This window comes from Humulus lupulus, chromosome 9 (genome assembly GCF_963169125.1).
Source record: "Humulus lupulus chromosome 9, drHumLupu1.1, whole genome shotgun sequence".
Lineage (NCBI taxonomy): Eukaryota > Viridiplantae > Streptophyta > Magnoliopsida > Rosales > Cannabaceae > Humulus > Humulus lupulus.
In genome coordinates this window covers 27557601-27629689 of record NC_084801.1, presented here as the reverse complement: position 1 = coordinate 27629689, position 72089 = coordinate 27557601, and the positions used below count along the sequence as shown (strand labels likewise).

Below are 72089 nucleotides of genomic sequence, written 5' to 3'. Positions count from 1 at the left end.
TGGTACTACCTCGAGGACGTCCCCTAGTCTGCTGTGGGGGCACCTACAATTTTGGAACCCTCCTCATCATTTCTTCATTCAGTTGCATGGCTGCAGCCATGCTTTCTCACAGTCTTCGATTCTCCAACTCCACCATTAGCACATATCACTCGAAATTATAATAATAATCCTCATTAGGTGGCCTATACCCTTGACAAGGTTCACGCAAGGCCAACGATGCACTCTCTTTAGTAGGATTTTCCTCATTCATTGGATGTTTACTAGGCCCTTTCCCTAGCTCGGTTTCCACTAGGAGCTTATTGGGGTACATCTCGAGCCGGAGATCTAGGTCTGATGGGTGATGTAGGATGCCTTATCAGAGATGGAGGTGGTCTCTCATTGTTTGCGACTGGCCTCGCTGGTTCTGGGTTATTATTCCGGGCTGCTTGCAGGGCAACTCAGTTGTTCCCAATGGAGACCAGAACCTCTCTTGGCTGGTTGGTTCGCAAGAGGTTTCAAGATTGTTAAATATTTTTTAATTTTTTAAATAATAAAGGGACTATAATCATTTGGTAACCTGTGTTTTATCGAAATATAGACTTGGTACCTTATGTTTTCAATAATGCTCATATAATATCCTATAATTTGAAATTGTACATATTTGGTACCCTGGACTCAAATTTGAGCAATAAATGTTACACCCAAATTTCGACACAATCATAAGTGAGTCTTGAAATGTAGGCTCGTAAAACGTAAGCTCAAAAAATGACAAGCAGTGGCTGGACACTTGTACAAATTTGCATGATTCCTGACTTGCTCTTGTTGGCGATCGAGCACAAGTTTAAAAGGTTCGATCTTAGGCATCAAGATCGAAAGAACAATTCTTCTTCAATACATATGGGCTTTATTCGAGCCTTAGTTGCAAGCTCAAAGTGTTGGTCGATCTCAAAAGCGTATTAACCTTGCATTCAAGGTCAACAACACATTTTTCACATGACAACTGTTAGGAGATCCTTATTCCTTAGGGATTTGTTGTTATCTGATATTAAACCCCAATTATCATGGGATATTATGTAATTAATGCATTTATTTTTATTCATTTCAAATTTGAATTGTAACTTCCCGAAATAAGGTGAAGATATTCTGTCAACCAGGAATATAAATATCTTGGAGAATTTCATTTGTAGGGACGCAAAAAATGGTACTGAGAATACTCTGTTGAATTTCATTGAAAAAGCTTTGAGAGTGTATCACGAATCAATAATATTGGCTTGTGGACTAGTCAAATTTTAACTGCTGAACCACGTAAAAATCATACTCTTCTTTCCTTATTTCTTAAATTTATGTTTAGTACTCTTCTGATTTAAGTTGACGAAAAATGGCGTCAATAGTTTGGTGCTTTCGTTGAGAGCATTAAGAAAATCTTTGGATTGTTTAGTCAAAAACCTCATGAATTACCAATGGTCGCCGCAAACAACCCAGGTGCTCGCACTACAAGAGAAAGAGTCTAGAGCAACGACTTTTGTCATCGCTGAAGGTATACAGCGACGACATGTCGTTGCCAAAACGACGTTGCTGTAGGTCCGTATGTGTAGCAATCTACAGCAACGACAAAACACAGTCATCGTAGTAGTGTTTTAATACAGCGATGACATGTCGGTCGCAGTAGGAAATCATTTTTTCGGTTGGACTGGGATATTGTGACGACATGTCGTCATTGTTGGTGGTTGTAAAATTTGAAATTTTGAATTTTAAAAACTTCTACACCGAAGACATGTGGTCGTTGTAGGTCTGTCGACCGCTCCATCTATAGTGACGTCATGTCGTTGCTGAAGAGTGTGTGGGGTTATATTCCTTCAGCGATGATATGGCATCACTTTAGTGTCACGAAAACTCTGATTTTTGTGTGCAGCATGCACCCAATGGTGACGACATGTCGTCGCTATAGGTATTCATTTTTTTAAAATATTTAATTAATGATATTGATTAAAATTTATTTAATAAAATATTAATTAAATAAATAAATAAAACCAACTTATTTAATTAAATAATAAAACTAATTTAACAGTATCCATAGTCTCCAAAATGTAAGATAACAAAACGACTTGTGCCTCATTGATAGTGGCACTTCCTGCTTCAGATTCAGATTGAGATTAAGATTGGGATTGTGTCAGGACTTCTTGCTGCAAGGCATCCTGCAGTTTAGAAACAAGACATTTAATACATAATATAATTGTATAACATACATATATACAAAACTTAGAAATTACTTACATATGCATCCTTAGCATTCGTGTTCACCCATCCACGTGTTGGATGATTGTGCATGTCATTGAACGTATCATTAATGCTCGGCAGTTCCTTAGTCTGAAGATTCATCTTTAAAAAATAAAATTTAACAAAATCTGAGTTAAATATTGAAATTATTATTAAGATAACTTAATTTTTTTTTTCAAATTATCTATATATTTTTATTTACCTTCTTAAATCAAGTAGAAACATAAGAAGTCAATTCATGGAGACTTTGATACTTTTGTTTTGCTCTTTTGGCAACATTTTCCTTTGAGCGTGCCATGAACTGTGGAGTGGTGAAAAGGTCAACCAACTTCTTCCAACTCTCATTGTCAATGTCCTCCAGAGGATTCTTTCTGCCTGTCTCGATATCATCATACCCTCCATGTTCATCGAAGTGTCTTTTCTTACGACCTTTTTTATCCTTGTAGTGATCCTGAAACTCTCGCTGAATCCCAGTCTCTATCAGTTGCCACTCAGGGAGAGCTCGGAGAAGAATGAAAAATTCCTTCAAAAAAATGGTGAGATTTTTTAAATTATAAAAAAACATTACATGTGAATAAGTAGATAAATTTACCTCAACCTTTTGCATCAATCCAATCTTGTGCACATCCAGAAAACTCTGCCACAAGTTATAATATAACGAGACATGGTGAAAAATAAGGTTTCCAATAAGTTTTGTGAACAATGTCCCAAAATCACCAACTTCTTTGTAAGTTTCCTCCTTCAGATCAAATTGTAGAGCCAACGGACCTTTATTGTCGTTGACGAGCTGCTGCAAATTTTTGGTTCAAGACCGACCTCTTCTTTTTGTGGCAGCCGCTGCATATGTTAATTAAACAATACAATTAAATTTAATAAAATAATAACAATTTGTCATTTATTGTTAAAAGATAGACTAATTATAGTATATTACCTATCTCATGGGAAATAGGAACTTGTGTGTGATCTGGAGGAGGAGGAGGATCCGCTCCATCGCCGCCATGAGAATGAGCAACAGTAGCAGACATATCTTTGCAGTTTAAATAATTATTAACTTAAAGTCAGTTATAGTTGGAGGTTAAATACATAACTTAAATAATTTCGATAATGCAGTTGAAATTATTGAAAAACAAACATTTTTTAGAAAAGTCATATATTGATTGAAAAGTGTGGAAATTAAAACATTCACATTAAACATTGAAATATGAATATGCACAAGAAAATATTATTCCTCATCAATGTCAATTCCTACATCATCATCTGTACTTTCTAAATCATCTTCACTAATTTCGTCATCATCATCGTCATTGATGAAATCATCATCCACATCTAGAACAGATCGAGACGTTTCCCCAATTATGCTGGTGTGACCAGGTCGATCCAAATGCATAATCTCCCACATTGAGTACAAATTTTGATGAAGTGCTATCATGCATGACATCAACCTCGTTATCATCATCGATACTTGCATGATCCCAGATCTTTCGATGATTGACTTCTTCTACTACCTTCCAATTTTTGTTTCCTGAAGGATGTTCCAAGTAGAAAACTTGTTTTGTTTTAGTGGTGAGAATAAATTGATCGTTCTTGTACCATTTAGAAGTAATCACGATAATAGTTACGTTATTCTCAGTCACATTTTGACCCTTGCTTGCATCGAAACAATACTACTGAGTAACCATGGGAATAGCATACCTCTACAATCTCCTCAAGTTGTCCATAGAAAGTGAAACCATCGGTTCCTGGCACCAAAACTCCACTATTTTGAGTGGTACGTCTTTCATCACGACTATGGACCAAAAACTTCACACTGTTAACTATGACCCATTTGCTAAAGTAAATAATTGATCAATAACACTTAGTTGACTATACTTGCCACAAATGACCGATCTATAGAGTATGACACAAAAAAAGAAAAAAAAATGAGATGAGTATTAATCAATACGAATTTTGTAAGAATTCTACAATTTCAATAGTTTACCTTCAATTTAAACCAAATAGGGAAATCTTTTTGAAGATTTATGTTTGAATTTTCTCGAAGACATTCACTGTATAACACAATTAAGGTAAGATAACAGTTTGCCATGAATTAAATTTAATGTATTCATATATGTGTTGAGCTACTTACTCCATATATTGTTGGATTCCAGGGCAGTTGTTGAGTACAAACCACTCCGCTTCTTTTCGATGAAGATAGTCAAGGGATATGATGTTCATATTGCTACTTGGACGACATTGTGATTCGAAAACTCACAACTGTCTTTTAGGAATAACAATATCCGCATTTCTTGTCGGACGATGAAATTTAGTCAGTACGCCTTGAAGATATTGCGAACAAAAAGTCAAAGCTTCATCGATAACATAACCCTCTGCTATAGAACCTTCAAGGTGCGCCTTATTCTTGACATAATTTTTCAAATTCGTCATATATCGCTCAAATGGATACATCCACCTCATGTAGACTATTCCTCCGAGGATAGCTTCTTGCGGTAAATGGAGAATTAAATGAATCATTATGTCAAAAAAGGTTGGAGGAAAAATGAACTCCAACTTGCACAAAATTTGTATCACTTGATCTTCTGCATTCTCCATATTCTTAACAACCAATGTACGAGCACAAATTTTCATAAAGAAATGGCAAAGCTCAATGATTGTCTTCGAAATAGACTTATCCAAGTAGCCTCGAGCTCCTACCGGCAACAGCGTTGCATAAAAATGTGACAATCATGGGACTTCAACCCAACATTGTTGTCATCATTGTCAGTTACTTTCTTAGAGAAATTTGAACCAAAGCCATCAAGAAGTCTAACTGCTCTTACGAATTGACAAAAAAACCATGTATCATCCGATGTGAAAGAGTACATACGATGTGGTTTGATCAACTTTGTACCATCTTCCTTGAGGTCCAACTCTTCTCGGATACCCCAATTCTTCAAGTCTACTTGTGCGTTGGTGATGTCTTTAGATTTCTCATTCATAAGAAAAATAACGAATAAACTGTCACAAACATTTTTCTCTACATGCATCAAATCTAAATTGTGCTTCAGTTCAAGTTCGGACCAGTAATCAAGTAAAAAAAAAATACTATTATTACTAAAATTAAGCTCTTTATGACCTCGCTTTCTTTTCAAACCCTTGATACTCGGAAAACGATCTGGAGGACGTTCTTTTTCATAATTCCCATCAAACAAGCGACTCTTTCTCCACTTATGCATAGAAGATAATAATCTTCTATGACCAACATAAGTCATCTTCCCAATTACTCGACATAAAGGAATGTCTTCGTTTCATGAAGGACATGCCATATATCCTTGGCCACTCCAACCAAACAAACTAAAACGGGCTGGAAAATTATTGATAGTCCATAATAGTGTTGCACGCATTCTGAATACAGTGTTCATTGCAGCGTCTCTGGTTTGAACTCTTTCACCCCACAACTCCTTCAATTCATCTACCAATGGCCTCAAAAAGACATCCATATCCTTCCCAGGTGATTTCAGACCGGGAATCAATAAGGGCAGCTTGAATGATGACTCTTTCATGCACAACCAAGGAGACATTGTACGTGCAGAATATTACCGGCCACATGTTGTAAGATAGACTCATGTTTCCAAATGGATTAAAACCATCACCAGCCAAACCCAATCGAACGTTTTTGGGTTCTTTGGAAAAATCAGGATATCTGGAATCTAATTGTTTCCAAGCACCCCCATCAACAGGATGGTGCATCACACCATCTTCTTTCGACAGTCTCGTACTATGACAGGTCATATCATTTGTTGTATGCCTTGAACCATAAAGACGCTTCAGCCTAGGAGTCAAAGGGAAGTACCGCAACACTTTGTAGGCGACTTTTTTGCCCTTTATGACTTTGTCAACCGATCGGCTCTCACCACATACAGGACAACTTTGTTTTTGGGAATTCTCCTTCCACAACAAACAATTGTCGTACTTGCAAGCATGAATTGATTGATAACCTAACCCTAACTTCCTCATTTTTTTCTTAGACTCAAAGAATGTAGCAGGAATCTTATTCTCCTTCGGGAATGCAAATTTGATAAACTTCAAAATTTCATCGAAGGAACTATTTGTCCATTTATTTATAACCTTCATGTGCATCATCTTCGCCAAGAAGTTCAAGGAAGATAACCAAGTACAACCAGGGTATAACTCAGCTTCGACCTCTTAAAACATGTCATCAAATTGATTCTCTGCACTATTGCCACCACCATCTAAAATTCATTCATTTACGCCTTCTTCGTTAGTGTCTTTTTCACCAATAACATCATTGATGATGTCAATCATCTCATCAGTCACTGGAGCCCCGTCGTCCACTACTAGAGACATATCAACTTCACCGTGGTAGGTCCACTTCACGTATCGCTGCAGAAACCCATATCCGTGTATGTGAGCCTCCACCACATCCAGTTTCAGATTTAGCATATTGACGCACTGAACGCATGGACATCTGACTTTCACATGATTCTTGGCCATTTCTATAAATGCTTGAAGACCATTCCTATGCTTGAAGACCATTCCAAAACTCATCAGAGTTATGTCGTCTATTAGTTATCCAACTCTTGTCAATCGTCATAACTGATTCAAGCGGAAAATAAATTATCACAATGTGATGATCACAAAAAACTTCCTTTATTCGCTAATAATTTTTTTATCACCAAAACACTAATTTTTTCAAGTAAATTGTGAAATCTTATTGAATCTTATTAATAAATTATTAAATTTTATGAATATATATTATAAATTTTAATAATTTATTATAAAATTAATTAAATATACAAATATTTAATTATAAATTTATAAACTTATTACTATTAATTTTCACTTTTTTATTTTTAAAAATAACAATAAAATTTTATAATTGTAAAATTATTATTTTAATCTCCACTTTATAATTTTATGAATATATAGTATCAAATTTTATGAATGTAGTATAAGTTTCATTATATATATAAAAATATTTAATTATAATTTTATTAATGATTGTTATTAATTTCTTTGATGATTATCACATTATTGTTTTAATTTTCACTTTTTATTTTTTTCACAAATAACAATAAAGTTTTATAATTGTAAAATTATTTTTTTAATTTCCAATTTATGATTTTTTTATAATTTTTTATTAGTTGCTTTAAAATTAATTAAAAAAAATTAATCACACTAACTTTAAAATTATTTTGTAATGTTTAATATTTATAAATCTACTAAAATTTCGGCAGCATAACGACTATAATCTAAACTATCCCAAAATTTAAAATCTGCATAAAAACTACAAACCCAGCCCCAGAACATACATAAATTAATTATAAGCATCTAATTATTTTAATATAACCTACCATACAATTTTAAAATACAATTCACATTCTTATTTATATAAATAAACATATTTAACTAATATCTAACATAACATTTAATTAAATTAAAATAAAATAACATATTCAACACAATATATCTAAAATAAAAAATTACACAACTAACATATTAAAATTTTATTACATTAACATATTCAATATTATCTATAATACCCAATTACACAATTATAATCAAATTAACAAACATACAAATCTGAAATGAAAAAATAAATTAACACCATCTAGAATAACTAATTACACAATTTGAAAACATAAATTAACATTTTATCAATACATTAATCAATCACCAAAAAAAACCAATACAAAATTTAATAAACAATACCTAAGGGCTCAGGTTGGGGAGTTATCCAAAGGCAAGAGCTCAGGCTCGGGCTCCAATGGAATCTGAAGAAAAAAAAAACAAAAGCCCTTTCATACCAAATACAACACATATATTAAAAAAAATACAATTTTAACGGCACAATAGAAAGAGTATGGGTTAGATTCATGAACCTCACGAAAAAATGGCAAAACATTGGGTAGGGGAGGCATCCTACAACGGCGTGCAGCAGTCTGAGGCGGAGGAGAAGCTCTTGTTTTTCCAGAGTTTTTGTAGAAAATGAAGAAGAAGGCTCTACCTGGGGGTTATATCGCTGTGACCTATAGCGACGAAGGCCATCACGCAGTGGCAGCCAAGACAGGAACCGTCGAACCTGACTTGGCCATGGGGGCGAGAGAGAGAGAGAGGCGACTCGAGGACATAGGGCTCCCCAACCAGTGGGAATCCACATGTCAAGATCACAAACAACTGGAGCAAGAAGGCCAGCCGGGGGAAGATCGCAAACATGTCATCGCTTTAGGTAGTGAAAATTTGTCTTAAATTTTTTGGCAGTTTACTTTCCCACCTTTTTTTGGTCCTATAGCGACGACATGTTGTCTCTATAGAGTACAAAATAACTAATCAGTGGATTAAATTAGACTCTGTAGCGATGAATCGTCGTCTAGGGAGTGAAAAATAGGCAACCTACTCTTGGCGGTTAAGTTCCCTCCCTGTCCTACTGTGACGACATGTCATCGCTCTAGAATAACATATTTCCCTTCTTTTTTTTCCACGAAGACTCTACAGCGATGACAAGTTATCGCTATAGAGGGTGCAAATAGGCAACCAACTTTGGGCGATTGAGTTCCCTGAGCATCCTACAACGGCGACAGGTCGTCGCTATAGACAAACATATTTCCCTCTTTTTTTTTTTGACAAAGACCCTACACAAACGACATGTCGTCGTCGTAGAGTCACTTCCCGCTTCGTGTTCCCTCCAAATTCCTGATACCCTACAACAACGACATATCGTCGTTGTAGGGTATCGGGAATTTTGAGGCCTAGTCAAGTGTTGTGTGACGGCCCTACAGCGACGACATGACGTGGATTTGGATTGCATACATTGACGACTTTGGAGTCGTCGCTGTAGAGTCTTTTTCTTGTAGTGTGGTGTGCAACCATTGCCCGAAATACCGGAGGAGCAAACTCCTGACACTGTAGATTACCCATAGAGACCTGGTAAACAACCAATGATAGACCACGACCTAGATGAGGGGAGTGCATCCTTTGTCTCCCAGGGACCGCCTGCTCCCAGGCTTGACGAGGACCTCTACTATAATCCTGAGAGGTATATTCTCATTGTTGAACTAGAGAATTGCCAACTACGCCAACAATTGGGAGAGGCCACAAGGCACAATGAAGAATTGGCCAGACAGTTCGCTGAGGTCCAGGCACCCCCCCCCCCCAAGAAGGCCCAGGGGACGTCCCTGTCGGAGCACGGCCGCCATGAGGGTCGAACAAGTGGCTCAGCATGCTCAGCCAAGGCCCATGGAAAACACTAACGTTGAATGCCCTAGAAGGAATACTCAAACCAATACTATTGGCAACTCGACTGTGGAGGTAACTACAGGAACAGGGAATAACCAAGCTCCTCCAGTAGCTCGAATCTCTAACCCTGAATCTGTCAGGAACAACCCGGAACCTGTCTAGGCCAATTCTAGGCCTTCCAGGCCCAACAATAGGAGGCCACCACCATCGCCTATAAGGCATCTGCCATCTCTTATAAGACATTCCTAAACACTTTGTAAGGCACCCCAGCTAGCTCCTCATAGGAACCAGGCAGGGGAGCCTGCACCACAAAGGCCATCACGTAGTGGCAGCCGAGACGGGAACCGTCGAACCCGACCTGGCCATGGGGGCGAGAGAGATAGAGAGGCGACTCGAGGACATAGGACTGCCCAACTAGCGGGAAGCCACATGTCAAGATCGCAAAGACCTGGAGCAAGAAGGCCGGCGGAAGATCCACCTCGTATTAACCGAGCCCATCAACCAGAAAGAAACGTTAGTTTTATAAGTGGAAGTTTAGACCTCACTAGATCTTTAAGCGTATATGATACCAAACCCAGGAATTTTGGGAATTATGGTAATAATCCTAATCTTCGAGATCATTTGAACCTGAACAGGGGCAGACCAATCCCGTAAACCCCAATTTACGCAATCATTTTAACAATCGAAAGGAACCTGTACAGTTGACATATGGGACTCAGTATAACTGTAACGCCATGGATAACCAAGACCACTACACTGTATTTAAAATAGTGCAAGACTTGCTAATAAAGTCATTTGAGTAAAACGTGATCCTAAAGTCCTAATCAGGTTAGGATTAAAAGAGTTTGATCATAAACAATTCATTTTCATTAAAATAGATGTTTGGTACATGGGATCCAAAAAATAGGGTTTAAGAAACAATTTGAAAATTCTCAAAAGTATATACAATCCAGAGGCCATTCTAATGGAAAAATACACATTTTAGGTTATGTCCCTGTATAATCCCTCGGTCGTGATGGACGAGCAGCTGACAATGTACACCTTGCCCCCAGAGCTCTCCAACTCATGGTTGGTCCAGCTTATCCTTGCCTTTACCTGCACCACGTAGAACCCATGAGCCAAGGCCCAGCAAGAAAACCATAGGAATAATACATAATCAACGATGATAATAAATCAACTGCAAGACAGTTAACCAGATATTCAACAAACCATAGCATCAAACTAACAACAGAAAATATTTATGTTCAACAGTTTATCTCAAACAATATGCTATACTCATGGTCGATGCCCTTAGGCCGCACCCTCTATTTCACCCACTGACTTTTGCTTGCTTAGGTTGAGTCCAGTGTTCATCTAGCTGACCCCAGATCATAGTGGTCGAGCCGTGTCCTGTGCGCAAATTATCAGCCCTCGACTCTCTTAGGTCATTCATTCTCATATGCCAAATCAATCATTTATCCATACAATAAACATGTTTAAGTATTGAGAATCTCAGTCCCATTACAGCCACTCATGGGTGCAGTTTTCTTACCTTTAATGGGAGGAGTTCGAGCCTTTCGCACCACATATTTCCAATACGCCATTCACTCATGGGTTCAAGATACCCCACGTAGCTCCATTTGACAGGAACTCAGACACATATAGCCACCTGAGCACATTCAATACAATCATGTGAGCTAGCAACGTTGGTTACGAGCTCAGGTGTATGTTATTTCCAACTACTTTGATATGACCAGCAAAAAACTGGTTTGAAAAATTTAGAAGACATTCAATCTCGTCTTGGGATCAATTAGAAAAGGAATTCAAAAAACACTTAAAGGCCATGGTAGGCATCAGGCCCAAAGCCTCAACCTTAACTAATGTTAGACAACAACCGGAAGAATCCTTGAAAAGTTACCTCGCGAGGTTTAACATAGAGGTGGCACAAGCCCGCAACGTCGACGACAGTGGCCACCTTATGGTTGTACGAGCTGGTATATTACCATGGAGTCCCGTTTGGGATGATATGCAGAGAAAACCGATAAGGACAATAATCGAGTTCAACAAAAGGCCCCAGAGATTTGACAATGTAGAGGAGGCAAGGTCAGCATTAAAACTGGCCTCTCATCCCATATCTACAACGATGAATGTTAACTCAGCCTTGACGTCGGCTAGCCCAACGACGTCACGACCCTCAGGATATAACCCTTCAAAAAAGAAGACAAATGAAGGGAATACCTCTAAGGCAGATGGGGCGAAAAAAAAAAAATAAGGGAGACAAGTATTTCTCTGTTAATATGGTTTACATCGAGCTTAATGAGTCTTGGGAGAATATCTTCCTTGCAAACAAGAATCAAGTCTCGTTAAGATGACCTGACCCAATGCGAAATCAGAAGGAAAAGAGAGACTCCAACAAGTATTGCAGATTCCACAGGGACGTCGGACATGCCACTGATGAGTGCTGACAACTGAAAGACAAGATCAAAGGATTGATTTCGAGAGGATATTTTAGACAATATATAAGAAACTGGAATACCAATCAAGCATCATTTGGACAGAGGACAGTATGTGCGCAACGTGCCCCACAGAATAACAATACCTGAGCAAGGGAGGATGATTGACCTTTCCCAATAGATGGGGAGGATGTGGTAACCATCTCTGGGGGATAGCACCTTGTTCGATCGGGCAGAAATATCGATAAGAGTTATGTAAATGAGCTCAAGACTTGGTACGGTTCTCGCGACGAACCTGAACCACGAGCTCCAAAGCAACAAAGGGTTGAATTTTAACCCATCACTTTTACAGAAGAGGATGCCTCGTGTGGCGTGCTGCCCCTTTGGCACACCCACATGGGGCCATTTTGTAAGTGAGCATGCCTTGGTGCTTGATCATTAGTCAAGTCTTGCACCAAGCAACCTCATGGGATAGGGTAGTGGCAGTTTTGTAATTATGCATATGTCTCCCAGACAAAAACCATATATGTTACTGGGAAGACCTTATTTCCCTAGAAGGCTCCTTAGGGGGAGGTGACCTGGTGACTTAGGGAAGCACCATGGCCATCAGCAAATAGGGTCCAAAGTTGTGTACTCTCTTGCCCTATCAAGGCTATATATTAATAAAACGATATTTATCCATGCTTGCGCCTGTGTGCTTCCTTGTTTCCTATGTGTTACTTGTTTGTTATCTTCGTTGGGCCATTGCCTGCCACTTGCCTTGTTGTGTGCTTTGTGTTGTGTGGACGTTCCTAGGAATGACTTGCTTTGTGCTTGCTCATACTTCGTTATTGCCTGTTGCATGTCCGAGATGTGTATGTGGCTAACCACTGAGTTTGCTTGCCTGCAGGTGTGTGTTGTAGGCTGACTTGCTAGCTTGAAGAGTCTGCAAGTGTCGCACGTTCCATCTACTTGGAGTACCCAAATAGCCGGCCTGTGACACCTCGCATGTCCAATTTCTCCATAACGATCCCCTAGTCATCACACTTGAGCTCACGAACAAAAGGGTGCGTAAAGTCTTCATAGAAAACAGGAGCTCTGTTAATATCCTTTATAAGGCCACTCTAGAAAAGATGGGACTCACGCTTTGAGATTTGAGAGCTTGTGCAACAACGTTGTATGGATTTTTAGTAGAAGGGATTGCTTGTACGAGATCCATCGAGTTCCCCGTAACCTTGGGAGACTATCCAATGTCGGTAACCATGATGACGGAGTTCGTGGTGGTGGACACCCCGTTGGCCTACAACGTATTTCTCTGGAGACCGACCCTGATTGGGCTGGGGGCAGCGTCATTTCTAGTCATTTAGCTGTCAAGTTCCCAACATCTAGTGGCATCGGGACACTGAAGGGAGACTAGCTCGCCACACGGGAATGCTATAGCATTTCCATGAGAGGGAAAAACCAAATAAGTGCACAGACATTTTTAGTTATTCGGGAGATTGACGGATCCATCTTCGAGATAGAAGAAGAGATCGATCCTAAGGTTGAAGAAATGGTCGATCTCGAACCATTGAAGGATCTTGAAGAAGTAAAGCTCGATGAGAAAGATACCATGAGGGTGGTAAAAATAGGGCAAAAATATTTTTGAAAGTGTAAAATAGAAATTAACTTGCCTTTTGAAAGAAAACCCAGATGTGTTTGCATGGTCGCACTCAGATATGGTAGGGATTAGTCCGAGTGTTATGAGCCATGCACTCAACATAGATAAGAGCTTCCCCCCAAAGCAACAAAAAAGGAGTCTCCTAGATGACAATAGAAAGAAAGCCCTAAAAGAGGAGGTCGAAATGTTAAAAGCAAATCAGTTTATCTGAGATGCTTTTTATCCTAATTGGATAGCCGACCCTCTGCTGGTCCCGAAGTCAAACAACAAATGGCGAACCTGCATCAACTATTCAGACCTCAACAAAGCATGCCCCAAGGATTGATTTCCCTTGCCTCGAATCGACCAGCTTGTAGATGCAATTGCAGGCCACGACATTATGTCATTCATGGATGCTTATTCAGGATATAACTAGATTGCCATGCATGCACCCAACAAAGAACATACGAGCTTCGTGATCGACAAGACCTTGTACTACTACAATGTAATGCCTTTTGGGCTCAAAATTTTTGGAGCCACATACCAAAGATTGGTAATTAGGATGTTTGCTGAGCATATAGAGAATAACATGGAAGTTTATGTGAATGATATGTTAGTCAAATCCAAACATAACAATAACCATGTAGACGATCTTAATGAATGTTTCACTGTACTCTGGAGTATCCTCGGGTAAGTTTCTTGGATTCATAGTGAAAGCTTGGGGTATAGAGGCTAATCCAGACAAGATCAAAGCGTTAATTAACATGCCCTCACCTCAAAAACATAAAGATGTTCAGAGTTTAATTGGACGAATGGCAGCCATAAGTAGGTTTATCTCAAAATCTACAGACCGGTGTCTTCCATTCTCTAATCTTTTGAGAGGGGGCAAGAGGTTTGAATGGTCAGAAAAGTGTGAACTTGCATTTCAGAATCTTAAGAAACACCTCGCCGAGTCACCAATCTTGTCTAAACCGATCGCAGGGGAAGTTTTATACTTATACCTTGCTACAACTGAGCATGACATTAGTGCAGTACTTGTACGGGAGGATAAGAAAGTACAGGGATAAAGTTACAGGGATAGAGCTCTAAATTTGTATTTTCCCACAAAGATTACTTCCAATTAAAAAAGGCAGCCAATATAATGACATCTTAGATTTTTTTAAACAAGTTAGTATCAAAATCCCTTTCTTAGATTCCATTAAACAAATTCCTTTTGACTCTAAATTTTTAAAGGATCTTTGTACTGTTAAAAGAAACACTAATGTTCCTAAAAAGACGTTTTTAACTTAACAGGCTAATTCCATTATTCAATATAAGAGTCTTGTTAAATTTAAAGATCCTGGGTGTCCCACAATTTCATGCATTATTGGTGAACATTTTATTAACAAGGCCTTACTTGAGTTGGGTATTAGTGTGAATTTATTGCCTTATTCTATTTATAAGCAACTTGGTCTTGGTGAACTAAAACCTACTTTCTATAACTCTTCAATTAGCCGATCGTTCTGTGAAAATTCCTAGAGGCATTATAGAGGATGTTTTGATAAAATTTGATAAATTTTATTTTCCTGCTGACTTCATTATTCTTGATACTCAACCTGTGGAAAATGTGCATTCTCAAATTCCTATCATTTTAGGTAGACCATTCTTAGCTACATCTAATGCAATCATTAATTGTCGTAATGGTATTTTGAAATTATCTTTTCGAAATATGACTGTTGAATTGAATGTTTTTAATATTGCCAAATCTGTTGAGTGTGAGGAAGTGCATGAAGTTAACATGATAGATAGTATTTGTGAAAATGATGTAAATGACTTACTTGACTTTTGTGAAAAATACTTTGGTATGAACTTTCATGTTGAAAATTCTAATGATGATGTGAATTCTTTGCTAGATTCTATACCCTTAAATGAAACCAAAGTTTAACCTTTTTCACCCTTAGATCACGTTCAATAAATTTTTGAGTCTACAAAGTTAGACCTTAAACCTTTGCCAGAAAATTAAAATATGATTTTCTAGGAGAGTCTGAAACCTTACTTGTTATCATAGCATCCGCCATAGATAAAGAACAAGAAGATAAATTGTTAGATGTCCTTAGAAAACATAAAGAGGCCATAGGTTGGACCATTGGAGACATTAAAGGAATTAGTACATCCATATGTATGCATAGAATCCATCTAGATGAGAATGCTAAAACCTCTCGGGAATGTCAAAGAAGGCTGAATCCAAATATGAAAGAAGTAGTTAGAGAAGAGGTCATAAAATTATTAGACGTAAGTATCATTTACCCTATTTCTGATAGTCAATGGGTCAGTCCGGTTCAAGTTGTGCCTAAGAATTGTTAACTGGGAAAATGTAATTTTATGGTTAAAAAAGGAATTGTTTTAGGTCATGTAATCTCATCTTAGGGAATAGAAGTTGATAAAGCTAAAGTTGATCTTATTTCAAAACTTCCCCCACCTAAAACTGTGAAAGAAATTAGATCATTCTTAGGCCATGTCAGTTTCTATAGGAGATTTATAAAAGAATTTAGCAAAATTTCTTAGCCTTTATGCCATTTACTTGGAAAAGAAAATGCTTTTTTCTTTTATAATAATTGCAATGTTGCCTTTGAAAAATAGAAAAAATTATTGACTACTTCACCCATTATTCGACCCCCTGATTGTAAAATACCTTTTGAAGTAATGTGTGATGCTTTTGATTATGGTATAGGTGTTGTCTTAGGACAAAGACTTGAAAAAGCACCTCATGTAATTTACTATGCTAGCAAAACTTTAAATGATGCTCAATTAAATTATTCCACAACCAAGAAATAATTTCTTGTTGTTGTTTTTGCATTGGAGAAATTTAGGTCTTATCTGTTAGGATATAAAATTATTGTCTATTATGATTATGCTGCATTAAAATATCTCTTGTCGAAAAAAGATGCTAAGACTCGTTTGATCCGTTGGATCCTGCTTTTACAAGAATTTGATTTAGACATACGTGATAAAAAAGGGTCTGAAAATGTTGTCGCTGATCATTTGTCTAGGTTAGTTGTTGAAAATACTCATGAATGCACTCCTATCAATGAAACTTCTCCTGATGAACAATTGATCCATGTTTCTTCTTCGCCTTGGTATGCTGATATTGTGAATTATTTGGTCACTCAAGAAATACCATCTCATTGGTCTAAGCATGATAAATCTAAATTTTATTCTAAGGTGAAATTTTTTATGTGAAAATTTAGATTTGGGATGATCCATACTTGTTTAAATACTGCCCTGGTCAAATAATTATAATATGCATTCTAAATTGTGACCAATCTAAAATCATATATTTTTGTCATGATCATGCATGTGGAGGACATTTTAGTGGTAAGAAAATAGCTGCTAAAGTTTTACAATGTGATTTTTATTGGCCTACTATCTTTAATGATACATATGTGTATTGTAAAGCTTGTGAACGTTGCCAAAAGTTAAGAAGCTTAACTAAAAGAAACATGATGCCTTTGAATCCTATTCTTATTATTGACATATTTGATGTTTGGGGCATTGATTTTATACACTACTACAAAAACAACTTTTTAGGACACTTTTTTAAGGCACTCACCTAGATGCAAGTCCTAAAATATAGCTCCTGGACTTTTTATCACTCGCGTTGCGAGTCCTTAACGAAATTCTTTTAGGGCTCGCGGAGCGAGTCCTAAAAACTATGTGTGTCCTAAAAGGTTGACTTTTTAGGACTATCTTTTTAGGATACTCATTGCGAGTCCTAAAAACTTATGTGTGTCCTAAAAGTTACTATTACAAAAACTAGCTTTTAAGACACTTTTTTAGGACATCAGTGAAAGTTCTTAAAAAATATCTTTTAGGACTTGCAATAAGCGTCCTAATTATTGATGTGACTCCTAAAAGACTATGAAAAAATTTAAGTTAGTAGAGACTTTTAAGGCACACTTTGAATGTCCTAAAAGAGTATTGATAATAATAATAATAATAATAATAATAATAACAATAATAATAATAAATAAAAAAATAAAGGTTAACTGGTAAAAAATTAAAAGCCCATCCCGTCTCCTTATACACTAAAAACCCTACCTCACATCTCTAACTCTCTCAGCTGCACAAAGCCTCACCCTCACACTTTGTCTCCATTATCTTCCTCTCTCTCTCTCTCTCGTGCACGAAGCCTACCCTTTCCCTCTCACTCTCTCACTGAACGGCGAGATCTCGGAAACCAGGCGACGGGTGGAGTCTCAGAAACTAGGCGATAAGCGTGGTCTCCTCTCTCTCTGGCTGTACCACGGTTCGCCTTTGCTACTCTTTCTTCTTGGGACACTCACAATGACATGTAATGCAATAACTTACCAACTTAGTTTAGAGCTATTATTTCTGATTTACTTTACGTTAAACTAAATTTCATTTTTGGGACTGATTCATGGAGATGACCCCGTTGCTAAATATGACTTGATTGTATTAGTATTTCCATGAATGGTTATGATTTATTGTTGAATTTATTTCCAGGGAACTTAAGTTTCATGAAGTGAATAATTCTATAGTAGAAGATACTGTTTAGAATCATTATGAAATAATGTTCATTCAAATTTAATGTCAAGTCATAACTACCTCTATTATATATGCATTATTTTATGACTTAGTGTTTTTTTTTATTATATTTGTTTTGGCGGTGCAGAAATGAAGGACCCAATCATTTTTTAAGCGGGTAAGCTTAATCTTTTACTTTTCTGCCTTCTTGTCCAATTCGATATGCTGGTATATGGTATATGGCATTTGTTTAAACTATATGGTGCTGGAACTCTTTATTTCAAAGTTATGAAAAAAAAATCTCTACCTATTTGTTCTTCACTGTATTATGGTGGCATGGGATCATCATTGTCAATTTGTTTGAGTGTGTTCTTTATGTTAACCATTTTTTGCCTACTTTTTAAATCTGTAGTGTATAACATTTTGAATTTGATGCTTCTGTTTTGCTTGGCAATACTTCTGTTTCTTGCATGTGTATACACTTGTTGAATTTGTTTAATTTCTGGTCTCTTGAAACTTTCAGTGAGCAAAGAAAGCTGCTTTTGTTTCTTCTTTATATCTCTTACCAAATTAATTTCTTTATTCATATTTTTCTTTTCTAACTCATATTTATTATACTGTCGGGTAGTTGATATGAGCACATGTTTGGATAAAGTTTTGTATATGTAATTTTAATCTAATAGAATCAATATATATATATATGTAATTCTTCTGTCACGTGATTAAAATAATGCTTGGCATTTATAATAGATATGATTCTTTTATAATAGATATCATTATGGTAAAGTATATATTTTGATTTTGTATCTGAATTTTATTCATTGTTGAAGCTTTATTTGACCCAAAGGATTATTGTGAAAAGAAGTACTAATTTGTGTCTTGAATTTGTTTGATGAAAGGTACCCCTGAGATAAAATTATATTTAATTGATGATCTTGTATAGTTTGAGATGTATATAAGTATTATTGTTTGATTTAATTATTGATCATCTTTTTAGTATAGAAGATGGCACACAACCTGTTTGATAATAAACGTGCTCATATAATTTTTGAATTTTATAGTATTGGTTTTTATTGAATAAATGTTGATTGCTGGGACTTGAGATGATGATAAGTTATATGTGATAATCCAAAAAAGCAAGATTAATACAAAATATTGATTTTGAAGTGAGTATAAGATATGAATAGATTAAATACCATATTTTGCTTGATTAAGTTTTCCTTAGAAAGAATCAATTTTCGGTATTCCTAGATCAATTGCTCTTAGTTGTGATGTATGCACATTAATTCCTATAGAAATAATTTTAGAACTTCTTATGGTAAACTTTCTTGTATTAAGAGCCTAATACTTGATATATATATATATATATCATTTCAGCTTGCTAAGTCTATGATATTTACTTCTACTAAGAATGTGTTACTTTTTCTCTTTTTCAAATTATTGAATCTCAATATTTGTTTTCTTGTATCCTAGGCATCTACGTACTTTGATGAGGCCCATAGTATTGGAGCAGTAAGGAAGTCTGGAAGATGTGTTTGGGAGCTCTTGGGTGTGGATCCTAATGATGTAGATGCATGATGAGAACTTTTGCAAAATCATTAGATTGATTATTAAATTTCCTAGTTTTGTATTATAAATGTGATAAGATTGAATATTCATTTTTGTTCCTAAATTTAGTTTTTTTTAGATTTGTAACTATCTCATTGAATGTATAAGTTTTGTTATTTTGTTGTATTTTCTTTTGAAAATTTTAGAAATCTAACATATATAATATATTTAGGACTCTCAAAGGGATATATTATTTTTTTAAATCAAAATGAAAATTGTAGTTGCATTTTTTTTTAAAATTTATTTTTAAGGGCATGCAAAGTGAGTCCTAAAATCTTAATTTAAAGACACTCAACGGGATATTTTAGGACTTGCATTGTGAGTCCTAAAAAATTACTTAAAAGCACTCAACTCGATTTTTTAGGACTCGCAATGTGAGTCCTAAAAACTTACTTAAAGGCACTCAACGAGAGTTTTTAGGGCTCGCGTTGCGAGTCCTAAAAATATTCTTTTAGGACTTTCAACGCGAGTCCTAAAAAATCTCAGTTTTTAAGGCTCTCAAATAAAAACTTTTTTATGACTCGCAATGCTAGTCCTAAAAAGTCTTTTTTGTAGTAGTTATAAGATCATTTCCTAACTCTTTTGGTAATATGTATATCCTTGTGGGAGTTGATTATGTGCCTAAATGGGTCGGATGCTATTGCATGCCACACTAATGACCACAAAGTTATGCTTCGGTTTTTGAAAGAAAATATATTTTCCTGTTTTGGTTCACCACGTGCTATCATTAGTGATAACGGTACACAGTTTTGTAATAAGCCATTTTAACATTTGATGAAACAATATGACATTACACATAAAGTTTCAACAACATATCACCCACAAACTAGTGGTCAAGTTTAAGTGTCTAATAGGGAAGTTAAGCATATTTTTGAAAAAACTGTGAATCCAACTATGAAACATTGGTCCTTAAGACTCACTAATGTATTATGGGTGTATCATAACGCGTACAAAATGCCCATTGGTATGTCACCCTACAGACTTGTGTATGGGAAGGCGTGTCACTTACCTGTTGAGTTAGAACATAGAGCCTTTTGGGCTATTAAGCAGTTAAATTTTTCTTTAGACAAGGCAGGTGAGAAAAGAAAGCTTCAACTAAATGAACTAGACGAAATTAGGAATGATGCATATAAATATTCAAAAAAGTATAAGGATCGGATGAAATTTTACCATGATAAAAATATTTTGAGAAAAGATTTTTCTCCATGTCAAAAAGTCCTTCTATACAACTCTCGGTTACATTTATTTCAAGGTAAATTGCATTCTAGGTGGACCACTCCCTATATTGTTCGAGTCGTTTTTCTACATGGGGTTATCGAAATTGAAAATCCTAACAATGGTGATATTTTTAAAGTTAATGGACAAAAATTAAAACCATTTTTAGAATTAAAAACTGATGAAATGGATGAGATCCTCCTTGAGGACCCTGTTTACCAAGCTCTTTGATTCCTATTGATCTTGATAACTTGTGTTTTAATTGTTTTGTTTGTTTTATGTGTGATTTAATTTTTGTTTGTAGTATCTCTTACTCTCTTGGCAATGCACCGTATCGAGATATGACTATTCTAAATTCTAACATCTTTTACTTTTCAAATTATAATTGTGTTTTAACACAATGAGGACAATATTTAATTTAAGTTTCGGGGTATCGAGTTTATATGGTTATTATCATTAGGAGAGTATGTTTTATTGTGTTTATGTTTTGTGTTGTTATTATTGTTTGTGTTTTGTGTTAATTTTTTTTATTGTGGTTTGTTTGAAAAAAAAAATAAAACTTTATTATTTTTTGTGTTGTCTTCAAAATATATATATATATATATATGTTATTATGTTTTGAAAAAAAAATATATACTTTTTTATTGTGTTTTTTTTTTTAAAAAAACAAAAAAACAAAAACAAAAAAATAAATATAAAAAAATGGTGATATTTCTCATTTTCAATGATAAAAATCTTTATTGAGTGTGAGTTTAATTCTCTTAAAATATGAATAATTTTTAAGTTTTGTCTTTGATTATTGGATCAATTTTGCTTGTAACGAAAATTACATTTTTCATAACAAGAACACTTTTATTTTCTATAAATTTAAGTGAAAAATAATATATATTTTTTAAAAGTGAAATTGACTTTTATTCATAATAATTTTTTAGATTTATTTTCATTGTGAAATTTTTTAGAAAATTCTTTTTATATCACCAATAAAAAAATGTGTGTGTTTAATTTTATTTTGCTTGAGGACTAGCAAAACATTAAGTTTGGGGTGTGATTTTTACCACATTTTTTATGCTAATTGTTGCTTAGTCTTTGAGTTTTTAAGTAACTTATTAACTTTTTAAGTAATTTGTAATTTATTAGTCTTATTGTAATTTTATTGATTTTTATGTGTTTTTATAGATATTTTATTATAATATGTTGTAGTTTAATTAATTGAAATTAGTGTTGTTAGATTAAAAGTTTAAAATATGATTTTATTGAAATTAAAGGTTATGTAAATTAAATTTTAATTAATATTTTCATGGAATTTATATGGTATATTTTATTAGTGAAAATATTCAATTTTAATTTAGTTTATGATTATTTTGTAGGATGCATGTTGCATTATTGAAAGAAAATGAAAGAAGTAAAAAAATAATAATAAAAATGAACAAAAGTGGCATTTTTGAGAGAAAAGAAATAGCAAAAAGGAAGCCCAAGCTCTAGCCATTTCCCTCTTCAGCCAGCCCGGCTATCACGCACCTAGGCCTCCAGCTGCCCCAGGCCCACTGTGCCTCCCTTCTCCCAGCCTCCGTGGGCCCACCAGAAGCCCAGCCCGCCTCCACCTGCTGCCGAGCTACCTCACACAGGCCTGCCTGCCCTTTTCTCGGCCCAGCAAACAAAAGGAGAATTTTATCTTGAGCCCTCTAATGTACCTTTGTCCCCTATGTCTAGAAATGTCATTTTTACCCAACTTATCTACACATTTTCACTACAAAATTCATCATAACACCCTAAAATTTACCCCTACTTGCCATATTTACTTTATTTAATTAATCTAATCAATTTAATTAATTTAAGTTGATTATTTTAATGCTCTCATTTTGGCTATAAATATGCAATTGCAAGACCATTTTAGGGTGCTTAATTTTTGTGTAACCATCATCTTTTCTACCATTCTCTCTTCCATTTTAGTGTTTTTCAAGAGCATTTTCAAGTATGTATTTTATTTATTTTGTAATTTCTATTCTAGTTATGTGCTTCTAATCTTTTTCATAAGATTATTAAGATCATGATGAAGCAACTTGGAACTAGGTAATATTTATGTTGTATGTTGATTTCCCTTGTAATGCAACAAAGTTTATGGGTTTTTCTTCTTCATATATGTTGTAGTGCACCAAAAATTTTGTTTTAAGATTATTAAAATTTTGAGATTTATTTTCTTTAAGTGTTAAGTGTGATGAATTGTTTTATTTAAATGTTGTTTATTTTATTTAGTTGTTGTTTGTTTTACTTGATTGTTTGTCATGTTATTTAATTGTTAGAATTGTTTTAGAATATTTTTATGAAAATTACTTGTTAAATAATTTGTATTTATTTTATTTTAAAAATGTGATTATGTGAGATTTGGTTGAATGCACTAAGGTGCATGGTAGATAGTGATTCACCCTAGTGATTTAGTGTGTGCAAGTATATGGTAAGAAGATGCACATGTGTGGATTTTCTACACATTTTATAATTGCCATTTATTTGATATAATTGAGTAGTTTTATTTTTAAAAAAAATAAAATAAAAGAAGGGGCAAGTGTAGGGTGGACGTGTAGCAAATAGGGGGATATTGATTGATTTTTCCAATATTTTTCTAAGGAGAATAAATTTAAATTGGATGAGGATAGCCATTTTGGGAAAGGAGTATGATCACCATTTATCTCCAAAAAATTATCATAAAAATAAAAATAAAAGAAATTAAAAGAAAATAAAGGAAGAAAGGAAACTTACCATTTCATTTTGGAGAGGCTTTATGAGAGGATTAGGTTAAGAAGGGAAGGAAAAATTGGAAGAGCATATTGTGCTCTTGGCTGCCGTGAGTTGAAGAGAGGAAGAGAGAGAGAGAGGGTGGCGAGCTAGAGAGAGAGAAAGCAAAGGGCTGCCATTTTCTAGAGAGAAGGAAGAAGAAAAAAAGAAAGAGGAGGGAAGAAGAAGAGGGTTTCGAACCCTAGGTATGTTCTATCTATTGGTGTTTTACATAGTTGAATTAGAGTCTTCTCCTCTTCTCTAATCTAAGATTTTTTTTTGGTAAGTAAGTAAATTTATTCATAGAAAAAACACCATTACAACCTATAGTCACCCAATAGGGAGATTAGACCAATAAAGAACCAACAAATGCTATACAACTAAATCTCCAAACCAGATTTTATCTAATTCAGAAACTCTATTTTTCACAAAATTATATCCTCTACTTTTAACACCCCTTTTAATATGTCTAATTGTACAATCAACAGTCTGAACTTTATCCTCCCATAAAGCAAGATTCTGAACCCTCCACAAATGATATGTAGTTGCCGCTAAACCAGAAGCCATCTCCTGAAACGTGACAGATTCTTTCCTCTGGCAAGCCATCTTAGCAGTTCATGAAGATTCTCAGAACTTGAATGCCAACCCAGTCAAAGTGTCACCTCTATGATACATTTCATGCTGTAGCAACAAGAGAAAAACTGGTGAAAATTATCTTCTGTAGCATCATCACATATCAGACAAGCATCTGAAGTCACTATTCCCATGTGGTGTAATCTATCTCTGGTTTTCAACCTATTCAGCTTAGCTAACCAAGTAATGAAAGCATGCTTAGGCACAACGTAAGCATTCCAAATAAATCTTGTCCAAAACATCCCATTCTCAGACAAGTCCAATAGTTTCCCATACACTTCATGAATACGATAACACATAGAGATAAAGGTATGACACGAGTAATAATTCTTTAATTTGTTTTTAACCGAGAGCAATTGCTTCCAATACCAGCTGGAGTTTACAGGAGCCTCATACTCCCACCAATTCTCTCCTCTAAGGTAGACCGAATGAATCCATTTAATCCACAAGCTTTCCTTATTTGTGGCAATAGCCCAAACAAATTTACCCAAAGCTGCAATATTCCAAATTTCAATGTTTCTGACACCTAGCCCTCCTGCTTTTTTTCTTTTACACACATCATCCCACGCTACACTACCCATACCTCCATAATTAGTCACTCCCTTCCATAAAAAAGCTCTACATATCTCATTAATTCTGCTGAACATTCTCTTCGGCAGCACCACAATTTGAGACCAGTAAGAGTGCAAAGAAACCAATACTGAGTTTATAAGAGTAAGTCTCCCAGCAAAGGATAAAGAATTCCAATTCCACTGCCTAATTCTAGCCACCATTTTATCAACTATACTTTCACAATCACAAGTGGAGATTCTGTTCGCATTAATTGGTATACCAAGATAACAAAAAGGTAGCTTACCTCTCTTCAACTTGGACACCATGAGTATTCTTTGGATCTCCTCATCAGATATGCCACTACTAATGAACTCAGATTTACTAAAATTTTCTTGTAAACCAGAGGTTTGAGAGAACAATTCAAAACCTTGCAATAATCTGTACACTGATTTAAAATCCCCATGCGAAAATAACACCACATCATCTGCAAAAAACAGATGAGTGAGTTGAAGATCAGCACATCTCTCATGAAACTGAAAGTCTTTATCCCTAGCAATCTTCTTCAATATTCGGGACAAGTACTCCATGGTCAAGACAAACAATAAAGGAGACATCAGATCTCCCTGCCTCAATCCCCCATTAGCATTAAAAAAACCATGTAAAGACCCATTTAACATGATTGAAAATTTAGGAGATCTAAGATTTATTTTGTGGTTTCTTTCATTGGATGTATGGTGTTTGAAAATCCCCTATAGGTGACAAGGTTTTTCTTGCTAGAGTATTCTTGATTCAACAATCAAGAGAGGTAATTGTTTTTCTTAACCTATATTAGTTTTTATGGATTTATCCTTGAGGTTGTTTATGGTGGTGTTTAATGGTTTGATTATTATAGGTTGGTGATGAGGTGATTATGATCTGTTTTATTTTTTCATGAAAAGAATATGTTTTGTTAAAAGGGTTCATGAGAATGTTTGAGAGAAAATGGGTTTGATGGGATTTATATGAGGGTTGTATTTTATGTTTATATTGCTATGATTATTTTAGACCATTGATTTATGTAAAATATGCAAACATGATGATAGATGCATACTAGGTTTTATGTGGAGGTAGATGAGAATTTTTGTGATATTTTATGGTGGATCTTGAGTGTTTAGGCCCTTGATTTATGTAAAATATGCATTCATGTTTGTTTTCTAATATGTTTTGAAATAATGGTGATTGTAAAAATATGATATTATGTATCAATGAGTCATGATATGCATGAAAAGTGATAGAAACATGTTAGGTTTAATACAAAGGCATATATGAATAATGGTGTTTATGAATTTATGTATGTTGTTGTTATTGTTTTGTTCGATTCATGTATTAATTCATTGGAATAGAAGAAAAGGTTTTATAAGATTGCATATGAATATGTGTTAGTGATATTCTTAGAATTATTTGTATAATAAAGAGCATGATAGGATTTTGGACATGTATGATTTTATGTGAAATTTTGAGATAAGGATGAATTTCATGAGTAATTATGCTTGCTGATTTTGTAAATAATTGGGTAAAAGTTTGATGAAAAAAAGTGATTTGCATGCATAAGTAATGTCCATAATGCTATGTTGATTTTATGAAATTAAAAAGGGTATTTTAAGTCACAATAAAATGATATTTTACTCAAATAAATACCTACAGAATTTTGATTATATTTTTAGAAAAATATGAGGTTTTAAATTCAATATAGTGATTTTAATGATAAAAATGGTTGCTAGAATTTTTGTTAAAAAATGTGAAGTGTGTTTCAATAAAATGAATTTGATGAGTATTTGAAATAAAAATTAATACCCTAAATTATGGTAATATTAAAAATGGTATTTTAATACAGTATGAATGTATATTTTGATAGTTATGATTTTTCTTTATTTTGATTGAGAAAAATATTGAATTCAATTTATTTGTGATTTTTAAAGAAATAAAATAGTGGCTGAAAGTTTGGTTTAAAAAGTTTAAAATGATTATTTAATTGCCACTTATGAATTTATGTTACATAAAAAACTAAGTCTTAAATAATTCAACTAAAATATATTTTTCCACACTTAAAATATTTTTTTCTCACATCATTTATGTAACACAATTAACCAATATTAAAATTTATTTTTCTAAGGAGACATAGTAATAATAGGTATTTTAAATAAATTCCAAGCTTTTGTTAATTCTTTGTAATTTGAGAATAATAAATGAAATTATCACATATTTTTTTAAGCTAAATAAAATTATTTTATAAAATAAAATAATGTTTTGAGAGATTTAATCAACCTAGAAATTTTAAGAAAATAAAGCATGTTACAAGTCTATTAATTTTAAAATGATAGAAGTAAGACGTGTAGAATTACCGTTTTAAACGTCACAATTACGCAATGTTCCCACGTATGCATGTTACATGCAAATCCACTTTTACGTCCAAAATTATGTCAATTATTCAACCATGTGGTTTTTATAGAAAGATCATGCATGCAAAGTAGGTAAAGTAAGCATTATTCTTTTATGGCCTTATGTGTAATTAAGAATAATTGCATGTTGTGTGTAACTCTTATTATGTATGCATGACCCATGCACACATGAGTTGTATGAAAGGGAAAAATAGTACTTTTATCAAGCTAAGAAATGTCGTTTTGATTAATGTATAGGCTCATTGAGAGGTTGTGAATTTACTTAGCTCGGACCTGAGGTAAGGAAGTTAGATAGAATTTATGATTGTTTATGCTATGATGGTAAGACTGTTGTGTGAATGAAATGTTATGAATTATAAATGCCATAATGTGATGATATGTTGGCTTGTATGAATATGTTATGTTATGTATGGATGTTAGCGTGATGAACGCAACACATCAAAATGGGTTGCTAAGGATATGAAGATGTAACCCGAGTTACTAAGGATATAAAGACGTAACTCCAAGGGCGGACGCGCCGAGGTTATTCTAGGACCAGAGACTCTTGTTTACCTTAAAAGGGTGGCATGGACAAGTTAGCGGGCCATGTTCACAAGGAATTTTGTATGAATGTGCTATGATGTTTATGTTATGATGATGTTATGATGCTACGTTATGATGACGATATGATGTTTGTTACGACAATGCTATGATGTATAAAGATGAACGATAGTGTGTGAATTTGTTGTACCTTACTTGCTTATTGTCTGTACTTCCTTACTGAGCTTTTAACTCACCCCCTTACTTTCCCTTCCAGGTAGCAAATAGGTTTCTCTGTGGCACGCGTGGTGACGTGAGGAGTTCTATCGTCGTGGGGTATGGCGTGGGGCATCCTATGGACATAATTATTAAAGAACGTAATAATAATTATAATTAAATATTTTATTATATAACGAAACATTATAATACATTCATAACTAACATTAATTTATATTCATAAAATTTGATAATATATATTCATAAAATTTAATAATTTATTCATAAGATTCAATAAGATTTCAAAATTTACTTGAAAATTTAGTGTTTTGGTGATAAATAAATTATTAGCAAATAAAGATAGTTTTATATGATTATCACATTGTGATAATTTACTTTCCACTTGAATCAGTTATGACGATTGACAAAAGTTGGATAACTAATAGACGACGTAACTTTAATGAGTTTTGGAATGGTCTTCAAGCATTTATACAAATGGCCAAGAATCGTGTGAATACTTCGAGAGAAGTCAGATGCCCATGCGTTCAGTGTGCCAATATGCTGAATCAGAAACTGGATGTGGTGGAGGCTCACATACACAGATATGGATTTCTGCAGGGATACGTGAAGTGGACCTACCATGGCGAAGTTGATATACCTCCAGTAGTGGACGACGGAGCTCCAGTGACTGATGAGATGATTGACATCATCAATGAAGTTATTGGTGAACAAGACACTAACGAAGAAGGCATAAATGAAGGAATTTCATATGGTGGTGGCAATAGTGCGAAGAATCAATTTGATGACTTGTTTCAAGAGGTCAAAGCTGAGTTATACCTTGGTTGTACATGATTGTCTTCCTTGAACTTCTTGGGGAAGATGATGCACATTAAGGTTATGAATAAATGGACAAATAGTTCCTTTGATGAACTTTTGAAGTTTATGAAATTTGCATTCGCGAAGGAGAATAAGATTCTGACTTCATTCTATTAGTCTAAGAAAAAAAATGAGGAAGTTAGGTTTAGGTTATCAATCAATTCATGTTTGCAAGTACAACTGTTGTTTGTTCGGGAATGAGAATTCCCAAAAACAGAGTTGTCTTGTTTGTGGTGATAGCTGATGGGTTGACAAAGACACAAAGGGAAAAAAATTCTCCCACAAAGTGTTACGTTACTTCTCTTTGACTCCTAGGCTGAAGCTTCTTTGTGGTTCAAGGCATACAGCAAAATTATATGACCTGGCATAGTACGGGAAGGTTGAAAGAAGATGGTGTGATGCACCATTCTGTTGATGGGGGTGCTTGGAAACAATTTGATTCCAGATATCCTGATTTTTCCAAAGAACCTAGAAACGTTCGATTGGGTTTGGCTGCTGATGGTTTTAATCCATTTGTTAACATGAGTCTATCTTATAACATGTGGCTGATAATATTCTACACGTACAATATGCCTCATTGGTTGTGCATGAAAGAGTCATCATTCAGGTTGGCCTTATTGATTCCCGGTCCGAAATCACCTGGGATGGACATGGATGTCTTTTTGAGGCCTGTGGTAGATGAATTGAAGGAGTTGTGGGATGAAGGAGTTCCATCTAGAGACACTGCAATGAACAATGTATTCAGAATGTGTGCAACACTATTGTGGACTATTAATGATTTTCCAGCCAGTAGTAGTTTGTCTGGTTGGAGTGACCAAGGATATATGGCATGTCCTTCATGCAACGAAGACACTCCTTCATGTAGGGTAATTGGGAAGACGGCTTATGTTGGTCATATAAGATTCTTATCTTCTACACATAAGTGGAGGAAGAGTCGTTTGTTTGATGAGAATTATGAAAAAGGACGTTCTCCAAGAAAATTCAGTGTTCAAGACATACTCAAACAATTAGCGCATGTTCCAGATCGTTTTCCGGGTAAACATGTCAGTTTTGGGGTTGTGAAAAGAAAGGGAGATCCAAAAGAGTTTAATTAGCGTAAAAATAGTATTTTCTTTGAACTTTATTATTGGTCCGAACTTAAACTGAAGCAGAATTTAGATGTGATGAATGTAGAGAAAAATGTTTGCAACAGTTTACTCGGTACCTCTCTTATGAATGAGAAATATAAAGACATTACCAACCCACGAGCAGACTTGAAGAATTGGAGTATCCGAAAAGAGTTGCACCTCAAGGAAGATAGTACAAAGTTGATCAAACCACATCCTATATACTCTATCACACCGGATGATAGACGATTTTTTTGTAAGTTCGTAATAGGAGTTAGACTTTCTGATGGCTTCGGTTCAAATTTCTCTAAGAAAGTAACTAACAATGATGGAAACAATTTTGGGTTAAAATCCCATGATTGTCACATTCTTATGCAACGTCTGTTGCCGGTAGGAGTTCGAGGTTACTTGGATAAGTCTATTTCGATGAAGCTTTGACTATTTGTTCGCAATATCTTCAAGGCGTACGGACTAAATTTAATCGTCTGGAAAGAAATGCGGATATTGTTATTTCTAAAAGACAGTTGTCAGTTTTTGAATCACAATGTCGTCCTAGTAGCAAGACCAAAATCATATCCCTTGACTATCTTCATCGAAAAGAAGCGGAGTGGTTTGTACTCAACAATTGCCCTGAAATCCAACCATATATGGAATAAGTAGCTCAACACATATATGAATTCATTAAATTTAATTCATGGCAAACTGTTATCTTACCTTAATTATGCTATACAGTGAATGCCTTCGAGAAAATTCAAACATAAATCTTCAAAAAGATTTCCCTATCTGGTTTAAATTGAAGGTAAATTATCAAGCTGTAGAAATCTTACGAAATTCGTATCGATTAATACTCATCTCATTGTGTTTTTTTTTGTGTCATACTCTATAGATGGGTCATTTGCGGCAAGTACAACCAACTGAGTGTACTGATGAATTATTTTCTTTAGCAACGGGTCCAATCAGAATGCATACTCCTACACGGCTTGCATTGTTAACAGTGTGAAATTTTTTGTCCGTACTCATGACGAAAGACGTACCACTCAAAATAGTGGAGTTTTGGTGCCAGGAACCGATGGTTTCACTTTCTATGGCCAACTTGAGGAGATTGTAGAGTTATGTTATTCCCATAGTTACTCAGTAGTATTGTTTCGATGTAGATGGTTCAACACAGATGCAAGCAAGGGTCAAAATGTAACTAATAATAACGTAACTAGTATCATGATTAATTCTGAATGGTACAAGAACGATCAGTTTATTCTCGCCACTCAAGCAAAACTAGTTTTCTAGTTGGAAGATCCTTCAAGAAACAAAAATATGAAGGTAGTAGAAGAAGTCAATCATCGAAAGATTTGGGATCATCCAAGTATTGATGATGATAACGAGGTTGATGTCGTGCATGATAGCAGTTCATCAAATTTTCTACTCACTGTGAAATTAGGAGAGTTACAGATTATGCATTTGGATCGACCTAGTCACACCAACATAATTGGGGAAACGTCTCGATCTGTTTCGGATGTAGATGATGATTTCATCAATGACGATGATGATAACGAAATTAGTAAAGATGATTTAGAAAGTACAGATGATGATGTAGGAATCAACATTGATGAGGAATAATATTTTCGTATGCATATTCATATTTGTGTGTTTAATGTGTATGTTTTAATTTCAAGACTTTTCAATAAATATATGTGTTTTTGTCAAAAATGTTTGTCTTTCAATTATTTCAATTCCATTACCGAAATTATTTAAGTTATGTAATTAACCTCCAACTATAACTGAATTTAATTTAATGATTATTTAAACTGCAAAGATATGTCTGCTACTGTTCCTCGTTCTCATGGCAGTTATGGAGTGAATCTTCCTCCTCCTCCAGATCCTATGCGAGTTCCTACTTCCTGTGAGACAGGTAATATACTATAATTAGTCTATCTTCTTTCAATAAATGATAAATTTTTATTATTTTATTGAATTTAATTGTATTTTTTAATTAACATATGCAGTGGCTGCTGCAAAATGAAGAGGTTGGTCTCGATCCAAAAACTTGCAGCAGCTTGTCAACGACAATAAAGGTCTATTGGCTCTACAATTTGATCTGAAGGAGGAAACCTACAAATCAGCTGGTGATTTTGGGACGTTTTCACAAGACTTATTGGCAACCTTATTGGTCACCATGTCCCGTTATATTATGACTCGTGGCAGAGTGTTCCAGATGAGCACAAGATATTATTGATGCAAAAGCTTGAGGTAAATTTATCTACTTATTCACATGTAATATAATTTTTTTATAATTTAAAAAATCTCACAATTTTTTTTGAAGGAATTTTTCATTCCTCCCTGAGCTTTCCCTGAGTGGCGACTGATAGAGACTAGGATTAAGTGAGAGTTTCAGGATCGCTACAATGATAGAAAATGTCGGAAGAAAAGACCCTTCGATGAACATTGAGGGTATGATGATATCGAGATAGCCAGAAAGAATCCACCGGAGGACATTGACAATGAGAGTTGGCAGAATTTGGTTGGCCTTTGCACCACTCCCTAGTTCATGGCACGCTCAAAGGCAAATGCTGCCAACAGAGCAAAACAGAAGTATCCAAGTCTCCATGGATCGACTTCTTATGCTTCAGCTTGATTTAAGAAGGTAAATAAAAATATATAGATAATTTGAAATATTTTAAGTTATCTTAATAATAAATTCATAATTTAACTGAGATTTTGTTAAATTTTGTTTTCTAAAGATGAATCTTCAGACTAAGGAACTGCTCAGCATTATCGATACGTTCCATGACATGCACAATCATATGACACGTGGATGGGTGAGCACGAATGCTAAGGATGCATAAGTAAGTAACTTTCTAAGTTTTGTATATATGTATATTATTCAATTATTTTATGTATTAATTGTCTTGTTTCTAAACTACAGGATGCCTTACATCAAGAAATCCATACTCAATCCCAATCTCAATCTTAATCTGAAGCAGGAAGTGGCACTGTCAATGAGACACAAGTCGTCTCACAAGGACTTGGTCAACGTCGTGGCCACAACCGAAGTATTGGACGCAAGTTGAAGGGCACTAGTACCTTTGCCTCAAGTGCCACCGGATCCTCTTCACAGTCAGAGGCATCATCGTTTTTGTCCATCAAAGTTGGCACTCCAACGATACCACCAGAGGCTTTCCAGTCCATGATTCAACACTTTAGTCAAGCCTTTATGACCCAGAACAACAACTTCTGGCAAATGCAACAATTTTTACAAGCAACAAATTCAAACATCCAAGCTCCACAATTTCAGCCTGTCAACTTAGACATGAATATGATACAGTCCATGATGGCAAGCATTCAACCACAACAACCACAGCAGCCACAACCACCACAGCCACCACAACAGCCCGACAATAATGACTTTGGAATTGATTTTGATGACATTTATTTTTATTATATTACTATTTTTAAACTATTAATATTTAGTGTTGATTTTTATTTTTATTTTGGAGACAATACTACTTATGTTTTGTTATCTTACATTTTGGAGACTATGGATATTGTTAAATTGGTTTTATTATTTAATTAAATAAGTTGGTTTTATTTATTTATTTATTTAATATTTAATATTTTATTAAATAAATTTTAATAAATATAATTAATTAAATATATATATTTTAATTAAATAAGTTGATTTTGAAGATGGATAGGGTGCACGCTGAACATGAAAATCTGAGTTTTCGTGACACTACAGCGACGTCATGTCGTCGCAGAAAGCATATAAACCCACGCACTCTTCAGGGACGACATGGCGTCGCTGTAGATGGAGCGGGCAACGAACCTACAGCGACCACATGTCGTCGTTGTAGAAGTTTTTTAAATTCAAATTTTCAAATTTTGCAACAACCAACAGCGACGACATGTCGTCGCAATATCCCAGTCGAACCAAAAAAATGATTTCCTACTGCGACTGACATGTCGACGCTGTAGTAAAACATTACTGCGACGACTGCATTTTGTTGTCGTCGTAGATTGCTACACATATGGACCTACAACGACGTCGTTTTGGCGATAACATGTCGTCGCTGTATACCTTCAGTGACGATTTCTTAATCTACAGCAACAAAAAAAGTCATCGATATAGAATATTTTTCTTGTATTGCCCACCTATTCTCAGAGTACTGCGACATCTAACAAGGAAGAAAAATGTGAGGGCCCATCATATAGAAAATGATAAGAAGGGGTTAAAATTTTGATAATTCGAGCTTAAAAAGGTGAGATTGGCTCAGATGTTTGTCCCAAACTGTTGTGAAGTTCGGGCATCGAGAGTGCACCCACGCGAGAGTGGGATGGATACTATCAATTTAAAACAATAAAATCTCGGATTTCCAGGGAAAAAGTTGGAAGTTACCCGAAAAGGTTATATTTTCGCGATTTGTGCATTCAAACCCTAATCCAAAACCCTATTTCTTAAGTCACACAAAACCAATGACCCAAAAAAAACCCCATTACCAGAAAACTCAATTTTATCACATACCTACTAGAATTTTTTTAGCCTAAATTGTGATTCTAAGCATGCTAAAGCTATTTACATCAGAAGACTTGCTTAATGCAAGAATGAAGCCTTATAAATCTGGTAAAAGCCAGAAGTGGCAAAATCTACACAGGTAGAAGAAACACGTAAAATGGCAAAAATGCATATAACAAAGAAATATTAGAGTACTTACGTGAAGAAGACCGAGGGTACGAAGAGATTACTGATTGTAGGAGCAGTTGCAAGAATGATCTCACCGAATTAAAGGTTCAAAGAGTGTTTTGATTTTTAGGCTTTGAGAACATACAAAGAAAGCTCTGGTTTTTCTTTCTTTTTTTCCCTCTAGTTTCTGATCTTTGATGAATAAAAGTGGGAACGGAGAAGATGGAAAATGGGTATATATATACCTTGTCAGCATTCCAAAAGTCAAATTGATCTGGGTCGTTGGTTTGCATTAGAAGAAGATCCAAGGGACCATGTGTGATTCCAGAAATATGGTGGCAAAAAGAATTAGAAGGGACGTGCACAGAAAAAGAGAGTACTTGAGTACTCTTGGTGTGCAATCCCCAAGTAACGCGTGTCCACACTCGAGTGTGGAAGGTGGCACATTTTTCGAAAAGTAGACTTCAAAAGTTTTATTCTCATAGGATTCAAACCAACACTTTTGAGGGGGAAAAATGTTACGCCCAAAATTCAACAGAGTCATAAATGAATCTCAAAATGTAGGCTCGTAAAACGTAAGCTCAAAAATGACAAGCAGTGGCTAAAAACTTGTGCAAATTTGCATGATTCTTGACTTGTTTTTGTTGGCGATCGAGCACAAGTTTAAAAGGTTCGAGCTTAGGCATCAAACTCAAAAGAAATAATCTTCTCTGATGCATATGGGCGTTATTCGAGCCTTAGTGGCAAGCTCGAAGTGTTGGTCGATCTCGAAAGCGTGTAAACCTTGTGTTCGAGGTCAGCAATGCGTTTTGCACACGACAACTATTAGGAGATCTCTATTCCTTAGGGATTTGTTGTTATCCGATATTAAATCTCAATTATCATGGGATATTATGTATTTAATGCATTTATTTGTATTCATTTCAAATTTGAATTGTAACTTTCCGAAATAAGGGGAATATATTATGTCAACCATGTAGGGACGTAAAATATGGTACTGAGAATACTCTGTTGAATTGCTTTGAAATAGCTTTGAGAGAGTATCACGAATCAATAATATTGACTCGTAGATTAGGCAGATTTTAACTGCTGAACCACGTAAAAATCCTGTTGTTCTTTCCTTATTTCTTAAATTATTGTTTAATGCTCTTCTGATTTAAGTTGATGAAAAACGGCGTCAACAATAAAATTATATCAATATGATCAAACTACCTTCAGTTATATGTAATTAACTAATTAAATTTAAAGTTAAAAATCATTTAATTGAGGACAGTTTGATTATATTGATAAAATTTATGTCGATAATACTAAATATGTATGATTTCAAATTAGATAGTACCAGATGAATATTATAAATAATATAGAATACTAAGTATGTATTTTGATAAAACACATGGTACCAAATTAGTATTTATCCAATAATAAATTATAAAAATGAGAAATACTAAAAATATATATTAATGACATTTGTAGTTAAATTATTTCAGAAGTTATGTGTACGTGGGTCTTACTCATAGGGAAGTGAAGGCCCCAAATATAGGGGTCATTTTATGTAAATATATTATATATAAATTTTAAAAAATTGTAATTTAAAAAATAAATGGCCTCCAATTTTGAGTACATAGTTGAGTTGCCTTGGAAAGTGTAGATATAGACTTAAGAATGAGGTAATATTAAACTCTTGTGTACAAAATGGTTCACTTTACCCTTATAATACATGTAAGGTCCACACAAATTATGAACTTTAGAGTCTCATTCTCATATTTACTTTACCACATACCAAACACCACTAAAGATAATGCGCATGCAAACATGTTTTACAATTTGTTGATTAATTTTGTTCTTAAGAAAGTTACAATTTACTTCTATTTGTTTTTTTATACTTTTTATATTATAATTCTGCTGACTTTTGATTTTTTTAATTTTGAATTAAATACTTTGTATTATTTTATAAAGTTCCTATAAATTTCAATTAAATAAATATTTAAAAAATATGATATTATAAACATAATATTTTGAGTTACCTATATGTTAATTAATTTTCTCAATATATTTTCAGTCTAATAAAAAATTATACATGAATATATAATCAATAATATAAACAATGTAATAAAATTTTAATTTAGATATTTTAAGCAAAATAATATTTTAAATTAATTAAATAATTGTTGTAACTATGTTAATTTTCACCGTTAACTTATACGAAAAAATAAAAAATCTGTTAAACCTTTAAAATTCTGTTAAATACATATGATATATATATATATAAAGATATATTATATATATTTTGGTGTGGTGAGTGTCTATAACTTGTTGTACAGTTCTATGAAAAAAAATGATTAGTTGTTTTTAAAAAAACATATGAATTTTCTTTTCCAATATAAACTGTAAAATCCTTAATTGGCATATTTAATAAAATTGACAAAATTAATTATGGAATGTATTTTCTAAATATATTGTGTGGTATTTTCGAAATGGGTAGTTTCCTGTTTTGTTGTGAAATGTTTTATAATTTTCGAAATGGGTAGTTTCCTGTTTTGTTTGTGATATGTTTTCTATAATCAGATTATTATATATATGTTAATAAAATAAATATATAATTTCCTATAAAAGAATATCTTTTCTTGAAATAGAAGTTATTAGTATTTATTTTTATTTTTTGATCTGATTTGTTTGTCCAGAATTCATGTACAGCTTGCAGAGATAATGTATATATTGTTTCCTTATTTATTTAAGGAAATTGGGTTTAAAAACTATCCAGGTTCAATGAATCTGTTTGAACGGATTGCCAGTCTGTTTGAACAGATTCTGACTTTCCTATTTTGGAAGATTTTCCATTTATTGGCTGATTGGTTTCTGATTTGTTTTCCACGACCTAAAGGGATTCTAAAAAGTATATAATCATCCTTAGGTCGTTGGTTTTTTATCATCTCTCTTGGTTTATTATTTTCCAAATATATTTTCAAGTTTTAGAGAGACTTTTTATTATGTGAAGAACTTGACTCCAGGAAGTTCTTAGTGGTTTATTACAGTGTACTTCTGTATTGTTTTCTTTGTGCAGGTTGAACACACTTGGACATTGTTCATCAAGCTTCGAGAGAAGTCTTGTTTGTGAGTCACTTTTCAGGAGGAAAAGTGCAAGTGTTATGATTTGAAGGGAGTTCAAGATCTTAGCACTTCAGAAATTTGATTAGGAGTTTAGATTACAACAGTTGCGACAAGTTCAAGAGGGAGTCTTTATTTGGATAAGTCAATTTGGTTTTGTAATCGTTTAGATATTCTTCTAATAAATTTCATTCTCTGGGCGTGGCCCCGTGGACTAGTAGCAATCTGCAAAGATTGCTGATACCACGTATAATTTCGTGTGTTCTTTACCTTATATTCCTTTTTATCTTCTGGTGATAAACTGTTTAAACATATCTGGTTTCTTTTCAAACAGTCTCTGTGTCCGTTTAAACATTTCTGTAACAGTTCAGTAATTAATTATTTAATTTGAATAATTAAGTAGGTAATCATAAAAAAACGGAATTTCAATTGGTACCAGAGCGGTTCACTAAACTCTTAGTGAGATCTTGTGGTTATTTTCCGTTTGATTTGTTTTGTGTGAAATGTCTTTCTTTGCAGAAGGTAGTTCAGTGTCTCGACCTCCATTGCTTAATGACTCAAACTATCCATATTGGAAAGTTAGGATGAGAGCTTTCATAAAAGCTCAAGATGAGAAAGAATGGAGAGCAATTTTTTCTGGATGGTCACCTTCTACCGAAAAAGGTGAAGATGGAGGCACAAAGGTAAAATCTGAACTTGTTTGGGATATAGACGAAGAAAAATTATCCAGTTATAATAATAAAGCTCTTCACGCCATTTTCAATGGTGTTGGAGAAAGTTTTATTAAATTTGTTTTCACATGTGTCTCGGCTAAAGATGCTTGGACAATTCTTCAAACTCAGTTTGAAGGAATTGCAGATGTCATAAGATCTAGATTTATTATGTTACAAACTAGGTTTGATGACCTTAGGATGTCTAATTCTGAAACACTTTCTGAATTTTATGAGAGATTATCTGATATTTCTAATGAGTATTTTGCACTTGGTGAGAAACTTGATGATTATGTTCTTGTTAGAAAAATCGTTCGAGTTCTTCCTAACAGGTTCAATGTTAAGCTCACTGCTATGGAAGAGGCAAAAAACTTCAGTACTATGAAAGTAGAAGAATTGATGGAGTCACTTCGTACCTTTGAGTTAAATCAAAAGATTCGTCAAAAAGACAAGCCAAGTACTTCCAAAGAGAAAGAGAAGACCATAGCTTTCAAAAGTACTGAAAAAGAAGCATCAAATGATGAAGATGGTGATAATGAAATGGCAATGCTTGCAAAGAATTTTCAAAAAGATAGGAAAAAAGATGTTCAATGGCAAGCAGTCAAAAGGTAATCATTCTTCTCTTAATCATTTTCGAACTAATAAAAAGGGTATTCAGTGCACGGAATGTGAGGGATTTGGCCACATCCAGTCTGAATGTGCAAACACCTTGAAAAAGAACAAAAAAGGTATGATTACTACTTGGAGTGATAATGACTCAGAAAGTAGTGAAGATGAGGAAGGTAATGTCGCTTTCACTTCTATTTTACCTGTTTCTAAATCTGAAAATGAAAAAAATGTTTGCTTGAATAATGTTTCAAAAGATGAAGAAAATTCTGATAGTGATGAATGTGAATTGAATGATGAATCCTTGAGTGAATCTTACAAAAAAATGTATGGTTCATGGGTGAAAGTGTGTTATGAAAATCGGTCATTGGTAAGCAAAAATAAAGAATTATCCTTTGAAATTAAACAACTTACTGAGTTAAATGAAAATTTTGAAAAAGAAATAATTTCAAAAAATGTTGAAATTAATAAGTTGTCTAAAGATTTGGATACTCTTGAGAAAAATGTTAGAATGCTTAACCCGAGTTCAACTGTTTTTGAGAATATACAGAATGCAGGTCAAAGAAGTCATGTGGGACTTGGTGCTTCAAGTTCTCAAAAATCAAAGACAGCTGTCTTTATCTCGGCTGGGATGCTATCGTCTGATGTTCCTGTGTCATCCTCACTGAAATTTGTTGTATCCAGTACTCGGATTGTTCAAACAGAAAGGACACAGTCAACAAGTAAATCCAATGGTAAGTTCGAAAAATTCATCCCAATCTGTCATTTTTGTGGTAGGAAGGGTCATATTCGACCTAAGTGTTTTACTCTTATGAATTTTGCCAAAAATGAATATTTTGAGAAATTCAATTATTTTGATAATTTCAAAAGAGTAAAAAAATAAAAATATTCAATCAAGGAAAATATGGATAAAAAAGAATAGTTGTTTTGTTGGTTTTACTAGTATATATGATAGATTTGCTTCTTCATATTTTTGGTATTTTGACAGTGGTTGTTCAAGACATATGACAGGTGACAGGTCTATTCTTACAAACATAAAACCTATGCATTGTGGATCTGTTACTTTTGGGAATGGAATTGAAGGTAATGTTCTTGGAATGGGTACTCTTAACTTTGAAGGGTTACCTAAAATCAAAAGAGTGTTACTTGTGGAAGGACTTAAAGCTAACTTGCTTAGCATAAGTCAAATTTGTGATCAAGGTTATACTGTTAACTTTGATAAAGAGAATTGTTTTGTTTTAAACAAGAATGGTGAGAATGTTCTTGAAGGTTTTAGATCTAATGAAAATTGCTATACTTTTTTGCCTTCTATTATGTTTCAATTTGTTGTGAGAAATAACACTGATGTGTGGCATGCTAAACATGGTCACATAAATTTCAAAGCCTTGAAAAAATTATCACATGTAGGGATTGTTCGTGGTTTACCTAAGCTAGGTAAAGAATCTGATGGTAAGTGCAAGAGTTGTCAACTTGGCAAGCAATTAAAAATTACACATAAAAGTGTTTCTGACATAAACACTTCGAAAGTTTTAGAATTACTTCACATGGATCTTATGGGTCCAATTCAAATTGAGAGTTTAAATGGGAAAAGGTATATTTTTGTTTTTTTGGATGATTTTTCTAGATATACTTGGGTGGATTTCTTGAAAGAAAAATCTGATACTTTTGATGCATTTAAAACTCTTTGCTTGAAATTAAAAGTTGAAAAAGATTGCAACATTAGAAAAATTGTTCGTATAAGAAGTGATCATGGTAAAGAGTTTGAGAATTCTTTCTATGATGATTTTTGTAAGTCTGCAGGTATTTCTCATGAGTTTTCAGCTCCCAAAACTCCTCAACATAATGGAGTTGTAGAAAGGAAAAATCGCACACTTCAAGAAATGGCTAGAGTGATGCTAAATAGCAAAAAATTGACCAAACGGTTATGGGCAGAAGCAATTAACACTGCTTGCTATATCATAAACCGTGTTTTTCTCCGTCCAGGTACATCTAAAACATCTTATGAAATTTGGAAAGGTAAGAAACCAAGTGTGGCTTATTTTCATGTTTTTGGATGTGTTTGTTACATTTTGAGAGACAGAAAAATCTTGGTAAGTTTGATGCTAAGAGTGATGAAGGTGTTTTTATTGGATACTCCACTAATAGTAGGGCTTATCGTGTGTATAACATGAGAACCCAAACTGTAATGGAGTCGACTAACGTTGTTATTGATGATGCCAGGGATTTTTCTGAGTTTTCTACTGAGGAAGAAATTGATAGGTTTGTTGATGAACCTACTGAAAAACACGAAGAAGCTTTTGTCAGTGATACTACTGAAAAACACGAAGAAGCTTTTTTCAGTGATACTACTGTTGCAACGTATGGTCCATCTGTTCCAACAGAGCACAAATCCGGGAATTGGAACATTTTTTTAGAAACAAAGTGTTGATTCTTGTGCCAAGACCGTTGCATACCAATATTATTGGTACAAAACGGATTTTCAAAAATAAATATGATGAATTTGGTACAATTGTGTGAAATAAAGCAAGATTAGTGGCACAAGGGTACAAACAAGTGGAAGGAATAGACTTTGATGAAACATTTGCACCTGTTGCAAGACTTGAATCAATTAGATAATTATTGTCTATTGCTTGTTTGATTGGTTTCAGGTTATTCCAAATGGATGTCAAATCTGCATTTCTCAATGGGATCTTGAATGAAGAGGTATATGTTGAACAACCCAAAGGGTTTGAAGATCCCCATCCACCTGATCATGTTTACAAATTGGAGAAAGCTCTTTACGGTTTGAAGCAAGCCCATCGGGCTTGGTATGAGAGACTCACTCAATTTCTTGTTTCTCATGGATACAAAAGGGGTGGAGTAGATTAAACTTTATTTATCAAAAAAATTAAATCTAACATAATTATTGCTCAGATTTATGTTGATGATATTGTGTTTGGTTCTACTTCTGACAATGAGGTGCAGGTATATTTGTGAAACAAATGAAAGAGGAATATGAAATGAGCATGGTGGGAGAATTGACCTATTTCTTAGGTTTGCAAGTCAAGCAATTAGATGATGGCACATTTATTTCTCAAAGCAAATATTCTACGAACTTGGTGAAAAAGTTTGGACTTGAAAGTTCAAAGATTGCCAAAACACCAATAGGAACGACTGTGAAGCTATCCAAAGATGAAAATGGTATCAAAGTTGATCCTACATTGTATAGGAGCATGATTGGTAGTCTTCTTTATCTCACTGCTAGTCGACCTGCTTTGAGTTATAGTGGTTGTGTGTGTGCTAGGTACCAAGGAAATCCCATGGAGTCTCATGTTACAGCTATCAAAAGAATCATTCGATATGTTCATGGGACTGTTGATTATGGTATTTGGTATTCAAAAGAAACTAACCCTAATCTAGTGTGTTTTAGTGATGCTGATTGGGCAGGTAATACTGATGATAGAAAAAGCACTAGTGGAGGATGTTTCTTCTTGGGAAATAATCTAGTCTCTTGGCATAGCAAGAAACAGAATTCTATTTCTTTCTCAACAGCTGAGGCCGAATACATTGCAGCAGGAAGTTGTTGTGCTCAACTGTTGTGGATGAAGCAAATGATGATGGATTATGGGTTTGATCTTGACATTTTAACTATTTTTTGTGATAATACAAGTGCAATTAATATTTCAAAAAATCATGTGCAACATTCCCATACTAAACATATTGATATTCGTCATCACTTCATAAGCGAATTAGTTGAAAATAAAGTTCTTGTCTTGGAATATATTGAAACACATAAATAGATTGCTGATATTTTCACTAAAGCTCTTGATTCGGTTCGCTTTGATTTCCAGCGAAAATCTTTGGGGGTATGTTCTCTTTAAATTTCCTTGTTATTGTGTTGTCCTCTTGATCAAATGTGTGTTATTTAAGTTTAAGAAAATTGTCAATTAATTTGAAAATTTGTTGTGTGTCAAGCTGGATAATCTGACTTGTGTTTATGAGCTTTTAGTTGTATATTTTTGAGAGAAAAATAATCAATTCCTCCTAGGCATATTCCGGTCAATCAATCAATGGTTAAATGTTTAAGCTTCCTTTTGTGTAGCATTGTTTCAAGCTCCTTTGCAAGAACAGAGCTACCTACATCAGTGTGTGAAAGCCATCTTTTGAGTAAGTTGGAACTTTGTAATTCGGAGATATAAAGAGGATACGCTACCATAGAAAAGGGCTACCACTGGTGTAGTGTGACAGCATCTTCATGGGTTACAATTATTTATAATTTTGAAAAAGACATATTTGTCATTGGGCAATGTTCCCTTGCATACACTGTCACACACTTATGCTTGAACCTATGCAAGAATAATTGTACACAGTTTATAATAAAAAAATGTGTGTAAGACTCATACATGTTGACTGATTCACTTAAGAATATGTGCTTGTGACTGAATTGTGCTTTAGTTCTCTCGAATATTCTTTCTAATTTTTTATTTTCACAAGTGTTCTTATCCATGGTATACCATAACACTTATTTTCAGTTGCTTAATTTTATTCTTATCAGGATGACTCACATTGATCAAAGCAGAAATATTTGGTTGAGTTTATTTTTGTGCATTTTTATATATATAAAATAAAAATTTGATTGACAAGGAAATTCATGGTGGACCGAATCTTTGTGGTAATTTTGTTAAATTATGCATTTATTTTTTGTGATTTAACATATTCTTTGTCTCCAAGGAATTTATTTTGTCCTCTTTCTCTATTTGGAATACCATGATTTGTCTCTTTATTTTTTTGTACTTTGTCTAACATTTTTTTTATTAAAAATAAAACAAATAAAAAAATCGGTAAGGTTGTTTTTTTTTCTTGTGTATTAAGACTCGTTTCCTTTTATTTTTTAAATAAAAAAAAGGGGAAACCTCTTTTTGTCATGGGTGTCTTAAATGGAAAGTTCTTGTCCTTCAAAAGTTTGTCACCTTCCCACGATCCCTCTAAGTCTTCTTCTTCTTATTTTTTTTCTCTCATTGTTTTTGTAAGTGTTTGCTACTTTTCAGAGAAGGAAAAATAGTGAAAACTCGTGGAGCTTCCTCTAAGAAGACCCCTGCTACTCAATCTCTGAAGTTTGCCTCAGATGACATTCCTCCTAAATTCTCATCTATTCCCCCAGATTCAGGAACTGTTGCTACAGAACTAGCTATTGTTCGAGCCTCTCTTGTTTCTTTGGCTTCTTTGAAAGACACAAAGGGGGAGAGGACCTCCAAAAACCTTCTTTGTTTAACTCTGGACTTTCTTATTTTGAGGGGGAGTTAAGTCTAGTTTCTTCATATGTTTGTTATAAGTTAATGCATGTTTTCAAGGGGGAGTTTTTTTTTTCTCTTTACTTGTAACTAACATTTGTGTTGTAGGTTTTTGAATTAATTTTGTCTATCAAATTGCCAAAGGGGGAGATTGTAAAATCCTTTATTGGCATATTTGATAAAATTGACAAAATTAATTATGGAATGTATTTTCGAAATATATTGTGTGGTATTCTCGAAATGGGTAGTTTACTGTTTTGTTTGTGATATGTTTTCTATAATCAGATTATTATATATATGTTAATAAAATAAATATATAATTTCCTATAAAAGAATATCTTTTCTTGAAATGGAAGTTATTGGTATTTATTTTTATTTTTTGATCTGATTTGTTTGTCCAGAATTTGTGTACAGCTTGCAGAGATAATGTATATATTGTTTCCTTATTTATTTAAGGAAACTGGGTTTAAAAACTGTCCAGGTTCAATGAATCTGCTTGAACGGATTGTCAGTCTATTTGAACAGATTCTGACTTTCCTGTTTTTGAAAATTTTCCATTTATTGGCTGATTGGTTTCTGATTTGTTTTCCACGACCTAAAGGGATTCTAAAACGTATATAATCATCCTTAGGTCGTTTGTTTTTTATCATCTCTCTTGGTGTATTATTTTCCAAATATTTTTTCAAGTTTTAGAGAGACTTTTTATTATGTGAAGAACTTGAGTCCAGGAAGTTCTTAGTGGTTTATTACAGTGTACTTCTGTATTGTTTTCTTTGTGATAATTGTGGAGGTTGAACACACTTGGACATTGTTCATCAAGCTTCGGGAGAAGTCTTGTTCATGAGTCACCATTACACCAAATACCCATTTCCATAACACACGAATATAATACTAATCAAAAAGTGTTATGCTCGAGGAATATATTGGGCCACTTTATGAAAAAAGGGCGGTAATAATTCCACCATCCCGCCACACTTAGCTTTTTTTTTCATTTGTGAGACCTGAAAATATGTGAGAGCCGAGAGACCCAATTCATTCCCTTCAATTATTTCTCCTTTTTCCTCATCATTCTCTCTCCTCTCTCTCGGATCTCTTTCTCCCACCAGACCCATCGAAGCTTCGACCATGCCGGCCCAAGCCCTCACACGACACCAGAGGCGAACGACGACACCGGATTGTTCTTCTTTCCATTGCTTTATTATTATTGTGTGCTTTTGGATTGTTCTTCTTTCACCACTGCTTTCAGTTTTGGTCTGCCTTTTAGGGTTTTCGCGTTTCGTCACCTCTGTAATTCACCTCCTCTCTTCTTTCTTACCTCGTTGAGATTTCATTTCGTGGCTTTTCATGTTCCGGTGCTTCGTTTGTTTTGTTGGAATTCGTACAGGTATGCCTTTGATTTCATTGTTTTTTCTACAGTTTGAGCTTTCAATTCTTTTCCTGTTTGATTGCCGAGAAAATTGAAGAGAATTATTTGGTGATTGTGTGTGTGAGAATTGTAGAATTAACAACTCATTTGAGCTAAATGAGATTTTGTTTCATGTTTTGAGTCAGTTTATATATGTGAAATGGAGTTGTATGCATACTGTTACGTTTTTCTTTCTTTCTTTCTCCCCCCTTTCGTTTTGTTTTCTTGGCAACCAAACGGAAAATAGTTGTGGTCTGTCTCTCGTGTAAGTTTCAGAGACTTTATAGAACTGTTTACCTGGGTCCATTTATCTCTACCATTATTCAACATTAAGCTGTAAAAGGCCTGTAGTAATTGATTGTTTGAACATATGTGGGTGTGCAGGATTATTGACGTGAACAATTTATCAGGGCCAATCCCTGGCGAATTAGGAAACATAACCACTCTCAGATTATTGTATGCTCTTTCTTATCCCATTTAATTTCTCTCTTTTAAACTCATGTGATTTGCTAATTATAATAAACTCACAAATTCAGGAGCATGGAGAGCAACTTGTTTTCTGAAACTATTCCCTCTGAGTTTGGGAAATTGGTAAACTTGGATTATTTGTGAGAATCCCTAACCTTTTCATCACATCTAGTAAAAAAGTAGTAGAAATGACATTAACTAATTTAGTCTTATATAACTGACATGGTGAGGATGCAGGAATTTAAATGCAAACAATCTCACTGGACAGTTCCCTCTGTCTCTCACCAATCTCTCCAACTTATACACGTTGTAAGTGACAATGTGTACTATGACTTCATAGCTCAAATGAACCAACATATTTTGGTTCAACAATCGTCACGTTAATCTTGGTGACTCATGTTTTCCATTGCAGTAGCATCAGTAGTAACTACTTCACAGGAAGGATGCCTGAGTTTGGCAATTGGAAACAACTTCATTATGTGTAAGAGTTACTGATCTCTTTGTTGGTTTTCAAAATTTATGAGCAATTTACATTGATTTTACATGCTACTCTCCACAGAGAGATGGAAGCAAGTGGTTTCAGTGGGCCAATTCCTCCTAGTATTTCTACCTTGGCATACTTAAGAGAGTTGTAAGTTCTTTTTCATTATCTACTTTTCTGTCTCCTTTGGATATTAATATATATGCTTGCTAACTTCGTTTGTGATGAGGCAATCTTTGCAGAAGTATAACTGACTTAAATGGGGAGAACTCATCAGATTTTCCCGACTTGAGTAAAATGACAGACCTTTCTAAGTTGTAGGCTCCATATATACATAAAATTTTGTGATGGAACTCAACCTAATATTTGATTATTTTTTAAATTATTGGACCATGTTTGAAATTGCAAGACAATGAGGAGTTGTAATTTAAGAGGAAATATCTCTGAATATATTCTTTATTTGAGAAGGCTAGATGTCTTGTAATTGTTCGATTATTCTCTTGTCAAATTTTCTATTCCTGTATAGCATTTCCTTGGAATTTAAACACTTCATCTTTAGCGAATTTAATAGACATCTAAGATCTTTATTTTGCAAGGATCTTAGCTTTAATAAACTAGAAGGGCCACTTCCAACTTTTCAAATATTACCATTTTATATGTAAGTAACTCAAACTTCATTGGTCCCCTTTTTTTTATTACTCTTTTCTTTATAATTAAACTTCTCTTATGCTATGGTGTTGCACATTGACTAGATATTTAACAAGTAACTTACTCAGTGGGCCTATTCCAGCGTGGAGGAACATATTCAGAGATGCACCCATGTAAGTTACCAATGCTATGTTTTATAAAAATGTGTAAATCAGACCAAAATTACCAAGAAGAATGATGACCTACAAACCCCAACTCTAAGCTCACTCTTTAACTGTTGAAAATAAATTTTTTTGATATATTATCCTAATAAACAGAAGATGTAACAAAGAAGATAATTGTGCCAATATGAAAACAAAGTAACTTAAAAATATTTAGCTAATGATGAAGTTTCTTACTTTGTTCAGGAACATAGATATATCTTACAATAACTTTTTGGAGATATCTGAACCATCAACTTGTCAAGATCATTTGTAAGAGTTCCTTCCTTTCTTTCTTTCATTTATTTCCATATTCATTGAACCATAAGCATTTCAAAATTGAATATATTTGTGTCTTTTAACTTTTTTTTTTTTATCAGCAATTACTTTCAGAGCACATCTGGTCATGAAAACAGCTCATAAGCTTTAACAATTGTTATTTACATGAAGTCTAGTTTTACTACCGTCATTGGTTCATAAACGAGAAATTAATTCCACAAATCTATGTTGACCAGTAGTTTGGTTTAGAGAAAAGTTTTGCATTTAATCAACTAGACTATGTTTTTACTTGTTCTGGTTCATCAACATGGCTAATGGCATATCGAGTAATTAAATATCTATGAGCTAAGTACTCAAGTCTCAAAGCATCTTATTAATTTAAGTATTACTAGTAAATAGTTGTTTAAATCTGATTTCAATTTTGCTTGTGCCTTGTTACTTAATGGAATTCTTTGATGATATTTCTTATGAAGAGTCTAAACATGTGCTCTAAATATCTTTGATAGACAATGCTCTGTTGAGGTTAGGTTACTTCATTCATGTTTTTTCTTGTGCAACTTAAGCAGTTTATTCATTTTAGGCTTGTTGTTCAAAAACTTTAACCCAAGGATCCTGCACTAGCAATTAAAATCATTGAAGAGAAACCATTCGTTTGAGCAGCTTTTATTTACACTTTAATTGTAAACATGTTTAATTTATTAAGTATGTTCGACAGTGGTTATTGTAAAATAAGTTGCATCAAACTGGTGGATTGTGTAAATGTGCATCTTTCATTTCGAAAAATGGTTTGATGGTGCCCTTCAAACTATAATTTTGTTGGTTTGTTATGTTAATATTTGTCTTAACAAAGATTTAGTTAACTTGTTATTGTGTTAATAACAACACTAAAATCTAATAGATTTAAAAAAAAGTATTATGTTTGGTAAGTATTAGAATGCTTTAGGGAGTTTAGTTGATACAAGAGGAATTGTACATTTGTGTCTTCAAGAGGAATTTATAGAGTATGCAATGACCCTTCATATATAAGAAAGAAATTGCTATATAATCGCTCACTCTGTTATTTGCGACCCTTCATATATAAGAAAGAAATTACACTAATGACATGCGTTATCTTTCCATGCTTATGATGTGCAGAGTAGTAAATGAACCACTTGAAAGCATCTCTGTTGACCTTGGTTTCAGTGGTAATACATTGGCAGAAGGTGAGATACATTATTCATCCTCTTCGTTTTCCCCCCTTTGGGTGCGCTCTCCAACTTTTAATTTGAAGTTTGCTTCCTCTTCTATAACATTTTAATTTTTCATGTACAGGTCTGGTGGTGAGTACATGTCTGGGTGGAGCCTTTATTGGATCTTTGTTCAGTGGTTGGATTGCTGATGGACTTGGGCATCGTAGGGCATTTAAGCTGTGTGCACTGCCTACGATTATTGGTGGCTGCTATGAGGTGATGTGAATCATGTAATTGTTCCATAAAGCAACTGCTATCAAAATCATTTCATTCTGATTGAGCACTTAACAAACATTATTCTTAAGACCATAGTGGTTTGAGATTGGCTTCGAGCTATTCCTGTACATTTCTGAAACTATTTCTTTATGATATATCATATATGTGCACTTGTTACTCTACGGTGGTGGGTACATTCCTTGATACTCCTATGATGTAGCTATGATATCCTCATTTTCTCTCTTCGTTTGTGGGAAGAAATGCAGTAGATTTTTGCTTTTCATCTATAGGCTCACTGACTGTGTTTAAGATTTGACACACGATGTAGTGAACAATTTGACCAATCTGTCAATTTAGCCTATTACATTTAAAAGGGGGAAAAAATTCATTATTAATAAATTGATATTGTATAATACACATATTTTAGTTTGTCAAGTTTTGAGCTTTTTATATGTGGTTGCATCAATTAATTTCCTAGTGGCATTTTCATATTTAAACACAAGTTTAGTTTATGTTTTTTTTAAAAAAAAAAAAAAAATAAATAAATATAGAAGTGCTCTCAGTAGTTATATTGCTCTCTTTCATCCATTTCTTATAATTGATACTCTTCAGTTGAAGACTTCCATTCTAAAGATAAATCTTAATTTTTCAGTGCAACAAGCAAAACCCTTGCTGGCATGCTTTTAAGAAGGTTATTTGTTGGGACTGGTATGGGTTTGGGACCTCCTGTTGCTGCTCTCTATGTAACTGAGGTACGACGACCATTAAATCTTTCTCGCAGGTGTTGGCGTGTGTTTTTCCACTATCTCAAAGGTGTAGTTTTATCTCATCCAATTTTTCCAATGTTTATCGTTGGCAGGTTTCACCTACTTTTGTTAGGGGTACTTATGGAAGCTTAATCCAAATTGCTACATGTCTTGGGATCATGGGGGCTCTTTTAGTTGGAATCCCTATCAAAGATATTGCTGACTGGTAAGAATGAATTCCAGATCTTCCTATTTCTGGTTTTATATATTTAATTGTTTGAAAGTACATTATAGTATATTTTCTCAGGTGGCGCGTTTGTTTTTGGGTATCTACAATTCCAGCTACAATACTTGCTCTTGCCATGATTTTCTGTGTGGAAAGTCCTTCTTGGCTATACAAGGTTTGCATGCATTCATCTTTTGCACAGAAGATAACAGCTTTATGTTTGACTAGCAAAAACAAGATGGTCTTCAGACTTTTTTTATTATGTTTTTCTTTTCACGAGGAGAGTTAGTTCCATTTGGTTATGTATCCATTTCATCTCTTTTTTGAACAATGATAAATTTCCTGGGATTTTTCTCACTTTGGCTGAGACCCTCTCCTTTTGTCTGTCGTATCTTTTTTCCTATTCTTAAACAGAACATACATGAAAGCGACTTATTTTTCTACTATGTAGACATAATACAGAAAACACATAAAATTAGTTAAAAAAATACGTGTTTTGCATAATCTGAAAATTATGTCAGCGGCTCTATTGAAAACATCCTATAGCATTCTCACTATTATTTTATTTGATAGTAAGGAAAAGTTGCTGAAGCGGAAGTTGAATTTGAGAAGCTTTTTGAAGTAGCACATGTCAAAGTAGCAATGACAGAGCTGGCCAAGTTAGACAGAGGAGATGACATAGATTCTTTTAAGATTTCAGAATTGTTATCTGGTCCTCATTTTAGAGGTATAGATAAGAAACTGTCTTGTATGATTGGTAATTTCATTTGCTTGTGAAATTTATAATTCTAAGCTTCCATTCATCTATTTTATATAAGAATATGTATCCTTCTTTTCCTTGTTTTCAAAATTTGTAATGCTACACTTCCGTTCATCTGTTTTCTTTGTTCCTTCTCCGAAAGTTCTTTGTTATTCACGCATTCCTTTTGCAGTTGTTTTTATTGGGTCAACCCTATTTGCTTTACAATACCTATCTGGTATAAATGCTGTGTTTTATTTCTCTTCGACTGTTTTTAAGAAAGCAGGAGTACCATCAAGTCTTGCAAATGTCTTCATAGGGATTGTGAACTTAACAGGTATAATTTGTTTCTAGATACAAGGTTACATGTGTTGAATTATTTCAGTCCGTCTCATTACCATTCACTTTTATTCATTTATTCTTTTAAATTTCTGTTGAGAGTTTAGCTGTGGAATAAAAGAGACATTGGTAACTATGCTCTCTCTAATATATTTTACTTGGAATTTATGAAATAAGAATAATATTGTTGCAGGTATTGAGACATAAAAAGGGAAAGTACGAGGTTGGTGCCATATGCAACGGTGGCGGGGGAGCTTCTTCACTTGTTCTTGAGCTCATGTAAGACCTGTAATTGTTTTTGAGCTTATCTTGATTGAATTCTCCTGATCGGCTAGCCAGCTTATATATAAAGCTAATTGGCTAACCCAATTGTACTCATCACTTGGTTCATTTTCAATAATAAGAATCAATTTTTCATTATTCTCTCATTTTTAATGTGTCTCCAAATAATAATGGATAGTTAAGGTATATTTATTATATATAACAGTAGTTGTATTTGTTAGTTTTAAGTTGACTAAATTTTATTCTCTGTTAGTTGATTAGTTGTAATTTTCTTGTTCTTGGCTACTGATATTGTGTGAGTGGTTTTAGCTTAATTTATTTGTATTTTATCTTACAAACTTTTTCAGTGGTGTTGCTGTGATACAAGTAAACACTAGAGACATATTAAAGATGGTTCTCACCAGAGCTTACACACTTGGGTAATGAAAGAAAGTCCCATTTTTCCTTATGATTATACAATGAAAAAGTTGCCAGTTGATTTATTATATTACTCAAATTAATATTGAAACAAGGAGAAATTGAAAATTGATTGATCCAAAGCTGGGAGGGGCCTATGATATTACTCAGCTGAAAAGACTTGCCTTTGCTGCATCACTTTGCATAAGGTCACTCACAAAATGGCGCCCTACCATCACCAAGGTATTAAAAAAAACCCTTTTAATGGCACACCATATATCTATATGTATGTATATATATTAAACTAATACTATAATAAACCTCTGCTAAATGGTATTTATAAAATCATGATTCATATCAATAGAATAGCAAAACTTGTTGCTTATTCTTGCATTGTTGAGAAGAAATGATATTATATTATATATATACATAACTTTGGTTCTAATCTTCTGAGATGCTTTCCTTATTAATATGGTCATATTATTTTTATAAATGGAAATGAATAAGAATATGTATAACTTTATCAATAAACTATTTTCTGGTGGAGGAATATCATGGGTTTAGCTTAGACTACATATATTGTGCCACATGTTAATACAGTAGCCTTTAGTTGACTGACCTGGCCAGTAAGCAACTTATAGTTTTGTGCTGACCTGAAAACATTTATTAATTTGATATCAGGAAAGAGGAATCAACATGCTTTTTGTGCTGGGTAGGAACGGAACTCATGCTGGGGCAAACGTAATTCCCAAAGAGGTAGTTATGCGTGTATCTGTTTACATTCCTGTGTTTCTTATCTCATAATCTGGCATGCATTCATAACTAAGGTCACTTTTGAACAGATTACTTAAAGCAGAAATCTTTTGGGATATAAATTGCTTTGGTACAAGTTCTAAATTTGTAGATGTAAAGTGTTGTCTCAAGAATTAAAAGTTGATGCATTCCTGATGACTTGAATTCATTTTGCTTTTAGTTTAGGATTCATCACCATGTCTATATGTTCATGTTTTCGTATAAATTAGAAAGAACTTTACTGCCATATAGATGACCGTGCCACTAGAATCATCTTATTGGATATGTTTAACTACTTTTACTTGATTGCTGCATTTGTAAGCCGTTTCCCTTTATCTTGCCTCGACCTTGCCTGCCATTTCTATTTAGGTCTCATGTCCTACTTTTCCTATTTTCATTTCAGTGTTGTAGAAGAGGGGTAAAGGTGGCTGTTGTTGGGGTCCCCAAAACTATAGACAATGATATTTTGCTGATGGACAAAACTTTTGGGTTTGACACTGCTGTTGAGGAAGCACAACGAACCATTAATTCAGCTTACATTGAGGTACAAATTTTCATTATATTTTGTGATTTGTTCGATTTCATTTTGATTGCTTAAGTTTCATGCATTATAATATCATTGTTAAAGAATTCAGTGGGAAAAACAGTCTTTGTTAACTTCTCAATCCTTATTACAGGCACATAGTGCATACCATGGTATAGGAATTGTAAAGTTGATGGGTCGTAGCAGTGGATTTATTGCTATGCATGCATCCCTGGCTAGTGGACAAATCGATATATGTTTGATACCAGAGGTATTTGTGCGACTTTCTAATTGGTTAGTTATTTTTGAGATTCTGTACTGATACTGGTTTTATACATTTAAGGTACCTTTCCATTTACATGGTCCTCATGGTGTTTTCCGGCATCTGAAATACCCCATTGAGACAAAAGGATCAGCAGTGGTCTGTGTTGCTGAGGGAGTAGGGCAGGTTAGTCATAGTATAACATCTGTTTTTCACTAGGTGAAACATGATCAACTGATTGGAACTAGTATATTTTTTTTCCTTCTGGCTCTAAATATTATGAAACCCCTCCAAAAATAAAATGCCAGCCATATGTTGAGATTCAACTAGCTAAAAAGAAACAACAAATTGATGTTTATCTTTCTAAGGATCTAAGTTAGGTATGTTACATCAATGGTTTTGAAGATACAGTTGGATCATTAAAATTTTGATAGCATGTTGAGTGTTTTGTTATGATTGGCTTGGGAATAGTGACTGATTTTAGTTTAACACATTTTTTCTTGTTAACTTGTTTTTCCAGCTTACTAATAGTTGTTCAAATATTGCCTTTCATATTTTGGAAAATTCCTGAAGCAACAATTGTTTCATATATATGATGTGGTTAGGCCAAAGAAGCATGAGATTGAGAATTTGTGAAACCACATTCTACATATCCTATATATAAATTTAAGCCCAGTCCAATGCTGCTAAATTACTCCTTTCCCCTTGTTGAATCTATTTATATACATAGTGTAATCTTTTAAGAGTTTTTGACATATAGAGCACTCAATTCTAAAGTTCACTCTTACAACAGTCTAGAGGAATTCCATTAGGAATATATGTGAAGTTGTATTATTTTACATAACTTTTTTTTTTGTAGCATAGTTTCTTGAAGTATTTTTTAAAAAAGACTTTTGTGGCTGCTTATTTCCTATGCAGAAACTATGAAGCTATATGAAACAGTTGGAATGGGAAATGGAGAGAACGAGCCAAAGCAAGAGTGAGAGTTGGAGGATGTTATAGTAGACAATACTCTCCAAGTTTCTTGTTATAGTAACTTTTCAATATGTTGAATATTTAAGAATACTTGAATACTTAAAGAACATTTTGTTATTGATGACAGTGTTGAATATTTTAAACTAATTTGTGGATTGTTAATACAATGTTGAATGTTTTTACTTTTTGTTATTTGAAAATCAAGTTTATTTGATGATGCTAGTATATATTAGAAAGCTAATTTTAATTATATAAATAAAAAATAAAAATATAATTGAATAAATTAGTGTTATATAAATGAATATATAATGAGAATTTAAACTTATCTAAATATTAAAATAATACAAAAAATGTGTTATAATATCTATTATAATAACACTTTTTATAAGTAAAGAATTTTGTTATGCATATTTCATTATATAACACAAATAATGTGTTATACTAAAATGTAGTATAACACAAAAAAAGTGTTATACTAAAGTGTAGTATAACACAAAAAAAGTTTTATACTAAAGTGTAGTATAACACAAATTTATAAGTATTGAAATGTGTTATATAATCGACTATAAATAACATAATTAATCACTTATCTATATATTAAAATAACACAGAAAGTGTGTTATCGTTGACAGTACAATAACGCATCTGTATAACACTGATAAAGTGTTATGTAAAGTACCCTGACCTACGATAACATAGTCGGTCTTAACACATTAGAAAGTGTTATCGTATGTTTTGATAACACATTTTCGGTTTTATTAAAAGCATTTTTTCTTGTAGTGCACTTTTCAGGAGGGAAAAGTGCAAGTGTTATGATTTGAAGGGAGTTCAAGATCTTAGCACTTCTGAAATTTGATTAGGAGTTTAGATTACAACAGTTGCGACAAATTCAAGAGAGAGTCTTTATTTATTTAAGTCAATTTGGTTTTGTAATCGTTTAGATATTCTTCTAATAAATTTCATTCTCTGGGCGTGGCCCCGTGGACTAGTAGCAATCTGCAAAGATTGCTGATACCACGTATAATTTCGTGTATTCTTTACCTTATGTTCATTTTTATCTTCTGGTGATAAACTGTTTAAACATATCTGATTTCTGTTCAAACAGTCTCTGTGTCCGTTTAAACATTTCTCTAACAGTTCAGTAATTAATTACTTAATTTGAATAATTAAGTTGGTAATCATAAAAAACGAAATTTCATAAACTAATGATTGTATCCTTATTTTAGAAAAAAAAAATAGTACTCTAACTATTTTTTTAATATAAAGTAGCAATTATGTCTCAATAATGTTAAACTTTTAACGTTGTTTAATATATAGAGGAAAATTGTACAAGATACTGATATATAAATTATTTCATAGTTTTTGAAGAAGACAGAAACTTCCAGGTTACATCATCCGCATCTTATTTGTTTGCAATATTTTTCAACTAATATTTAGGGTTATTATTATTGTTGATTTGTTATATTATGTTTTTTATTTTGGTTAGCTTGCTTGTTTTATACAATAATTTTAGGGTTAGAACAAAATATATGTCTAATAAAAAATGCATTAAGATATATGAGAAACTAAAAAAAAAATAGAAATTTTATTTATTTTATTTTTGCTGTAGTTTTTACAATATTTAGATTGATTAAATGAATATGTATAGTTTTTAATTATTTTTTGATAACATATTAAGGTTATTTTTATATATATATATATACATATAAAAGGCGTCGTTTCAACCTTTTGCCTAAGGATTGCCAAAAGTTTGCGCTGGATACTTTAAAAATTAATGAGAAGTTTATTTAGAAAAAGATGTAAAAAGAAAAAAAAAAAAGGGGGATGTATATAAATGCACCCAATAATTAAATCTATCATTCAATCTTATTTGAAAGTTCCACAAAAAAAAAAACAAATCAATTATTGAGAGTACACAAGAAAAACAATAATTGAGTGTTCCCTTAAAAAACAAATATAATTGAAAGTTCATTTTCTGACACAAAGATCACATGAAGGAATTTTTCAATATTGAAAACAAATATAATTATAATTTTAGTCAATAATCACCCAAAGCAATGTTTCCACAAATAAAATCGTCTATCTCCTCTTATTACTCAAAATTTGATATATATATATATGACAGTTTTTTTTTTATAGGCTTCTCTTCAACTCTTATCAGTGAGACTCTTAGTGTTTTCGACCCGTGAATAGTTTTCAGTACAATTTTTTTTATGACCGTGCATATTGTAGCTATTTAGAGCATCCTGCAAATTTTCAGAAAATGCCGAATAGTTTACAGTACTGAAACCTAAGTTCAAACATGTTGTTGCACGCGTGACTAATTTTTTTTATGCGCGTGGAAAACAACATCTTTGAACCTAGTTTTCGGTACTGTAAATTTGTGAAGACTCAAAAAAAGAAAGAATATATATATATTATTTAAGTGGTGGGACCCACTTGTTTTAAAAATAAGCAGATTTTTCTTTTCTTTTCTTTTTCTTTCTTTTTCTTTTTTCTTCCCGAGCACTTATTCTTCTTTTTTTTTTCTCTTCTTTTTCTCTCTGCAACAGCCCATGTCGGGGTACCACGAAGTCATTGCCGGAGTTCCCTTTTGCCGCCACGCGCCAGAGTTGGAAGACCAGTGGCCGGCGACAACCCCATCCTCAAAATCTCAGGGCCATCGGAGTTAAGACACACGCGAACAGCACAGTCAAAGTTTCGTCGTCAAAACTTTGACCGCACGTTCCGGCGAACCCAGAGCTTCGTTCGATGAGTGGGTGGCACCATTGGAACCAGCGTGAATGGAGGAACGTCGCCCACTAAGTCATTTCAGTTAGCTCACTGTTTTTCTCCGACGAAATTTTGGGTATCTCCGCCCCTTTGGAAGCATTTTCCGGCGACACTGGAGGTCAGTTGGGCAAAGGGGCTGTACTTCCGTGATGTACTACCCGAGAGGATCGTTTTGATATATGACATGCATATATTCGTCGACGTTTCCGATACCACCACCAACCGCTATTGTGCACTGCTTGGGTGAGGTTCCGGAACTTGAAATTTTAAATATGGTCATGTTATATGTCATTGGACACTATTTTGAATAAGGAATGCAATGATGATAATCGTTTGCTCATTTGGTGCACGTAGGAAAAACGTGATATTAAAATCGAACTAAGATCATCGATAAGCTTGGGAGTGCCGCTTTGGGCTCGGATTGAAAATTCTTAAGAGGTAGGGACTCAACTTGACTATTGGACTTGTTTTACTCGTATTGAATTACATTAAGCATATTCCAATTTTGATATTTATAAAATGTTTGGAAAATGGAAAACATAATCTGCATGTTTTTTGTTCTGTTCTGAGGGCACTAAGTGCCAAATATATTGTTTTGTTCACTTAATTATGCAGGTTATGATTTTTGGGTTTTATTCAAATGAAGTTGTTATGCTGCCCAATTTTCTAAAATGTAAAGGAAATATGTTTCTTTCTTTTCATGTTTATCTGCATTTGGTTATACCGATGAGAGCCATAATGATCATGATTTGTGCATGTTGTTGTTTCACGACCTAGTCTCTGTGTCATCATAGGTAGATCAGGTGTCCACTCACTTGTATGTGTAAAGAACCAGCATCTATATAAAGGAAGTGTTCTGAGCCTCCCCATTGTGGTGGTTATCAGGTCCGGCTACCCGGTTTAGGATGTCAGATTTTCTATGGTGGGTAACGGAAACTAGGGGTCTAGTGGACGGTGTGATGTGCACTGGTAGCTATGCTCTTATGATTATTTGTGGTTTCTCTCTATTTTGGTTTATACATGATGATGTATGTTTTGTTTTAAAAAGTTAACCATGCAGGGGTTTTTATTGAACTTTTGAGTCCTATGTTGTTAGTTGCTTTCCTACTGGGCTTTATAAGCTCACCCCTATCTCTCCCATTCCAGGAGCCTAGTGACGCGAACGTGGAAAATGTGAATTATTGTTGAAGCCAATGTGTTTAGTGCCATAGTCCTATCTTTTGAACATTGTATGTATTTAATTTGGAACCTATCGGTCTGTATATCTAAATTAGCTATGTCCTAGTTAGAAATGAGGAATGGTAGTTGCTAAGAAATATTTTGGGTATTTTATGACTTATTAAATTTAACTGTTTGGTGACTACATAACTGTGGGCATATTATTATTCTATGTATTAAGATAAATGATCCTACTTTTATCCGTAATATTTTTATATATAATTATAGGAGTTATTCCATTGTTTCGACTTATAATTTTAGTAATATTTAATATAAATTAAAGGATCATTTATAAAGACTATTTTCCACCGAGGGTCAAAGTTTGACATTTGACCACCCAAGTTATGGATATTACAATTCTGCCACGGCCTAGGGCTCGGGTCGTGACAAAATTATTCGGAATTTTCTGAAAATTTGCAGATGCTCTAAACAACTACAATATATACAGTCATAAAAAATACCGCGCTGAAAATTGTTCACGAGTCGAGAACACTGAGAGCCCCATCGGTAGAGCTTAAAGTGAAGCCCATATAAGAGAATTGTCTATATATAATATGGATTTTGTTCTTTTTCTCAATAATATATAAGAATTTTCAATAAGGTTGTGTTTGTAAAGTAACACCGGATCATATTACAATATATAAGATAAAAATTGTAGAAAAATAAATAAGTTAATGATTTGCCAATATTAAAATATAGGAGAAAACAAACTAAAAATGCAAAGCTGTAACTTCTTTTTTTCTTACTATTGAAATATATGAAGATTGGGGACAAGATAAAATTATGTTAAGCTTTTCAATAGAATTGAATTCTCACATTCTATAGTAAGAGTATTTGAGTTATTGGATTAATCTTTTCCATATTTTCTTCAATCTTATAACAAAATCACATGATAAAAGTCATATAATTCAACCTTTCTATCCAAACATGACATAATGGTACTAAAAACGTGCATTAAAGTGAGGCGGTATTTTAAAATTTTAGTCAGCTCTGAATTTAATGTGTTTTATGAAATATTTTAATATATCTTTCAATATAATTTAGAGTTCCCATTACTAAAATAAATAAATAATCAGAATTCCCATAAAAAAAATGAAATGTTTGAGAGTTTCCCTAAAACAAAAAAAAATTGATGTGTCAATATTATTAGGGAAATTTGAGTTTTTATGGTTAATGAGGTGTTAAAAATAATTTTTTTTTAGACTTTCTAATAATTTCAAAAAATGTCAAATCTTTTGACAATACAAAAAATACACATCTTATAATTTTTCCCATCCACTTCTTCTTCTCTTTTCTCTTTCTCCCTCAACCCATTCCTCTCAACTCTTTCTCGAAAAAAATCTATGAGTAAGGTAAAATATAAAAGAATTCAATGTAATGGCAAGTATTCATTATTTAGGACCCTAAAATACTGCATTTCGAATAAATTTGGACATGATTTTTGGATTTTTTGCGATTTTTTTCAGATGTGAAAATTTGAAATCTGTAGAAAATCGACGTGATTTGATGGTACTCAATGTCAGCTCAGTGAGGCTTTCAAAATCAAGATTTCCATGAAAAAATCGATGTTGCTTGATGGTGGTTCGATGATATTCGATGCAATTCTTGCAAGACAAGTACTTTTTTACTCGAGTGTCCGCTTGGAGTGATTTTTTTTTAGGTATTTTTTCAAGATCGACACATTTGAGATGTGTATATACAAATTTGGAAAATGTAAATCTTGAAAAACAAATGCAAAATTCAAAACATACCTCATGTTCAAGATATGTTTTGGTATGTTCTCAAGTTCTAAACTTTGAAAATGTGTATGTGAACATCTAAAACGTGTAGAAATACCCAAAATAAAAAAAAATCACCTGAAACGAAGACCCGGGTGAAAAATTATGTCTTTCACAAGAATTGCATCGAACCACCATGGTTGCTCTTTTTCTTCGAGGCCAACTTGATGGCTCGATGGTTGCTCGATGTGGTTCGATGCAATTCTTGTAAGAGACATAATTTTTCACTCGGGTGTCCATTTGGGGTGATTTTTTTTATTTTGGGTAATTTTTTGTGATTTACACGTTTTAGATGTTCACATACACATTTTCAGAGTTTATAACTTTAAAACAAACAAAAAAATATTTTGAACATGAGGTATGTTTTGCATTTATTTCAAGATTTACATTTATCAAATGTGTATATACATATCTCAAACGTGTAGATCTTGAAAAAATACCAAAAAAATAAAAATCATCTCAAACGGACACCCTAGTGAAAAATTACGTATCTTGCAAGAATTACATCGAACACCATCGAGCAATATCGATTTTTTCATGAAAATCTTGATTTGGATGACCCCATCGAGCACCATCGAACCACGTCAATTTTCTGCATATTTCAAAATTTCAGATATGAAAAAAAATCGCAAAAAAAAATCCAAAAATCATGTCCAGATCTATTCGAAATGTAGTATTTTAGTGTCCTAAGTGATGAATACTTGCCGTTACTTTGAGTTCTCTTATATTATACCTTACTCATGGATTTTTTTTTTTAAAGAGAGTTGAGAGGAATGGGTTGAGGGATAGAGAGAGAGGGAAGAGAGAATATGAAGTGGATGAGAAAAATTATGAGATGGGGAGTTTGTGTATTGTCAAATGAATTTGGATTTTTTAAATGATTGAAATATCTAGCATTTTTTTGACTTAGAACCCTACATTAAGCATAAAAACTCAAATTTCTCTATTATTAACTACCCATGATAAGTCATATGGTCCCACTCTTAATACATTGTGAAATTAAAAAATTGACCACACGCGCAAATAATTAATGTGTATAAAAAGTATGCGTCTATATCATCACTCTAATGTTTTAACAGTGAAATTAATGTGATTATAATTCTAAATAATCGCTACAAACTAAATCGTACATCTGTCTCTTTATATGATTAAAATTTGATACATATATTTTGTAAACAAAAAAATAAAAAGTTATACATATATAATCTGATTTTTCGTTAATGGTACTAGAAAAAAGTGTGTGAGGTGAGGCATATTTTGGTAACATAATTGTTTTTTTTTTTTTGTTGGTTTCCAGGATGAAAGTCTTTTGAATTAGGGGTGTTCATTGAATCACATTCAATATTTTTAGGCATATCCAATCCGATCCAATTATTTATTGGATGTTGAATTTTTTCAACCGATCCAAACCAATTAACTTGTCTCAACCGATCCGATCAAATTATCCATTGGATTGGATCGGTTTTATCCATTGGGTGTGTCCCCATGGTTATGTATTTGATGGGATTGACTCCATTCAGTATTTTTGAACATTTATTTAGCTTAATTTATTAAAATATTTCATAATATTAAACTAGAAAGAATAATTTGATTAAAATGATACAACATCATACAAATACAACATAAATTATAAACATAATCCTAAACAAATAAATAAAATTTTAAAATATATATACAATTGCTCGATTTTATTAGATTTTTGTATATATTATCCAACAACCGATTTGATCCAATTTGGATCTTCAAAATCTCATTTAATCCGATCCAATCATAATTAGATATCCAACTTTTGGCGGTCGATTGTAATTTAATCGATCAGTTATAATTGGATTGAACAATTTTTGAACTATACCGCCCTATTTTGAACTATACTTAATTTAGTAAACTGGTTCATGAACAATAAAATGTATCAATGAAGTCCTTGAACTCATTAAATAGTAGCAATTAAGTTCATGTACATATTTTTTTTACGACATTACCAAAGTGGCAATATAGAAAGTATAAAATATAAAATATATAGTCCCAATTAGTTAACATAATCTCTCTCTTTTTCTTAATTTCTCTCTCTCAACATAAAAAACAATGAAAAACATAAAATAAAATAAAAACTTCTACCTATCAAATTCTGAACAAAAAGCTTATTAATTAGGATTTTTTCCCTCGAACTATTACCAATCCAAATCGTATCCCCTAAATTTTTTAGCCTGTTAAAAATTACCCTTGAACTATTCACGTAACTGAAACGTGAGACTTTCGTCCAATTTTGCTAACAAAATGGTGATATGATAGTTTGGGCATTGGTGTGGAATTGCCATGTCAATACTTCATTTATAATTTAAAGAATAAATAAGATTATTTTCCCCCAAACTATTACCATTACCAAATCGTGTGCCATGAACTTTAAAAATTTAAAATTACACAATCTTTTGAATATTAAAACAAACAAAAACCAATAAACTAAAAATTCCATTTAAATTAAAAAAAATTGATGGTGACAAAAGTCTGGCTGAGGTGTTGGACATACATCTGGGTGAGCTCGAAACTGGTTGGGTAGCGACGTCGTTGACATGCTGGGCTCGTGCGGGTTCCCCAACGATATTCACCTACGTCGTCCTTTTGTATCTCTTCCTTTCCTTGCCCATCTCATATCTATTATCTCTTTTTTATTTGTTGAGTGTTTGAGGATGCTCGGGTGGTGCTAAAGTGTGAGAAAACGAATAAAAAATATGGGTTTTTTTTTGTTTTGTTGGTAGTATGGGATTTTAAATGTGTCTGAATTTAAGAGATTGAAATTTTGATTTGTATATGTTGTGATAATTTGTTTTAGTTAAGTTTTTGTTGTAATAATTTGATGAGTGTTGTTGAGATTGTTTGGTTGGTGCAAAAGTGAGGGAAAGTGAAAGAAAGTAAGAAAAAGTGAAAGAAAATAAGAAATTTTTTTAGTATAATTTTGTTTTTATCAATTTTTTTTTTTATTTTACAAGATGTAATTTAATTTAAATAGATTTTTAGTTTAATAATTTTTTTTAATATTCATAATTATGTTGAATTTTAAAATTTTAAAATTCGAGAGACACACTTTAGTAGTGTTAATAATTCAAGAAAAAAAATCCTATTTATTATTTAAATAATACACGTGGCAATGCCATATTAACACTCTTGTATCGCCATGTTACCATTTCGTTAGCAAAATTGAACAGAAGTCTGAGTAACATAAATTGCTTGGAGATAATTTTTAATAGGGTGACAAATTCAAGGGGTATGATTTAATTGTGGTAATAGTTACGTAGAGTAAAATCTTAATAAACCTAATGAGTTTGGCAATACCGTGCAAATTATTTCATGAAAAAATAGTCTAAAATTCTCATATCATGGACTTAATTGTCAATTTCTAATGAGTTCAAGGATGCAATTGTTAATTGAGGGACTAATTTACTAAATACTTATAATTCAGGGATGTTATGCTGAACACCTTTGATACTTTTCCCTATATATAATTTGGACCAACACTATATAGAAATATACAACTGAAAGACGAGAAAATATAAGTTAATAATGGTACGTGGTTTATCACTTAGCTCTCTTCTTCTTTTTTTTCAGTATATAATTTTTATATGGGCTGGAAGTGCAACTTCAGCTTCAACTACAGAAAGCTTCGTCATATGCGTATCAAAAAATTCTGAGCTTTCCGTACCAGTCACCACAACCATTTTCACACCAAACAACTCATCATTTACTAATATTCTCGGATCATCAGCGACGAATCTGCGGTTCTTAGACCCTTCAGTTCCAAAACCGGAGTTTTTATTTACACCATTACATGATTCCCACGTCCAAGCAGCCGTTATTTGTCTGAAAGAGCTCGGATTACAACTCAGAGTCCGAAGTGGAGGCCATGACTACGAAGGAGTCTCCTACGCATCTCTAAACCAGAGTCGTTTCGCCGTGATAGATCTTGTCAATCTTCGACGTATCAACGTTGACATCCAAGATAACTCTGCTTGGGTTCAGGCCGGCGCCACGAATGGAGAACTTTACTACAGAATCTCTCAGAAAGGCAAAGTACATGCTTTCCCAGCTGGAATTTGCACGAGCGTAGGGATTGGTGGCCACATCACAGGAGGAGGTTATGGTTCTCTGCTAAGAAAATATGGCCTCGCCGCTGATAACGTCGTGGATGCTCTAATCGTCGATGTTAACGGAAGAATTCTTAATAGAACAGCCATGGGAGAAGACTTGTTTTGGGCCATAAGAGGTGGCGGCGGAGGAAGCTTTGGAGTCATTCTTTGGTGGAAGGTTAAACTTGTACCGGTTCCGGCCACCGTGACAGTGTTTAAAGTGACCAAGAATTTGAAGCAGGGCGCCACGAAGATCATCTATAAGTGGCAACAAATCGTTGATAAGCTTCCTGAAGATCTCATGCTTAAAGTTACCATGGTAGTGGTCAACGGTACTATAGAAACTTATTACGAAGCTCTTTTTCTCGGAAACACTGATGGACTCCTTCGAATCATGAAAACGAGGTTCCCTGAGTTAGGTGTGACCCAAAAAGATTGTATCGAAATGAGTTGGGTTGAGTCTGCGGGTTTCCTCGAAGGAAGACCAATTGGAACACCGGTTGAGTACCTTCTTCAATCGAAATCTATATACAGGACCTTTTTCAAGGCCAAGTCAGACTACATAAAAGTTCCCATACCAGAAGTGGCTCTCGAGGGGTTGTGGGAAAGGATGTTGAAAAAAGACATTACACCAACGATAATTTGGACTCCTTATGGTGGAAAGATGAGCATGATTCCAGAATCTGATACCCCTTTCCCTCATAGGAAAGGAGTCATTTATATGAGTCAGTACTTCAGTTTCTGGTTAGCTGGGGAGCAACATCCAGAGAGGCACCTTAATTGGATTAAGGAGTTGTATGAGTACATAACTCCTTATGTTTCCATGTCTCCACGAGAAGCCTATGTGAACTATAGAGATCTTGATATTGGGAGGAACGAGATTGGCAGAACTACAAGCTTCGAGCAAGCGAGTGTTTGGGGTAAGAAGTATTTCAAGGATAACTTCAACAGATTGGTAACTGTGAAAAGTAAAGTTGATCCGGGTAACTTCTTTAGGCATGAACAGAGTATTCCACCTATTAAAAGATATACATAAATATATATATATATATATATATCTTACAATAAATTCATAAGACATAAAAGTCAAATAATGTATGCGTGTTGTTTATGTTCAATAACACTATAATAGGGCATAAATTTCCTTTACGTTTACAAATTTCATCAAATGTTACTATTGGGCTTTGAAAATATGGCAATGTTTACTAAACATGTTTGCGAATTTGTAACAACAATTAAAAAAAAATGTTGTATTTCACTGTTACTCCGTATTTCACTGTTACTCCATATTTTTTATAAAAATCCCGTATTTTTGTAATCTACCGTATTTTTCATATATTTTTTAAATATTAATGTATTTTTGTAAATTTCCCAATTTTAATGGGACGCAAATCAATGATCGTCATCTTTGAAGACGTGTAACGTGTCACTAGCTTGGATATGATGAGGCTTTAGCAATACCTACTTTTTGTTTTTTAAACTTGTAAAATCCTATTTTTGTTAATATTTTTAAATAAATATATTTTATCATATAATCGAAATTATATATTGGAAATTTCTAAATGAACTTGGTTGGGATTTAAGTTCAGGTTCGTCCATTTTCCTCATGCTACAGAATGATTCTCTGTCTCATCTCGAAAATCCTGTAGTTAATGTAATTAGACTATTTTTAGTAACTTCCTAATTTGGTATGATTGAGACCATAAACGAGATTGACTAGCTTATGGTTTCCTAAACTATATAAATTTAGACCTAAGCAGCAACTAATCTCATCTCTTAACCACTCTAACATTTATATTTTGAAGAGTTCTTTTTTTATGTAAAGAGTAGTATTTGTTCAACTATCTCTTTGTTTGTTTGTTTTGCTTTGTGTTGTTTAGTCTTAAACAAGTCATAAAACTTGTGAACGTGACATGCAATCTCCGGGAGAAGATTTCCATAAGTCTCCCTTCGCGAGAAAGCGAGCACTCATCAAATTCATAAGGAATTTCGTGTTCTTGGTGTTTGTCAAAATCAGATTATTAAAGTAGAGCACTTCAAGGTTGCGACAAGGATTTACAGGGAGTCTAAAATTTTATAAGTCAATTGCTTATTGTATTCTTGAGACTTTACTAATTGATTTTATCTCTGGGCATGACCCTGTGGACTAGGTTTTCTGAGCCATGTTAAAAAGTTCTTGTGTCACATTACTTTTAGTTTATTTGCTTTTTGTTCGTATATTCTGATTCAACAGCAATCTGTCCTGATACATCACAATATTTGTCTGTTCAAACAATTGTTTAACTATTCCGCATTAAATAAATTGTTTGTTAATTTTAATTGGTAATCTTGAAAGACAAAATTTCAATTGGTATTAGAGCAGTTCACTAAACTCTTAGTGAGATCTTGTAGTTTTCTTTCCATTTGTTTGTGTTTCCCATTTGCAACATGTCATTTTTTGCATAACCGAGTTCTATAACTTGTCCACCATTGCTTAATGATTCAATCTATCCTTACTGGAATGTTAGAATAAGCCTTCATCAAAATCTCAAGATGAGAAGGTGTGGAGATCTATCATGACAGGTCAGTCAACACCAACTAAGGTTGACGCCAAAACTAGGGAAACAACAATAAAACCTGAGTTAAATTGGTCAACTGTTGATGATCTATTATCCAGTTACAATAACAAGGCTTTACATACTTTTTTCAATGGTGTCGGTGAAGGGTGTATTAAACTTATATCCTCTTGTGATTCGGTCAAAGAAGCTTGGCAAATCCTTCAAAATCAATTTGAAGGAACTGCTGATGTCAAGCGTTCGACGTACATTATGTTACAAATTTTTTTTGAAGATCTTAGAATGTCTGACTCTGAAACTCTTACTCATTTTTATGAGAGATTTTCTGATGTTGCTAATCAATTTTTTGCCTTAGGTGAAAGATTAGATGAATTTGTTTTAGTTTGAAAAATTATTCGTGTTTTACCTCAAAGATTTAATACTAAGCTAACGACCATGGAAATGGCCAAAGATCTGAATTCCATGAATGTTGAAGAACTAAGGGGTTCTCTACGAACCTTTGAACTGAATCAGTAGATCAGACAAAAAGAAGAGCCGAACAAGGTAAAAGAAAAAGAAAAATCTACTGCTTTCAAAAGTTATGAAAATGTAAGTTCAGATGATGAAGATGATAATGAGTTGGCCATATTGACTACAAATTTTCAAAAATATATGAAAAAATTGGGCAATAAAAATATTTTTTTTAAATTCTCAAAAGGGAACACATCTTCTAAACCTTTTGTTCCTAATAATAAAAAGGGAGTTCAATGCATGGAATGTGATGGTTTTGGTCATATTCAGTCAGAATGTGCAAATACCTTGAAAATAAATATAAAAAGGTATGAATGCTACTTGGAGTGATAATGACTCTGAAAGTAGTGATGAAGATGGTGAAAATGTTGCTGTAACATTTGTGTTCTCTAGTCTTCCTTGTTTTTTGCAGGAAAATAATTTTTTTTTTTGTCTAAACAATATTGTTTCGGTAAATAAAGTTATTGATGATGATACGAAAAGTACTGATGATGTTGTGGACACTAATTTTGATGAATCAAAAGTCAATGAAGAATTGTTGGAAGAATCTTACAAAAGAAATGTATGATGAATTGATTAAATTATGTGCTGTAAATTAGTCAAATGCAAAAAATTATCAAATCTCTTTCTTGCAGAAATGATGAACTTGAATCAAATGCTAAAGTTTTTGAAACTGAGATTTTTGATAAAAAAATGTTAAAATTAACCGCCTAAAATAGAGCTTGATCTTATTAAGAAAAATGTTAAGATGCTTAATCCAAGATCTACAATTTTTGAGGAGTTCCGGAATGCAGGTCAATGAAGCAATGCTGGATTGAGACCTAAAAAGTCTCAATCAAAGGAAAAAATTGTGTTTGTTCAAGCCCGTTCATTACCAGTCTTTTCTTCTGTTCTAGCATTGCAGGTTTCTGATCTATCAATATCTCAAAATGTCTTATCAACAAAGAGACATATAGGTTAGAATTTTACGTCCTATGAAAGGACTAAGAAATTCATTCCCACTTGCCATTTTTGTGGGGTCAATGGTCACATTCGACCGAAGTGATTTACAATGATGAATTTTTCAATTCAAATTATTTTCATCATGCAAATTTTAAAAAGGTGCAAGAAAAAACATCCCGCGCCTAAACAAAAATGGGTAAAAAAGGATGAGAGTAATTGTCTTCCTGCATTTACTTGTCATAGAACTTATACATCTAATTCTTGGTACTTTGATAGTGGATTTTCTAGACACATGACAAGTGACAAAAACATTCTCATCAATTTCAAGACTGTAAATTATGGTACAATCACTTTTGATGATGGTGTAGCAGGTAAAGTTTTTGGAAATGGAACCCTAAATTTGGAAGGGTTACCTAAATTGAAAAATGTTCTGGTGGTTGATGGGTTGAAAACTAATCTAATTAGAATAAGTCAAATTTGTGATCAATGATACACTGTTAACTTTTCTTATGATGATTGCACTGTGGTTGATAAAAATGGAAATTGTGTTCTAAAAGGATTCATATCAGTTGATAATTGCTATACTCTCTCTAAAAATATGTCATGTCACTCGGCAACAAGCAATTCTATTGATCTTTGGCATGAAAAACTCGGTCACATTAATTTCAAAAACTTAAAAAAAAAATTCAAATGCAGGTATTGTTCATGGTTTACCCAAACTGGGTAGAGAATCCACCGGTAAGTGTGAACCTTGCCAACTTGGTAAGCAATTAAAGATCACTCACAAATGTGAATACCACAATGGTCTTAGAATTGCTTCAGATGTATCTAATAGTTCCAATACAGGTTGAAAGCTTAAATGGAAAAGATACATTTTTGTGTGTGTAGATGATTTCTCTTATTTTACTTGGGTTGAATTTTTAAGAGAAAAATATGACACTTTTGAAGCTTTCAAAACTCTTTGTTTAAAATTAAAAGTTTAAAAAGATTGTAATATTGACAAGATTGTTAGGATTCATAGTGATCATGGAAAAGAATTTAAGAATGTTGTGTATGATGAATTCTGTAAATCTTGTGGAATATCTCATGAATTTTTAGCTCCCAAAACTCTAAAGCAGAATGGAGTTGTTGCGAGAAAGAACCACACTCTTCAGGAAATAACAAGAGTAATGTTGAATAGCAAGAAACTGTCCAAAAGATTGTGGGTAGAAGCTATTAATACTGCTTGCATCCAGGTATTGCCAAAACTTCTTGTGAGATATGGAAATGGAAGCATCCAAATGTAAGCTATTTTCACATTTCTGGGTGTGTGTGTTACATATTGAGAGATCGAGAAAATGTTGGAAAATTTGATGCTAAAAGTGATGTAGGTGTATTTCTTGGTTATTCAATAAATATGACATATCGTGTGTACAACATGACAACCCAAATTATTATGTAGTCTGCTAATGTTGTTGTTGATGATTGCAAAGATTTTTCAAAATTTTCATCTGAAGAAAAGATAGATAAATTTATGGAAGAATCTCCTCATCAATCAAAAGTCGAGAATGATGCATCACAAAATCCATCTGTTGCCATAGGAACTGAAACTGAATCATCACCCAACACATCTGATACATCATAGATAGAGACAGAAATGCCTAAAATTATCACTAATCCTATTCAGAGAGAACCTTCAACAAGTGTTAAAAAGAATCATCCAACTGATCACATTCTGGGAGACTTAGAAGAAAGCGTGGTCAAAAGGAAAATGTATGTAAATCTCGTCCAATATGTGTGTTTTACCTCTTCACTTGAACCAAAAAATGTGAAAGAAGCTTTAACTTATGAGTCTTGGATTAAAACTATGCAAGAAGATGATGACAAGATAAATGGAGGATGTTTCTATCTGGGAAAAAACTTGATGTTGTGGCATAGCAAAAAGAAAAATTCCATTTCATTATCTACTGCTAAGGCCGAGTACATTGATATTGGCAGTTATTGTACTCAACTATTGTGGATGAAACAAATGACGACTGACTATGGGTTTGAATTGGATACTTTAACTAATTTTTGTGACAACACTAGTGCAATAAATATTTCTAAAAATCCAGTTCAACACACACACACACAAAACATATTGATATTAGGCACCATTTTATTATAGAGGTTGTTGAAAATAAAACACTGTTCTTGGAATACATTGAGGCTGACAAGCAAATTGCTAAAATTTTAACAAAACTCCTAGATTCATTTCGGTTTGATTCCCTCATGAAATCCTTGGGGGTTTGTAGTATATAATTTTTGTTTTGTTCTTGACTAATTTTCCCTAGCTGCTTTTAAATAGTTATATACTTGCTTAAAAGATTTTCAAACTTATTCAAAAAATTTGTGAGTACTTCTTTTAGATTAATTATTTTTTATGTATGTCATGCTAAGTATGTTGGTTTCGAAATAAAAATCTCTTTATGATATATTTTTTAGAAAAACGCTTACTAAGAGTGTATTGAGCAAAATTAACATAATTTTTTAAACTTCAGGTTCCTCTGAGAAAATAGAGCTACCTATGTCAGTGTGTGAAAGACAACTTTGAGTAAGTTGAGACTGTTTAATTAGACCTACATTTATGGTACGCTACCATTGAAAATGGCTACCACTGGTGTAGTGTGACAACATCTCCATTGGGAACTATAGAAAATTTCCAAAATTGCCAACATGGGCAATGACCCTATTTTTACACTTCACACACTAATACTTGTTTTGAATGAAGAAAAAGTAAAAAAAATTGTAAGTCTCATCCTATGTGTTAATGTTTTCCTAAAAATATTTTGTGCTTTCGAAAAATTTATTTTTATTCCAACACTCTAGAGCATGTTATATAGATCAATTTATTTTTCTAACATTATAGTACTCATTTAATTTTTGATCGTTTGGTAATTATTTTTCATGTTTTGAATTTTTGTTAGCAACAAAAGGAAAAGTTATGGTCATAAAATAATAAAAACAAAATACAAAATTTGTTTTAAAAATAGGAATATCGAGAAAATAATTGGGGGGGGGGGGGGGGAGAAAACCGAATGAATTGTTTAGGTTTTGAAAATCTTGCTTGATTTCTTTTTCCAATTGGTTTCCCTTATCAAGAAAAATGACCCTTGAAAAAAATATTTGGTTGCCATTATTGGTTTGATCACAATTAAGACAAAACTTTCATTTTTTCTCTTATAGTCAAAATAGGGTAGCTACCCATTTTTTCACTCCATCATTTTTTTTCTGGTTATTTCTCCATGGTTATTCTCTGTTGTTTTTCTTTCTTGTGCTTCCTTGTGTCTAGGAATCAATTTCTCGAACAAAGACCGCTAGTTCTCCCTAGCCCTCTGTCGGTGCTTCTGGTTCCTCTGCTCCATCTTGTGTTATTCCTCAGACATAAGAAATTATCACTGTCAAAGCTGATCTAGTATTGGTTAATAATCGCCTTGGAACCATGGAGGTCACCCAACAAGCAATCCTTGTTCAGCTGTCTGCCATATCCAAGGGTGTTTAGTTTAATTTGTCCAAATAATAAGATCTCTTGTCTTTTTATGTTTTTCATTACTTTGGCACAATGATAGACAAAAGAGGGAGTAGTTTACCAACTAATTTTGAGTTTGGTA

General features: G+C 33.5%; 3 protein-coding genes, 2 long non-coding RNA genes and 1 pseudogene across 5 annotated transcripts; 5 read left to right on the top strand and 1 right to left on the bottom strand.

Annotated features, from left to right (window-relative positions):
* The first annotated feature begins 17590 nt into the window (after positions 1-17590).
* Positions 17591-19853, top strand: LOC133801847 (uncharacterized). The gene is made up of 3 exons (XR_009877020.1): positions 17591-17869; positions 18212-18241; positions 19537-19853. It is a non-coding gene; the product is annotated as an uncharacterized LOC133801847 (long non-coding RNA).
* A 4452-nt stretch (positions 19854-24305) lies between these two features.
* Positions 24306-25517, bottom strand: LOC133799553 (uncharacterized). The gene has a single exon (XM_062237559.1). The coding sequence runs from the start codon at positions 25515-25517 to the stop codon at positions 24306-24308; it is 1212 nt and encodes a 403-aa protein (XP_062093543.1).
* Positions 25518-46646: 21129 nt separating this feature from the next.
* LOC133802303 (uncharacterized) lies at positions 46647-47033 on the top strand. Its single transcript, XR_009877238.1, has 3 exons — positions 46647-46715; positions 46794-46865; positions 46958-47033. It is a non-coding gene; the product is annotated as an uncharacterized LOC133802303 (long non-coding RNA).
* A 1911-nt stretch (positions 47034-48944) lies between these two features.
* On the top strand, positions 48945-52759 carry LOC133799552 (probable plastidic glucose transporter 2; annotated as a pseudogene).
* A 177-nt stretch (positions 52760-52936) lies between these two features.
* LOC133799551 (ATP-dependent 6-phosphofructokinase 5, chloroplastic-like) lies at positions 52937-54163 on the top strand. Its single transcript, XM_062237558.1, has 4 exons — positions 52937-53351; positions 53485-53601; positions 53674-53778; positions 54113-54163. Exons 1-4 carry the CDS (start codon positions 53280-53282, stop codon positions 54161-54163), a joined length of 345 nt encoding a protein of 114 aa, XP_062093542.1. The 5' UTR covers positions 52937-53279.
* Positions 54164-63789: 9626 nt separating this feature from the next.
* Positions 63790-65717, top strand: LOC133800623 (berberine bridge enzyme-like 26). The gene has a single exon (XM_062238623.1). It carries the CDS (start codon positions 63891-63893, stop codon positions 65487-65489), a length of 1599 nt encoding a protein of 532 aa, XP_062094607.1. The 5' UTR covers positions 63790-63890; the 3' UTR covers positions 65490-65717.
* The last annotated feature ends 6372 nt before the right edge of the window (positions 65718-72089 follow it).

Excerpts from the sequence above, each read along its gene's own strand:
- LOC133799553 (XM_062237559.1), bottom strand. The coding sequence starts at position 25,517 with ATGTTAAATGGGTCTTTACATGGTTTTTTTAATGCTAATGGGGGATTG.
- LOC133799551 (XM_062237558.1), top strand. The coding sequence starts at position 53,280 with ATGGACAAAACTTTTGGGTTTGACACTGCTGTTGAGGAAGCACAACGA. Across the intron at positions 53,352-53,484 it reads TTAATTCAGCTTACATTGAG|GCACATAGTGCATACCATGG; the intron begins GTACAAATTTTC and ends TCCTTATTACAG. Across the intron at positions 53,602-53,673 it reads ATATATGTTTGATACCAGAG|GTACCTTTCCATTTACATGG; the intron begins GTATTTGTGCGA and ends TATACATTTAAG.
- LOC133800623 (XM_062238623.1), top strand. The coding sequence starts at position 63,891 with ATGGTACGTGGTTTATCACTTAGCTCTCTTCTTCTTTTTTTTCAGTAT.